At 46.5% G+C, this 72,089-nt stretch overlaps 3 protein-coding genes across 3 annotated transcripts; all 3 read right to left on the bottom strand.

Annotated features, from left to right (window-relative positions):
• Positions 1-39,195: 39,195 nt before the first annotated feature.
• Positions 39,196-50,355, bottom strand: LOC109748497 (calcium-transporting ATPase 5, plasma membrane-type). Its single transcript, XM_020307519.4, has 34 exons — positions 50,058-50,355; positions 48,112-48,228; positions 47,972-48,029; positions 47,632-47,732; positions 47,428-47,559; positions 47,254-47,343; positions 46,869-46,938; positions 46,629-46,699; positions 46,472-46,555; positions 46,318-46,395; positions 46,157-46,228; positions 45,647-45,730; positions 45,464-45,546; positions 45,213-45,321; positions 45,081-45,136; positions 44,959-45,001; positions 44,784-44,867; positions 44,519-44,656; positions 44,329-44,394; positions 44,153-44,251; positions 43,486-43,596; positions 43,243-43,410; positions 42,448-42,507; positions 42,113-42,274; positions 41,463-41,579; positions 41,253-41,351; positions 41,027-41,164; positions 40,687-40,787; positions 40,460-40,505; positions 40,251-40,385; positions 40,051-40,158; positions 39,853-39,944; positions 39,666-39,757; positions 39,196-39,496 (listed from the first exon to the last, which is right to left on the bottom strand). The coding sequence occupies exons 1-34, from the start codon at positions 50,181-50,183 to the stop codon at positions 39,447-39,449; spliced, it is 3,240 nt and encodes a 1,079-aa protein (XP_020163108.1). The 5' UTR covers positions 50,184-50,355; the 3' UTR covers positions 39,196-39,446.
• Positions 50,356-56,063: 5,708 nt separating this feature from the next.
• On the bottom strand, positions 56,064-56,651 carry LOC109748492 (ethylene-responsive transcription factor 2-like). Its single transcript, XM_020307516.1, has one exon. It carries the CDS (start codon positions 56,649-56,651, stop codon positions 56,064-56,066), a length of 588 nt encoding a protein of 195 aa, XP_020163105.1.
• Positions 56,652-69,690: 13,039 nt separating this feature from the next.
• LOC109748493 (uncharacterized) lies at positions 69,691-70,386 on the bottom strand. The gene has a single exon (XM_020307517.1). The coding sequence runs from the start codon at positions 70,384-70,386 to the stop codon at positions 69,691-69,693; it is 696 nt and encodes a 231-aa protein (XP_020163106.1).
• Between the last annotated feature and the right edge of the window lie 1,703 nt (positions 70,387-72,089).

Here is a 72,089-nt window from a genome sequence, read left to right as displayed (position 1 = left end):
TCAACGTTCAAATGCAAAAGAATTATGATTTCCAAATCATGGGGTCAGAAGCAACGCTCTGATCAAGGATGGATAAGTTGAGTAGGCTTAGGGGTACAATCGATGGCAATTTGATAGGTCGAGATCCAGCTCATGTTAAAGATGTCTGAGCCGGAAGGATGAATTCTAGGATCTGATTGAGGATTGTGAGCATTCGCATCATATTGAATCAATGGACTCAAACTGATAATGACAAGAGATGCCAATAAGATTACGAGACTTAAGATTAATCATAATGCAAGTAAGCAAGAATTTCAAGAGCAAAAAGGCTCCTGAAGATTTTCGAAAGATCGAATAGTATTTTGAAGACTATTGTGGAATACTTGAATCAACTGGGGATGACCGGATACTCGGTAAGTGCGAGAATTATCAGTAGGGGTGTTCAGGTGACAAAGAACAGCAAGGCAGTAAGCTCAAGGGATTCTCGGAACAACAGAGAGAATTTCGGGGTATCTTGTAATAACAAGATCAACTGGGAAACATTGTATGAATGGCGAGTATACGTGGTTATCCATAGGAGTTTATCGATGAAAGAGAATTGCAAAAGCGATGAACACAAGTCCTCGGGTTATCAGCAGAGAGTATCTTCAGGGTCTTCACGTGCAGCAGACGATCATCAGTAAATAAGGGGCTCTCCGGGTGAAAGTGATAACGAGATCCTAATGTTAGATTTAGTAAAATCATTTAACCCGAATAGAAGAGAGATCAGAGTCCCAGAGTATAGGCAGGGAGTAAAAGATCCTAATACCACCCAATGGCGACGTGGGCCCGTAAGACACACAGCCATGTTAGTAAAAGATTTGTAATGTCTAGACTCGACTTCGGCCAAGGAGTGTGGAAAGGGGGATTCCTACAGGCAGTCGGCTCTGATACCAACTTGTGACGCCCCCGATTTGACCATACACTAATCATGCACGCAAATGTGTACGATCAAGGTCAGGGACTCACGGGAAGATATCACAACACAACTCTAAAACATAAATAAGTCATACAAGCATCATAATACAAGCCAGGGGCCTCGAGGGCTCGAATACAAGTGCTCGATCACAGACGAGTCAGCGGAAGCAACAATATCTGAGTACAGACATAAGTTAAACAAGTTTGCCTTAAGAAGGCTAGCACAAAAGTAGCAACGATCGAAAAGGCAAGGCCTCCTGCCTGGGACCTCCTAACTACTCCTCGAAGCCAAACTCCATGTAGAACCATCCTCGGGATCTCTAGCTCCTGGACTCCAGCATCTGGTTGCGACAATCAGGTATAGAAAGGGGAAAAGAGGGAGAAAAGCAACCGTGAGTACTCATCCAAAGTACTCGCAAGCAAGGAGCTACACTACATATGCATGGGTATATGTGTAAAGGGGCATATCAGTGGACTGAACTGCAGAATGCCAGAATAAGAGGGGGATAGCTAACCCTGTCGAAGACTACGCTTCTGGCAGCCTCCATCTTGCAGCATGTAGAAGAGAGTAGATTGAAGTCCTCCAAGTAGCATCGCATAGCATAATCCTACCCGGCAATCCCCTCCTCGTCGCCCTATTAGAGAGCGATCACCGGATTGTATCTGGCACTTGGAAGGGTGTATTTTATTCAGTATCCAGTTCTAGTTGTCATAAGGTCAAGGTACAACTCCGGGTCGTCCTTTTACCGAGGGACACGGCTATTCGAATAGATAAACTTCCCTGCAGGGGTGCACCACATAACCCAACACGCTCGATCCCATTTGGCCGGACACACTTTTCTGGGTCATGCCCGGCCTCGTAAGATCAACGCGTCGCAGCCCCACCTAAGCACAACAGAGAGGTCAGCACGCCGGTCTAACCCTATGCGCGCAGGGGTCTGGGCCCATCGCCCTATGCACACCTGCACGTTGCGTACGCGGCCGGAAGCAGACCTAGCCTAGTGGCGTTCCAGTCCAATCCGGCGCGCGCCACTCAGTCGCTGACGTCAAGAAGGCTTCGGCTGATACCACGACGCCGGGATACCCATAACTACTCCCGCGTAGATGGCTAGTGCGTATAGACCAAATGGCCAGACTCAGATCAAATACCAAGATCTCGTTAAGCGTGTTAAGTATCCGCGAACGCCGACCAGGGCCAGGCCCACCTCTCACCTAGGCGGTCTCAACCTGCCCTGTCGCTCCGCCACAAAGTAACAGTCGGGGGCCGTCAGGAACCCAGGCCCACCTCTACCGGGGTGGAGCCACCTGTCCTTTCAGCCCCCTCATCAGAACCACTTGCGGGTACTCCTCGAGCCGACCCGACTTTAGTCACCACATGTGTCATGTATATAATGTATATAGTATATACCCGTGATCACCGCCCAGGTGATCACGGCCCGATAGTATAGCACAGCAGACGGACAAGAATGTAGGGCCACTGATGGAAAACTAGCATCCTATACTAAGCAGTAGGATAGCAGGTAAGGGAAACAACTGTAGCAACAATGACAGGCTATGCAACAGAATAGGATTAATCGAAAGCAGTAACATGCTACACTACTCTAATGCAAGTAGTAGAGAGTAGAGTAGGCGATATCTGGTGATCAAGGGGGGGCTTGCCTGGTTGCTCTGGCAAGTAGGAGGGGTTGTCAACTCCGTAGTCGAACTGGGCAGCAGCAGTGTCGGTCTCGTAGTCTACCGGAGAGAAGAGGGGGGAAGAAACAGTAAATACAATGCAAACATAAGCATGACGATGCGTGACATGACAATGAACAGTGCGAGGTGTGTCCTAACGCGACAGTAGGTGGTACCGGCGAAGGGGGGGAACATCCGGGAAAGTATTCCCGATGTTTCGCGTTTTCGGACAGACGGACCGAAGGGGTAAAGTTGCTAGATCGATAGGTTAGGGAGGTGTGGTGGACGAACGAACTGCGTATTCGGATTCGTCTCGTCGTTCTGAGCAACTTTCATATAGAAAACATTTTCATCCGAGTTACGGTTTAAAAGATATGAATTTTCAAAGATTATTTGAATTTCTGGAATTATTTGAATTTAGCAAAAATGAATTATGACGTCAGCATGAGGTAATGCTGACGTCAGCATGTCAACAGGTCGGCTGACCAGTCAAACCAGACAGGTGGGTCCAGTGGGACCCACATGTCAGCCTCTGTTAGTCTAACAGTAATTTAAACTAAACTAACAGTCTAATTAGAGGGGTGGGCCCCATATGTCAGTGAGTGATTAATTAATCTAATTATTATTTTTTATAAAACAATTGTTAGACTAATTAACAGAAGGGGGGCCCGCATGTCAGTGGCTGGGGGCCGCCCAGTCAGCTCGTTGACCGCGGTCAACAAGTCAAGGGGGGGACCTGGGTCCACCAGTCAGTGGCCCAGGCGGTGCCACGCGGGCGCCACGTCGGTGACGTCGCCGGAATCACGCCGGCGACCATTCCAGCGGCGGAAGTTCGCCGGAGTTGCTCGGATTTCCAGCACAGGGCACCATTCCGCGCGTTTTTGGTGGCGTTCGAACGAGTAGATCGTCCCGCGTCGATCTAGAGTGATCCCAGGAGCGGGGGTGGCCGGAGTGGAGCTCAACGACGACCGCGGGCGGCGCCGGACTACGGGCATCTTCGAAAACCACGCTACGGGCTGCGTTCTAGCTAACAAACCATGCTAGCGGGCTCTACGGACCTCCGGCAACTCGACGGAGGCCACCGCTTGGCTCGGAGATGGACGGGGTGAGCGCAACGAGCTCGCGGACGAGGCCGCATGCGGCAATGGCGACGGCGGCACCGCGAGCCTTCTACGGTGTATGAGGAGGAACCAGAGGAAGGAGGAGGGGGTGGAGGCTTACGGCGCGGCACACGGAGGCCCTCGAGTGAACGGGAGCGCAGAGGGGAGGCGGGATGAATCGCGGCGGGCGGCGGCGACCGAGGTTGGGGAAAAGCTTGACCCGGCCGCTGCAGGGCACCCCAGCTCGTCCTGAAGCGCGGGGTCGACGAGGACGACGTAGAGGGAGCTCGGGGAGATCGGCGGCTCGACGAACGGTGGTCGGGGCCACGCCTACGAGGCTTCGGCGGCGATCTCGCTCGGGCGAGGGGAGGGCCAGAGAGAGAGAGAGCGGCCGAGATGGAGAGGGGAGTTGGTGGAGGTAGGTGGGGAGGAGGCCGAGGCGTCGAGGGGAGGGGTCAGTGGAGGCGGGGGCGCTAGCGATCTTATCCCCTCCTCGACGCCGGCGAGGGGGGGTCCGGCGGGGACGCGCGCCTGTTCCGACCCTGGTCGGGGGAACAGGGAAGGGGAGAGAGCGACCGGGGGGGAACAGGCCGGTTCGGCGGATGGGCCAGGTGGGCCGGCCTGGCTGCGAGCTGGGCCGTCTGGTCCAAGGCGGTCATTTTCTTTTCCTTTTGTTTTACTTTGTCTTATTTTTCCTTTTCTGTTTTGGCTAATTGTCTGGGCACCAAGTGAGTTTTGTAAAATATGATAGCTGGCCCACAAATCACAGCACAATATACCTTACCACCAAAAACTAGTTTGGGGTAAATATCATTTCATATTTATGTTGTATTAATAAAAAGGTTATTAATTAATGTTTTCAGCCACTGTTTGAGGATGTTTAAGTCACTTATCAAATTTCAATAATGTTCTTTACTATTTTATCATAGCCTCTGATTTATCTACTATTTATTGAACATTTTAGTTTTAGTATTTGAAAACTTTTATTGTTTGCTTGATTTTGAACTTTGAATTTTGATCAGGTTTTGAACTAACGCGAGATTATCAACACTAACAGAGGTGACGTGTCATCACTAGCGTAGGTTTACTGTAGTATAATTATCCGGGCGTCACATGAGGAGACATAGATCTCTATGAGAGGGGTGGAAATGAAGAAATTTAGCAGCCAGGAAACACTACAGGAATCAGCTTCTTTGCCGTCAGTCATGGCGGACAGCAAACGACTCAAAAACGGACGGCAAAGGCTTTTGCCGTCTGCCGCATACAGCAAACATGTCCGGCAAAGGAAGCGACGGTAAACAGCTTCTTTGTCATCCGCTTTCGCATAGCGGACGGCAAAGGGCCGCTGCCGTCTGTGGCTGACGGCAAAGAACGCGTACGGCAAAGATTAGATGTTAGCCCCGTTAGGTGGCTAACGGGAGGCTTTTGCCGTCTGCCGGCTGACGGCAAAGAACCGGGTCGTCAGCACACACGTCAGCTTCGGACATGAGCAGGCACGTCGTGCGGACTGCGTGGCGTCGTGCGGCCCGCGTGACCGTCAAGGCGGCGATTCCCGAGGCGCCCGCTGCCCGTACGTCTCCCGACGTACCATTAAGGCCGTCATTACTCCGGTGGGTCGCCGCCCACCTACCCCGCCGCCCCGTCCGCCTATATAGGCCTCCGTCGGCCTCCCTCCTCCCCACCGACGCGCTTCACTTCATCCCCCGGCGCCCTCCCTCTCTTGCCGCCCTCCTCCACCCGACGCCCTTCCCTCTCTTGGCAACGACCATGGCGTCCGGCGGCAGCGGCGGTCCTTCGAGGGGCGGCACATGGCCGTCGAGCCTCAGGACGCCGGAGACCGACGAGCTCATCGACGTGGGGCTGATGGTGCCACCGGGGTGCCGTCTGCCACGCGAGTTCCACATCATCGCCGACGGCTACCCAACGAGGGGGCCCGGCATGATGCCGGACGAGCTCCGCCGCCACCGCGGCGGCCGTTGCAACATCGCCGACCGCCACCGCTATTGGGACGGCAAAGATTATTGGGCGGTCGTCGGCGAGCTCCAGCAGGCGGCTCCTCATCTGTCGCGCGCCGCGACGGTCGCTCCCGCCGTCGTCCTCAGGCCGTCGCGTCGCCCCACCGTCGAGATCCCGCCGTCGCCGGACCCTCCGCCCCTCCCACCGTCCCTGGAACCTCCGCCCTTCCTGCCGTCGAGATCCCGCCGGATCTGGTCGCACTGCACGAGGAGGGGGACCCCGACGACAGCCTCGGCTACCTCGTCACCTTACGGGCGTCGTAGGCAGACGCGGCGGTGGCCACGGCAGCCGCGGCGGCGAGGGAGGCCGCGGATCTGCAGGTGGCATTGGACGCGGTGGCGGCGGCGGCGGTCGTGGAGCCTGCGGACGCGCCTGCGGTGGAGCACGACGATGGTGTCTACTGGGAGGCCGCCGTGAAGAGCAGCGATGACAAGGGGGACGACAGTGGTGCGGGCGAGGTCATGGATCTCACCGACTCCGACGACGAGTAGTTAGATTAGATTGGGGATGAAATGTAATATGTATGAATCATATGTAATATATATGAATCGTTTGTCGATTTGTCTAAATTTCACCGGAGGGGGCTCACTGGAGCGGCGGGGTGCAGTCGTGGTGGCGGCGGGTGCGGCCGGGGGCAGACGGGGAGAAACCCTAGCGAGAAAGACAAGTGAGAGAGAGAAGTGAGAGAGGAGGAGGAGGTGGGCCGTTAGGGCCGTTAGATATATCGCCTTTGCCGTCAGCTTGATGCAACGGCCCACCCCCCCCCCCTCTCTTTGTCGTCCGCTAGCGGACGGCAAAGTTTCTTTGCCGTAAGTTAGCGAACGGCAAAAATCTGGCTGACGGCAAATATTTTCGGTGCTGTCAGCCATATCTTTGTCGTCCGCTTTCTCCATGCTGACGGCATAGAACGCCTTTGCCGTCTGCTAGCTGGCGGCAAAGGGACGATGACGGCAAATAGTCTGATTCCAGTAGTGAAAGGGAGGAACTTATAACACCCTTCTCCCTAAAAGAAATTCATGAGGTGGTATTTGGGATGAAGAAAAATAGAAGTCCTGGACCAAATGGATTCCCTGTTGACTTCTACCAGGAATTCTGGGACCTGATCAAATGGGATCATAAAGCCCTGGTGGAAGGATTTGCCAAAGGAGAGATTAATATTGCTAGACTTAACTATGGCATTATCATTCTTGTCCCAAAAACTGCTGAAGCCAAACAAATCCAAAAGTTTAGACATATTTGTCTACTGAATGTTAGTTTTAAGATTACCACTAAGAGCATCTCTAGCCGCGCCCCCAACAGGCCCCCCAGGCCACTTTTTTGGCGCCGGCGCCAAAAAAACGCCCCAGTCGCGCCCCCAGGACGACGAAAAGTGCCGGTTCGGCCCGTTTTTGGGCCCGGCAGTCGCAGGCCGAACCCGGTGCACTCGGGGGCGATCGAGGGCTCCAGCGCAAGGGAAAAGCATGGCTGGCCCACACCACCAGGTGAAAAGTCAAGTTTTTCTTCCCCGACTCGCCTCCCACCCCCCGCGCCCTCGACCGGCACTAGCTGTATCCCGGCGCCGCCCGCCGCCCGCCGCCCTTCACCGCTAGATAGCCAATCCCCGCCAGATAAATAGCAGAGATTCGCCGAGGCAGCCCCTCCACCAGCAGCTGGGCATTTCCTGCCGCGGAGGGGCAGTTTAGCGGTGTGGTACACGCCCACCGGGCGCAAGGTGTTCGGCGATTTGCCTGCCTCGGCGATGGACTCGGATGACGAGGAAGCGCTCGCCGCGCTGCTGCATGAGACGTCTCCAACGTATCTATAATTTTTTATTGCTCCATGCTCTATTATCTTCTGTTTTGGACATTATTGGGCTTTATTATTCACTTTTATATTATTTTTGGGACTAACCTATTAACCGGAGGCCCAGCCCAGAATTGCTGTTTTTTGCCTATTTCAGAGTTTCCTAGAAAAAGAATATCAAACGGAGTCCAAATGGAATGAAACCTTTGGGAACGTGATTTTCGGAACGAACATGATCCAGGAGACTTGGACCCTACGTCAAGCAACCAACAGGGAAGCCACGAGGTAGGGGGCGCGCCCTCCACCCTCGTGGGCCCCCAGTTGCTCCACCGACGTACTTCTTCCTCCTATATATACCTACGTACCCCCAAACGATCAGATACAGAGCCAAAAACCTAATTCCACCGCTACAACCTTCTGTACCCACGAGATCCCATCTTGGGGCCTGTTCCGGAGCTCCGCCGGAGGGGGCATCGATCACGGAGGGCTTCTACATCAACACCATAGCCTCTCCGATGAAGTGTGAGTAGTTTACCTTAGACCTTCGGGTCCATAGTTAGTAGTTAGATGGCTTCTTCTCTCTTTTTGGATCTCAATACAATGTTCTCCCCCTCTCTCGTGGAGATCTATTCGATGTAATCTTCTTTTGCGGTGTGTTTGTTGAGACGATGAATTGTGGGTTTATGATCAAGTTTATCTATGAACAATATTTGAATCTTCTCTGAATTCTTTTATGTATGATTGGTTATCTTTGCAAGTCTCTTCGAATTATCAGTTTGGTTTGGCCTACTAGATTGATCTTTCTTGCAATGGGAGAAGTGCTTAGCTTTGGGTTCAATCTTGCGGTGTCCTTTCCTAGTGACAGTAGGGGCAGCAAGGCACGTATTGTATTGTTGCCATCGAGGATAACAAGATGGGGGTCTTATCATATTGCATGAATTTATCCCTCTACATCATGTCATCTTGCTTAAGGCGTTACTCTGTTCTTATGAACTTAATACTCTAGATGCATGCTGGATAGCGGTCAATGTGTGGAGTAATAGTAGTAGATGCAGGCAGGAGTCGGACTACTTGTCTCGGACGTGATGCCTATATACATGATCATACCTACATATTCTCATAACTATGCTCAATTCTGTTAATTGCTCACCAGTAATTTGTTCACCCACCGTAAAATACTTATGCTCTTGAGAGAAGCCACTAGTGAAACCTATGGCCCCCGGGTCTATCTTCATCATATTAATCTTCCAACACTTAGTTATTTCTGTTGCTTTTTACTTTGCTTTTATTTTACTTTGCATCTTTATCATAAAAATACCAAAAATATTATCCTATCATACCTATCAGATCTCACTCTCGTAAGTGACCGTGTAGGGATTGACAACCCCTTATCGCGTTGGTTGCGAGGATTTATTTCTTTTGTGTAGGTGCGAGGGACTCGCGCGTAGCCTCCTACTGGATTGATACCTTGGTTCTAAAAAACTGAGGGAAATACTTACGCTACTTTGCTGCATCACCCTTTCCTCTTCAAGGGAAAACCAACGCAGTGCTCAAGAGGTAGCAAGAAGGATTTCTGGCGCCGTTGCCGGGGAGGTCTACGCAAAATTCAACATACCAAGTACCCATCACAAACCCTTATCTCCTGCATTACATTATTTGCCATTTGCCTCTCGTTTTCCTCTCCCCCACTTCACCCTTGTTGTTTTATTCGCCCTCTCTTTTTCATTTGCCTCTTTTTGCCCGTCTATTGTTTGCTCGTGTGTTGGATTGCTTGTTTGTCACGATGGCTCAAGATAATACCAAATTATGTGACTTTACCAATACCAACAATAATGATTTCCTTAGCACTCCGATTGCTCCTCTTACCGATACTGAATCTTGTGAAATCAATGCTGCTTTGTTGAATCTTGTCATGAAAGATCAATTCACTGGCCTTCCTAGTGAAGATGTCGCTACTCATCTAAATAGCTTCGTTGATTTGTGATATGCAAAAGAAGAAAGATGTTGATAATGAAATTGTTAAACTGAAGCTATTTCCTTTTTCGCTTAGAGATCGTGCTAAAGCTTGGTTTTCGTATTTGCCTAAAAATAGTATTGATTCTTGGAATAAGTGCAAAGATGCTTTTATCTCTAAGTATTTTCCTCCCGCTAAGATTATCTCTCTTAGAAATGATATAATGAATTTTAAGCAACTTGATCATGAACATGTTGCACAAGCTTTGGGAGAGGATGAAATTACTGATACGTAATTGCCCTACACATGGTTTGAATTTGTGGATGATTATACAAAAAAATTATGCCGGATTGAATTTTGCTTCTAGAAATCTTTTAGATTCGGCCGCGGGAGGCACTTTTATGGAAATCACTTTAGGAGAAGCTACTAAACTCCTAGATAATATTATGGTTAATTATTCTCAATGGCACACTGAAAGATCTACTAATAAAAAAGTGCATGCGATAGAAGAAATTAATGTTTTGAGTGGAAAAATGGATGAACTTATGAAATTATTTGCTACTAAGAGTGTTTCTTCTGATCCTAATGATATGCCTTTGTCTACTTTGATTGAGAATAATAATGAATCTATGGATGTGAATTTTGTTGGTAGGAATAGTTTTGGTAACAACGCGTATAGAGGAAACTTTAATCCTAGGCCTTATCCTAGTAATTCCTCTAATAATTATGGTAATTCCTACAACAATTCTTATGGAAATTTTAATAAGATGCCCTCTGAATTTGAGACTAGTGTTAAGGAGTTTATGAATTCGCAAAAGAATTTCAATGCTTTGCTTGAAGATAAATTGCTTAAAGTTGATGAATTGGCTAGGAATGTTGATAGAATTTCTCTTGATGTTGATTCTTTAAAACTGAGATCTATTCCTCCTAAGCATGATATCAATGAGTCTATCAAAGCTATGAGAATTTCCATTGATGAGTGCAAAGAAAGAACCGCTAGGATGCGTGCTAAGAAAGATTGCTTTATAAAAGCGTATTGTTCAAATTTCTATGAAAATAAAGATGAAGATCTAAAAGTTATTGATGTGTCCCCTATTAAATCCTTGTTTTGCAATATGAATCTTGATAATGATGGGACTGAATATGATCCACCTTTACCTAGAAGGCGTTCCAAAAATTCAGAGTTTTTAGATCTTGATGCTAAAATTGATAAAAGTGGGATTGAAGAGAACAAAACCCTAGATGTTAATAAACCCACTATTTTGGATTTCAAGGAATTTAATTATGATAATTGCTCTTTGATAGATTTTATTTCCTTGTTGCAATCCGTGATAAATTCTCCTCAAGCTTATAGTCAAAATAAAGCTTTTACCAAACATATCGTTGATGCTTTGATGCAATCTTATGAAGAAAAGCTTGAGTTGGAAGTTTCTATCCCTAGAAAACTTTATGATGAGTGGGAACCTACTATTAAAATTAAGATTAAAGATCATGAATGCTATGCTTTGTGTGATTTGGGTGCTAGTGTTTCCACGATTCCAAAAACTTTGTGCGATTTGCTAGGTTTCCGTGATTTTGATGATTGCTCTTTAAACTTGCACCTTGCGGATTCCACTATTAAGAAACCTATGGGAAGAATTAATGATGTTCTTATTGTTGCAAATAAGAACTATGTGCCCATAGATTTTATCGTTCTTGATATAGATTGCAATCCTTCATGTCCTATTATTCTTGGTAGACCTTTCCTTAGAACGATTGGTGCAATTATTGATATGAAGGAAGGGAATATTAGATTCCAATTTCCATTAAAGAAAGGCATGTAACACTTCCCTAGGAAGAAAATAAAATTACGATATGAATCTATCATGAGAGCCACTTATGGATTGCCTACCAAAGATGGCAATACCTAGATCTATCCTTGCTTTTATGCCTAGCTAGGGGCGTTAAACGATAGCGCTTGTTGGGAGGCAACCCAATTTTATTTTTAGTTTTTTGCTTTTTGCTTATGTTTAGGAATAAATATTTGTTCTAGCCTCTTTTTAGATGTGTTTTTATGTTTTAATTAGTGTTTGTGCCAAGTTAAACCTATCGGATCTTCTTGGATGTTAGTTATTTGATCTTGCAGAAATTTCCAGAAACTTTCTGTTCACGAAAACAATTGTTAAAAATCACCAGAACGTGATAAAATATTGATTCCAATTGCTGCTGATCAATAAACAAATTTTCTAGGTCGTCCTATTTTGGCTGATGTTTTGGAGTTCCATAAGTTTGCGTTAGTTATAGATTACTACAGACTGTTCTGTTTTTGTCAGATTCTGTTTTTCGTGTGTTGTTTGCTTATTTTGATGAATCTATGGCTAGTAAAAGTGTTTATAAACCATAGAGAAGTTGTAATACAGTAGGTTTAACACCAATATAAATAAATAATGAGTTCATTACAGTACCTTGAAGTGGTCTTTTGTTTTCTTTCGCTAACGGAGCTCACGAGATTTTCTGCTGAGTTTTGTGTTGTGAAGTTTTCATGTTTTGGGTGCAAGATTTGATGGATTATGGAACAAGGAGTGGAAAGAGCCTAAGCTTGGGGATGCCCATGGCACCCCCAAGATAATCTAAGGACACCAAAAAGCCAAAGCTTGGGGATGCCCCGGAAGGCATCCCCTCTTTCGTCTACTTCCATCGGTAACTTTACTTGGAGCTATATTTTTATTCACCACATGATATGTGTTTTGCTTGGAGCATCTTGTATGATTTGAGTATTTGATTTTTAGTTTACCACAATCATCCTTGATGTACACACCTTTTGAGAGAGTCACACATGATTTGGAAATTATTAGAATACTCTATGTGCTTCACTTATATCTTTTGAGTTATATAGTTTTTGCTCTAGTGCTTCACTTATATCTTTTAGAGCACGGTGGTGATTTGTTTTATAGAAACTATTGATCTCTCAAGCTTCACTTAGATTATTTTGAGAGTCTTAAATAGCATGGTAATTTGCTTAAATAATCCTAATATGCTAGGTATTCAAGAATAGTAAAAATTCTTATGAGTGTGTTGAATACTATGAGAAGTTTGATGCTTGATAATTGTTTTGAGATATGAAGATGGTGATATTAGAGTCATGCTAGTTGAGTAGTTGTGAATTTGAGAAATACTTGTGTTAAAGTTTGTGATTCCCGTAGCATGCACGTATGGTGAACCGTTATGTGATGAAGTCGGAGCATGATTTATTTATTGATTGTCTTCCTTATGAGTGGCGGTCGGGGACGAGCGATGGTCTTTTCCTACCAATCTATCCCCCTAGGAGCATGCGCGTAGTACTTTGCTTTGATAACTTGTAGATTTTTGCAATAAGTATATGAGTTCTTTATGACTAATGTTGAGTCCATGGATTATACGCACTTTTCCTCCTTCCACCATTGCTAGCCTCTCTAATACCGCGCACTTTTTCGCCGGTATCATACACCCACCATATACCTTCCTCAAAACAGCCACCATACCTACCTATCATGGCATTTCCATAGCCATTCCGAGATATATTTCCATGCAACATACCACCGTTTCGTTTATTATGACACGCTTCATCATTGTCATATTGCTTTGCATGATCATGTAGTTGACATTGTATTTGTGGCAAAGCCACCGTTCATAATTCTTTCATACATGTCACTCTTGATTCATTGCATATCCCGGTACACCGCCGGAGGCATTCATATAGAGTCATATTTGGTTCTAAGTATCGAGTTGTAATTGTTGAGTTGTAAGAAAATAAAAGTGTGGTGATCATCATTTTTAGAGCATTGTCCCAAGTGAGGAAAGGATGATGGAGACTATGATTCCCCCACAAGTCAGGATGAGACTCCAGACGAATAAAAAAAAGAGGCCATGAAAAAAAGGCCCAAATAAAAAAATGATGAGAGAAAAAGAGAGAAGGGACAATGTTACTATCCTTTTACCACACTTGTGCTTCAAAGTAGCACCATGATCTTCATGATAGAGAGTCTCCTATGATATCACTTTCATATACTAGTGGGAATTTTTCATTATAGAACTTGGCTTGTATATTTCAATGATGGGCTTCCTCAAAATGCCCTAGGTCTTCGTGAGCAAGCGAGTTGGATGCACACCCACTTAGTTTCTTTTGTTGAGCTTTCATATTCTTATAGCTCTAGTGCATCCGTTGCATGGCAATCCCTACTCACTCACATTGATATCTATTGATGGGAATCTCCATAGCCCGTTGATACGCCTAGTTGATGTGAGACTATCTTCTCCTTTTTTGTCTTCTCCACAACCACCATTCTATTCCACATATAGTGCTATGTCCATGGCTCACGCTCATGTATTGCGTGAAGATTGAAAAACTTTGAGAACATCAAAAGTATGAAACAATTGCTTGGCTTGTCATCGGGGTTGTGCATGATTTAAAAATTTTGTGTGGTGAAGATAGAGCATAGCCAGACTATATGATTTTGTAGGGATAACTTTCTTTGGCCATGTTATTTTGAGAAGACATAATTGCTTAGTTAGTATGCTTGAAGTATTATTATTTTTATGTCAATATGAACTTTTGTCTTGAATCTTTCGGATCTGAATATTCATACCACAATTAAGAAGAGTTACATTGAAATTATGCCAAGTAGCACTCCGCATCAAAAATTCTGTTTTTATCATTTACCTACTCAAGGACGAGCAGGAATTAAGCTTGGGGATGCTTGATACGTCTCCAACGTATCTATAATTTTTGATTGCTCCATGCTCTATTATCTTCTGTTTTGGACATTATTGGGCTTTATTATTCACTTTTATATTATTTTTGGGACTAACCTATTAACCGGAGGCCCAGCCCAGAATTGCTGTTTTTTGCCTATTTCAGAATTTCGCAGAAAAAGAATATCAAACGGAGTCCAAACGGAATGAAACCTTCGGGAACATGATTTTCGGAACGAACATGATCCAGGAGACTTGGACCCTACGTCAAGAAACCAACAGGGAAGCCACGAGGTAGGGGGCGCGCCTACCCCCCTAGGGCGTGCCCTCCACCCTCGTGGGCCCCCTGTTGCTCCATCGACGTACTTCTTCCTCCTATATATACCTACGTACCCCCAAACGATCAGATACGGAGCCAAAAACCTAATTCCACCGCCGCAACCTTCTGTACCCACGAGATCCCATCTTGGGGCCTGTTCCGGAGCTCCGCTGGAGGGGGCATCGATCACGGAGAGCTTCTACATCAACACCATAGCCTCTCCGATGAAGTGTGAGTAGTTTACCTCAGACCTTCGGGTCCATAGTTAGTAGCTAGATGGCTTCTTCTCTGTTTTTGGATCTCAATACAATGTTCTCCCCCTCTCTCGTGGAGATCTATTCGATGTAATCTTCTTTTGCGGTGTGTTTGTTGAGACCAATGAATCAAGTTTATGATCAAGTTTATCTATGAACAATATTTGAATCTTCTCTGAATTCTTTTATGATTGGTTATCTTTGCAAGTCTCTTCGAATTATCAGTTTGGTTTGGCCTACTAGATTGATCTTTCTTGCAATGGGAGAAGTGCTTAGCTTTGGGTTCAATCTTGCGGTGTCCTTTCCCAGTGACAGTAGGGTCAGCAAGGCACGTATTGTATTGTTGCCATCGAGGATAACAAGATGGGGTTTTTATCATATTGCATGAATTTATCCCTCTACATCATGGCATCTTGCTTAAGGCGTTACTCTGTTCTTATGAACTTAATACTCTAGATGCATGCTGGATAGCGGTCGATGTGTGGAGTAATAGTAGTAGATGCAGGCAGGAGTCGGTCTACTTGTCTCGGACGTGATGCCTATATACATGATCATACCTAGATATTCTCATAACTATGCTCAATTCTGTCAATTGCTCAACAGTAATTTGTTCACCCACCGTAAAATACTTATGCTCTGGTGTATGTCTGGCATGGTCAAAACTGGTACTGTTGTTAGTTTCTTCTTGAGTTCTTGGAAGCTTTTCTCGCATGCTTCCGTCCATACAAATTTCTTGTCTTTCTTGAGCAACTGTGTCATCGGTTTTGCCACTGTGGAGAATCCTTCAATAAATCTCCGGTAATATCCAGCCATTCCAAGGAAACTCCGTACATCTGTCACGTTGGCTGGTGGTTTCCAGTCGAGTATGGCTTTGACTTTTTCTGGGTCTACGGCCACGCCTTCTTGGGTTAATATATGGCCTAGGAAACCAACTTGCCTTAGCCAAAATTCACACTTGCTAAATTTGGCGTACAATTGATGTTTCCTTAATTCTCCCAAAACAATTTTGAGATGCTCAGCATGCTCTTCTGGTGTTCTTGAATATACCAGAATGTCGTCAATGAACACCACAACAAATTTGTCCATGAATTTCATAAACACTTTGTTCATGAGGTGGACAAAATACGCGGGGGCGTTCGTCAGTCCAAAAGGCATCACGGTGAACTCATATAATCCGTATCTGGAGGTGAATGCCGTCTTAGGGATATCTTCAGTCCATACTTTCAGTTGATGATATCCCGATCTTAAATCAATCTTTGAGAACACCTTGGCTTGCGCGAGCTGATCAAACAAATCATTTATCCGTGGCATCGGATATTTGTTTTTGATGGTGACCATATTGAGAGCTCGATAGTCTATACACAGTCTCAGTGTCCCATCCTTTTTCTTGGCGAATAAAACTGGCGAACCCCATGGTGAGGAGCTGGCTCGAATAAATCCTTTGTCCAATAGCTCCTTTATTTGCTTCTTCAATTCTACCAACTCTGAGGGTGCCATTCTATAAGGTTTCTTATAGATGGGAGTGGTGTCAGGTGCTAGTTCAATGCTGAACTCTATCTCTCGGTCTGGTGGCATGCCTGGTAGTTCTTCAGGGAATACGTCGGAAAATTCGCACACCACTGGAACTTTTCTCAATTCTGAAATGTCTACTTTGTTCAGCTTTGGTTGCCGTGACCATGGTCTCTCTTGAGCTGTAACCTTTATTGTCTTGCCGTGATGATGAGTGAGGATCACGGTCCGATTGAAACAATCAATAAATCCCTTGTTGGTGGTCAACCAGTTCATCCCTAGGATGACATCCAGTCCTTTATTTTCCAACACGATGAGATTAGCCTGAAACTTTAGTCCTTCGAACTCAATGGTCACTCCTTGGCAGTAACTCTGAGCGATCTGCTTATTCCCGGGGGACTTGATGATCATAGATTTTTCCAAGGGAAGTATCGGAAAACCATGTTGTGAAACAAAACTCTTCGAAATGAACGAATGAGAAGCTCCAGAATCAAACAAAACCGTGGCAGGTACTGTGTTGACAGGGAACGTACCGAGCATGATGTCTGGGGCATTCTGCGCTTCTTCCCTGGTCACATGGTTCAGGTGACCCTTCCTGTGGTTGTTGCTGGGATTGAAATTGTTGCGCTTGGGGGCTGGATTGTTCCCACCATTGTTCGGCTTGGGGGCCGAGTTCCTTGGTTTTGGGTACTGTTTGGCATAGTGCCCTTCTTCACCACAAGCATAGCAAGTGACCCCTGGACGGTACGTGAAGTCCTTGTCCCTTGAATGAAACTGCCTGGTTGGCCTTAGATCAGTAGTCGTGGATTTTCTTGCTTCATTCCTCGGAACCTCAGTCTTGCTTCGATTGTTGCGAGCAAGGGTCGTCTTGTCCCTTTTCCGCTTACGGATATCCTCCAGACTGCGGCGCTCATTCTCCAAGGTAATGGCCTTGTCAACCAGAGTTTTGAAATCTGGGAAAGTGTGTACGACTAGTTGGCATCTTAATGCTGGCGCCAGGCCGTCCAGAAATTTTTCCATCCTTCTGTTCTCAGTCATATGTTCATCGTAGGCATAACGAGATAGCTGGGTAAACTGACCGTTGTATTCTGTTACGGACATGCCTCTCTGCTTGAGGTCATCAAATTCTCTTTTCTTGATCTTTATGATGCTCCTGGGGATGTGTGCCCCACGAAAGCCTTCCTTAAACTCTTCCCAGGTGATGTTGTGTTCACTGGGATGCATGTGTAAGAAGTTTTCCCACCATGCTGCAGCTGCTCCAGTGAGGTAGTGGGGTGCATAAAGCACCTTCTCATGATCTGAACACTGAGCAATAATCAGCTTTCTTTCGATGTCACGAAGCCAATCATCGGCTTCAAGTGGCCTATCAGTGTGAGCAAATGTTGGAGGGTGTGTCTTCTGCAGTTCAGACAACTTGGAGTGTGGTTGGTATGGCTCACGGTGATTCCCCATATTAATGACGTGATTCATCATCTCTTGGTGTTGTTGCTGGCTTTGTTCGAAAAGACGGCATACTTGAGACAAGGCTGCTTCGCTGTCCTGTTGACTAGACTGTCCCTGAGTGAAGTTGTTGCTGGTCTGTGCTCCATAAACTTCTTCTGGTTGATTGGGCATGGAACGAGTCCAAGGACGAGACATTTTCCACTCTGGGGTATTATTTTGCAAAAATTATAAGAAGAACTGTGTGGAACAAGGAAAATCTTGCAAAGGCAAAAATTTAAAAGACCTCAAGATTTTTCAAGAACATAAACGATTTCGCACGGAGAAGGACTGCTTAGTACATATCTTACACGCGAAATGCAAACATACGATACAACACTCAGGATGTGCGTACACAATCTTGACACGTTATTTAGACTAGCACACTCCTCCAGAAAGCAGCGCACACAACTACTACAAACTTAAGTACATAAAACATAACAAACATGCAGGCACAACGTGCGGCTACTAAGCGCACTCAGTCGGAGATGGTGAAGATTTCCTTCCCCTGCCGAGGGTAAGACCCAGCGGTGCAGGAGACTCAACCTCCACCTCCTCCCTGGTAGGCTCCAGGCGCGTAGCACTGCACTGAGGTGATGGCGCAGGAGCGACAGGCGGCAGTGCAGGTGCGGCAGGCGGTGCAGCTCTGACTGGAGTAGGAGCGATGACTCGGTCGAACTCCTCAGTGGTAGGCAGACGGCGAGCAGTGGCCAAAATGGCCGGTGAATAAGATGTCGAGGACGAGACGAATGTCAGCGGCGGTGCCATGTGGGGAAGCTCCTTCCTGCTGGCAGGACCGCCCCGAACTAAGTCCATGCGGGCAGCCACAAGATCGTCCACGAGGTTGTCGAAAGATTCCTCCGGAGCTTTGAGGTACTCGACAAGCATCTCGATAGCTTCATCCCGCTCTCCCCTATGGCAGGCGAATGCATAGTGACAAGTATATGGCACATGGCATGGGAGGTAGCGGTAGCGACGAGTCTTCATCATAGGAAGGATATCCCGAAGGCGAGCTATCGCCTCACGGGCGGCCATCTGCATGGCATGCCTCTCCGTAGGCATGGCCCTTCCCACAAAACGGAAGTGGCGTGACGCAGAACGTCCTCCCTTGAATTGCACCACGGCTTGGTGCATAGACACGTCGTCGCTGAGCTTGTGCTGGTAAAGCGTGAACTCCGGACGAGTCACTGGCCCGATCGCGAGCTTGGTGATGGAGACGAGGAGTTTGACAAACCCCTCTGGTACGTTAGTGAACACCCGAGTCTCGCAGTCGTTGCCAGCCATCTACAAAAGTAGGCAAAAATTCTGAGTAGTCATGTCATAAATTTATGATGACCAACAGAAAATAGCTACATTTGCAAAATGCTGAAAAGGCACCAAAGACGCTAATAACCGATTAGCGATCGCACCTAGTGGCTTCCTACAGTCAGCCTGGCTCTGGTACCAAGCTTGTCACGACCGGTTTTCCAATAAAAATATTTATTGAGAAATCGATCCTTTTTACGGACCAGTAGAGAAGAATCCTTCTTACTGGTAGACAAAGTCTTGATCACAGAAGAAAAATACCAGGAGTACTGAATATAATACAAGGTTGAGCGGAGACTGCCCAACAATTTATTACAAACTCGCCAAAACTACATAAAGGCGGATAGGGTGGCATCACTACTAACTCACGATAAAAGCGGTGGCGAAAATATCACAGCGAAGTGGGAGACATGACTCCTGAATCTAACAACTCTTCGAGCGTCGGAGTGAGGCTCGAGGATACTTATTGTGGGTGGCGGAAGCGTATATAATACAAGTGACCAATATCCAGGATCGCACGGGACTGACTGGGATTCCTCTAGGCATCGGACTCACTATCAAACTCTTCATCCATGAGATCGCCTTCGTCAACATCTGGCCAAATCAACAAGCCAGGTGAGTACTATGAAAGTACTCGCAAGACAGTTCGGACATAAGATATAACAAATGTAAACATGAAGCATGCGAACAGATTAATAGAACGTGCTCAAACGACGAGATGGCAATGCATGGAGAAATAAAAGGGGAGTCGGGCGGTAGTCCTCCCGAAATCCCAAAGTAATACTGAGGGCCAGTCGAGTGTCTGAAAGACTCCTCGGAAGGGTAAATATGAAAGAACAATGCCGCAGTCGGGCGTCAAGGCGACACCACGTAAAGGGCTTATAACAGAACATAAATGACAGTGCGTGCCACAGTCGGACGTCTGAGCGACATCACATAAAGGGCTTATATCAAAAGTAAACAACAAGAGTGCCACAGTCGGACGTCTGAGCGACATCACATAAAGGGCTTATATCAAAAGTAATTAGCAAGAGTGCCACAGTCGGACGTCTGAGCGACATCACATAAAGGGCTTATATCAAAAGTAAATAACAAGAGTGCCACAGTCGGACATCTGAGCGACATCACATAAAGGGCTTATATTTCACAACTTAATAAATTTAGCATCTCATGAATTTAATACCGCAACAAGGAAATATTCAGATACGTGATAAAGGTTAGTCCATCCACAGGAATAACAATTCAAACGCATATACTGCTCAAGTTTGTTCATCGGGGATTTACCACGAGGATTGACATAGATAAGGATATACTGGCCATGGTCCTTGACCACGGGCACGATGACTCGGAAGGATTTGACTCTGCAGAGTTTGTACTTTAACCACAGCCAACGGATTTCAGTAGTCGCAAGGACTAGTTCCGTTTACGGTGTTTTAGAAGAAACACATCTAACCAGTACACACCCATTCAACATTCCGATGCCAGGAATCACCCTCGGCAACGTTCAAGAAAAACTTTGAGACGGGGAGGCTACAACCTCGCGTAGCATGGGATCAAATTTATATACGCGCGCTCTAAGGGGTGCCCCCCTCTCGGTCCCAACCGGAAACACCCATGCCCCCTGACCGGATGACTGGCTTTAATCCAGGGCCATGGAACCCTCATCCCGGCCCCTCCATTTGGTGTGTACACGGAAAGAGGTTAACAACTTACTAAACCGTATTCGTTGCAGAAAACATGTGGCAGCACGAAAGGGGAAGGACGGTAACGTGACTCAGTCCACGTTAACGTCGGAGTTTAATGGATGGCGTAAGGTTGGCATGCTACAACAATACCACCTCACTACCTTTCATGTCACCACATGACCAGGCCATCTTTCATCAAAGATCACGGTAACTTCGGAACACACGGATAGTTGCCTTACATGCAACGAGATACTCACCGATGCTCATATGCCATGCACAACCCATTCAAGCAAACATGCAAAACACCTATCATATCAAAAGTTCAAACATGCTTGCCTGGTTCGGAGAAGTCGGAGTCTAGCTCGGCGAAGTTCGCGGCTCCGTCACCTCTTCCGGAACCTACGGTATAGCGAAAACGCACACTAACGTGAAAACCATCGTATGCATAAAACTTGTTTCAAAAATTTTCCCAATAAATACTATAAAAAACTAGACAAAAATACAAGACTGTCAGAAAAAGAATCAATCAAAAATCATCTTTTATTAAAAAGTTATAAGGGTTTTAGTCCAGGGACTAATCTGTGATGAAACAGAGAAGAACCAGGGACTTAACTGAGAAAACAGAAAACGGTTCGGAAAGAAATGCGCCAGCTCGAAGGGAAAGCGCATTTGCCCGAAGGCGCCAACAGAAAACGGTTCAGGGGGAGAAAGAAGAGAGGCTGACGGAGGGGTCCACACGTCAGGTTTAAAAACGGCCAACGGGGCTCACCGGCGCCCGAAGGCTGCGGTGGTCGCCGGCGTCGAACCATGGCGAGACAGAGAGATCTGAGGGTACCAAGAGGTTCAGTGTGTTCTTCCGCATCGGTGGGTGGTGGATTTGGTCGTCGGAGAGCACCACGTCGACGGCGACACTTTCTCCGGCGGACGGTGGTTCGGGTGATGGTGGAGAACTCCGGTGGGTGCTGCAATCTCCAAATATAAGCGCGGGTCAGCAGAGTGGATGCATAAGGAAGCTACTGGCAAGAGGTGAGGGGTAGAGGTGCACGCACGGGAGCGAATCGAGTTGGGTCCCGTGGCGGGTCGAGGCGGCCGGAGTTGGGGAAGAAGGCTCCCTCGTGGCTCTTCCAGTGGCTTGGCGTAGTATTGGTGGTGCGTAGGGGTGGTGTGAGTTCGTGTTCGACCTTGGGGCCTCTATTTATAGGCGATTCGAGGGGGTGGCCGTGAACGGGATATCTCCGGCGAGCGATTACGGCGAGGCAGTGGTTGGGCAGGGAGTTTAAGTGGCTAGGCAACATCAGGGAGGTTCACTGGTGCCGTTCCCCCGCTAATCCTCGGTCGGGCTTGGCGTAATGTGCTGATCATCGACGAGGCGGCCGTACGGGCACGGCGGCGGCAGAGAGCGCGCTCCGCGCCTAGCAGTTCACGACGAAGGGTGGCAGCGCGCACGGGGGAGTGGAGGGCCACGCGGCGACCTCCGGTGACTTGGGCGGCGCTGGGTGGCGCCGTCCACGCTGCGCCCCTCTCTGGCGGCCGCAAAGCCGCTGCTGCCGTCGCTCACGGGGTGGCGCACCTCCGCCTGCTCGTCGCCGACGCCCGCTAGCTTCCAGGTGATCGTGTGGCGCAGAGATACGAAGGAGAGGACAGGAAGCACGGCGACACCGGGGTACTGGCGAGATCGACAACGGGCTCTGAAGAAAACGACAGTGCATCTCTGAAACTGTTGTTCTGAAAACTGAACTTGACAGGAACAGTGCACTGCAGGTGTTCGACGAAATGATTTGGCATGAAGAAAAAAATTTCTAGAGCTGGGGCTTGGTGAGGTGACCTCTCAATGCACCCAGAGGCTGCCTGAATTTCTCAGATTTTTAGGAGAAGAATTCAAATGAATTTCATCAAATTTGGCAAATCTGGTCCAAACTTGCAGCAAGCATAATTTGAAAATTTTGAACTGGAGACCCGTGCAGAGCATTGTTGACACAGAAATTTGCAAAATACATACGGATCTGGATTTGGCAGACCCGTTGACTAAACTTCTCTCACAAGCAAAACATGATCACACCTTTGTACTCTTTGGGTGTTAATCACAAGGTGATGTGAACTAGATTGCTGACTCTAGTATAACCCTTTGGGTGTTGGTCACATGACGATGTGAACTATGGGTGTTATGGCGATGTGATCTAGATTATTGACTCTAGTGCAAGTGGGAGACTGAAGGAAATATGCCCTAGAGGCAATAATAAAGTTATTATTTATTTCCTTATATCATGATAAATATTTATTATTCATGCTAGAATTGTATTAACCGGAAACATAATACATGTGTGAATACATAGACAAACATAGTGTCACTAGTATGCCTCTACTTGACTAGCTCGTTGATCAAAGATGGTTGAGTTTCCTAACCATGGACATGAGTTGTCATTTGATTAACGGGATCACATCATTAGGAGAATGATGTGATTGACTTGACCCATTCCGTTAGCTTAGCACTTGATCGTTTAGTATGTTGCTATTGCTTTCTTCATGACTTATACATGTTCCTATGATTATGAGATTATGCAACTCCCGTTTACCGGAGGAACACTTTGTGTGCTACCAAACGTCACAACGTAACTGGGTGATTATAAAGGTGCTCTACAGGTGTCTCCGAAGGTACTTGTTGGGTTGGCGTATTTCGAGATTAGGATTTGTCACTCCGATTGTCGGAGAGGTATCTCTGGAACCACTCGGTAATGCACATCACTTAAGCCTTGCAAGCATTGCAACTAATGAGTTAGTTGCGGGATGATGTATTACGGAACGAGTAAAGAGACTTGCCGGTAACGAGATTGAACTAGGTATTGAGATACCGACGATCGAATCTCGGGCAAGTAACATACCGATGACAAAGGGAACAACGTATGTTGTTATGTGGTTTGGCCGATAAAGATCTTCGTAGAATATGTGGGAGCCAATATGAGCATCCAGGTTCCGCTATTGGTTATTGACCGGAGACGTGTCTCGGTCATGTCTACATAGTTCTCGAACCCGTAGGGTCCCATGCTTAAAGTTCGGTGACGATCGGTATTATGAGTTTATGTGTTTTGATGTACCAAAGATAGTTTGGAGTCTCGGATGAGATCAGGGACATGACGAGGAGTCTCGAAATGGTCGAGACGTAAAGATCGATATATTGGATGACTATATTACGACATCGTAAAGGTTCTGAGTGGTTCGGGTATTTTTCGGAGTACCGGAGAGTTACGGGAATTCGCCGGGGAGTATATGGGCCTTATTGGGCTTTAGGGGAAAGAGAGAGGATAGACTGTGCGCCCCCCCAAGGCCTAGTCCGAATTGGACTAGGGGGAGGGGCTGCGCCCCCTCCTTCCTTCTCTTCTCTCTTCCCTTTCCTTGACTCCTACTCCTACTACTTGGAAGGGGGGAATCCTACTTCCGGTGGGAGTAGGACTCCTCCAGGGCGCGCCATAGGGGCCGGCCCTCTCCCCCCTCCTCCACTCCTTTATATACGTGGCCAGGGGGCACCCCATAGAGACAACAATTGATCATTGATCTCTTAGCCGTGTGCGGTGCCCCCCTCCACCATATTCCACCTCGGTAATATCGTAGCGGTGCTTAGGTGAAGCCCTGCATTGGTAGCATCATCAACACCGTCATCACGCCGTCGTGCTGACGGAACTCTCCCGCAAAGCTCTGCTGGATCGGAGTTCGTGGGACGTCTCGAGCTGAACGTGTGCTGAACTCAGAGGTGCCGTGCGTTCGGTACTTGGATCGGTCGGATCGTGAAGACGTACGACTACATCAACCGCGTTGTCATAACGCTTCCGCTTTCGGTCCACGAGGGTACGTGGACAACACTCTCCCCTCTCGTTGCTATGCATCATCATGATCCTGTGTGTGCGTAGGAAAATTTTGAAATTACTACGTTCCCCAACAGACGGCTGGATGCCCATCCGCCCCCAGCGCCGATTGTATCGCCGGCTCGCCCCCAGGGGGCGATTTTTATGCGTCCTGGGGGGCAACGGCTGGAGATGCTCTAAAGTGTTGATGAACAGGTTAGCTAGATGTGTGTCTCCAGTTATATCTAAAATACAAACTGCCTTTATAAAAGGCAGATACATAATGGAGGGAGTGGTAATTTTGCATGAAGCTCTGAATATTCTTCATAGGAAAAAAGAAGATGCCTTGATCTTTAATGTTGATTTTGAAAAAGCATATGATAAAATAAAATGACTGTTTGTGATACAGATGCTAAATCTTAAAGGATTCCGTGACAAATGGTGTGACTGGGTGATGGAAACAATGAGAGGAGGGCATGTAGGAGTTAAGGTGAATGATGAAATTGGCCCATATTTTAAAACATTTAAAGGGTTGAGACAGGGGGGATGCTATGTCACCACTTCTGTTTGACCTAGCTGCAGATGCTCTAGCTATTCTTATGAGCAATGCATTAGAACATGTGGTGGTCAAAGGGGTCCTGGGAGATGGAAGTAATAAAGGGGTCAATATGTTGCAATATGCAGATGACACAATCTTCCTAATACAGGATGATGTGGATAGTGTGAGAAATCTTAAATTCATTTTGGGAGCCTTTGAACAGATGTCAGGCCTCAAAATAAACTTCCATAAAAGTGAATTGATGCTATTTGGGAAAGCTACAGAAAGGCAACAACTATATCAAAAAAATTGACTTGTAAAATGGGTGATCTACCTATCAAATACCTAGGGATGCCTGTATCAAATGTTAGGATTAAAAACATACATTGAAATTGTGTGACTGACCAAATTGAGAATAGGTGTAGTTGCTGGCAAGGGAAATTGTTGGGCTCCATTGCTGGCAGAGTCACTTTGGTTCAATCTTGCTTGACAAACACCCCGCTCTTTATGATGTCCTTTTATACTGTCTCCAAAGGGGTTATTAAAAAAAGTTGATTTCTTCAGAGCTAGATTGGTCTGGCAAGAAGATGAAATATTAAAAAATATCACTTAGTTAAATGGAAAACATGTTGCTTACCAAAAGATGTTGGGGAATTGGGGATTCTCAACTTGGAAATAATGAATATTGCATTACTAGCTAAATGGCTTTGGAAGTTGGAAACTGAAGAAGGTTTGTGGCAAAGTATAATCATTAGAAAATATGGGGGTGGAAAATGCTTAGCATTGATATAAAAAAACCTGGTGACTCCCAATTCTGGGCTAGTCTTATGGAGAAAAAAGAAATATTTTATAGATTTGCTAAAAAGAAAATAGGAAATGGAGAAAATATCAGGTTCTGGGAAGATACTTGGGTTGATGACAAACCTTTAAGAGGAGCTTACCCTAGGATTTATGACATTTCTTTTGACCATAATATAACGGTGGCTGAGGCTAACCCAAAAGGATGGCATGGGTTCAGATTTAGGAGAACTTTGCATGGGGAAACTCTGGGATTGTGGAACAGTTTAAAAAACAGATGTGAGGAGGTGAATATGCAAGGGGGAGAGATAAAGTAATCTGGACCCTTACTGCTGACCAAAAATTTTATGTTGGATCTTTATATAGAAAGTTGATCACATCTGGCTTGAGGTTTCCACAGAAATTTTCCAAAGTCCCTGCGAAAATTAAAGTTTTCCTGTGGCTAGTTAACAGGAAGAGTATACTAACCAGAGATTCATTGCTTAAAAGAGGGTGGAAAGGAGGAAAAAATGTGTGTGTTCTCTGGGAAAGATGAATCAGTTGATCGTTTATTTTTCACTCGCTCGGTGGCATCTCTTTTATGGGGGTTAGTCAAATGTGTGGTGGGGCTTAGAAACATCCCCCTTTCTGTCAAAGACTGCCTGGGTGGGTGGCTGGGCAGGTTTAACAAAGATGACAGGAAACTAGTCATGGGGGGGTCTCTGCTTTGTTTTGGGCCATTTGGAAAAGTAGGAATGGGATTATCTTTGAAAATAAAAGGATAAATGATCCTTTCTCTATAATCAAACTAATGAGCCGTTGGATCGTTGATTGGTCTATTTTGCAGACAAAGGAGCCGCAAAAAAAGGTGCTGGAGCTGGGAGCAAGACTGCTAGAGCGAGTAGCAAGTGAAGTGTACACAGTGTCGCATGGGTGGAGGATCAATGTTGCAAGGCTGGAAGGATGAAAAAGAAGACCCTGCCACCTGTTGAAGCTGCTGTCCCTGAGCTTTGCTTTCGTGCTTTAGTAGTTTGATCTTTTGGTGATCGGTGGCCTATGTAGTTTCTTGCTGAACATGTATTGCAGACTGCGTTTAGTTTATGTTGCTGGATTCTCGTTTTAGTAGTTTGTTTGGGTTCTGGATGCTTGGGGTTTTCGGTAATGAAAATCGGAAGGGGAAACCCTTCTTTGATCAAAAAATGTTTTGCAGTGATTTGCTGACACACAGACGATCCAAGGAGCTAGTAGTTAGCAATCATGTCTTGACTTTTGCAGACTTTGACAATAGTGAACCGCGACGTATACTCGCTGCATTACGTACGCCTTAATAATTTGAAAGAGAAGAAAATTTAAGTCTAAGCTAAACATGTGAAGTGTACGAAAGTACATACGTGCCGTACATGCATATAGTACTGGCATGTCACCCGCCGCTAGCTGGCTTGTACAAGTAAAGCACGAGCGAGGCGTACGTGCTACCTGCATACGTACGTCCAAGACCAAGTCAGACAGATCTCACGAGACCAGGCTAGTTTACATGTGACCCGAGAAATCCGAGACCAACTCGGCTCTTGGAAGCATGTGCTTCAACCCACCAAAAATATTTTTTGTAAATATCAATAAAATTTATACAAAAAATAGATGTGCTCATTGTCACACCAAAGCACTACCTACAATTTTTTAGTAGAAAGGTTTAAGTATTTTGATCTGTGCAAAAAAAGCAAGTTGAACGACAAATATCACTCTAAATGTTACACTCATTTTTGTTTTTTCACCAACGAATCGCCGTCATCTCGTTTCGCATGAAAATTGGCAAGCACACTTGCTACACTAACAAGAACATATACAACTTTAAAAAACAAGAATATACTATACAAAAAAAATAGATTTTGCTTTTACTATTTAATTTGAATTTATTGTTCATTAGGGAGCATGTGCACCCTAGAGGCAAAACGGCCCTCCATCCGAGAAATGTCCTTGGGAGTTGGCAAACTTATCATACGTACGTACGATCGTGCACACTTTCCATGTTGCAGGATGGAGGGTTGTGACCAACCATATGTACGTACGTACCTACGTACGTATCGCCACATTGGTATCTCCTGCTGATGACAAACAATGTACAGAGAGTGGATACCGACCCACATAAGAGCATAATCCCGACGAATTAAAATACAGGACAGGATCACGGCGGAGACACACGCACGTATATATGCTGGAAGAAAGACAGAAGCTAGCTACAGTAACGTTGAAATTGGATGATTGCGTGCCGTGCGCGCTGTGCACGCGTACATATTTATCCACGGCTGCGATCCCGACCCTGCTCGACCTCGCATCCACTAATGATCTGCTCGATTAGTTCTTTGCGTTACGTGCAATCTTGGGGCCATTAATGCGATTGATCGATATGGTAATGGTATATCCATCGGCTCCACCGGATCGATCCTCGAAAGCTAAAGAAAACAGAACGAAAACGATCGGCCGGCCGGTGTATACAGTCTCCAAACACAGGACGGTCTCTGTCCCGTACGTGACCGCGAGGAGTACGTCTAGGCAGCGTCCTCTGACGCCGCCGTGACCGCACCCCGGCCGCGGCTCCACAGAGAGGTCCATGTCCGTGGCGCTAATCCGCGTGATCATCTCGCATAACCACCGTCGTTAAGACAGACAACGATCCCTCGCAAAAAAAAAAATTTGACAGACAACGATCCCACGAAACTTGTTGTTAGTGCCATAGTACTGGCTTACAAGGGGAGGAGGTTTTAGGTGCGATGGACGCGCGCATGGGCGGCCATGGATGGACAGGTGTGAACGGGAAGGCTGTCGCCGGTACTACTCGCCGTCGCCGTCGACGACGATGACCCACGGCCCCGCCGCCGGCGGCGAGGTGTGAACGTCGCATTGAATGCCTCGCGGGACTTCTGGCGCGAGCGGGAGAGCCAGGCGCGGTCCCCGGGACCCTGCGGCGGTTGTGAGAGCGTGCGCGCAGGCAGTTCGTGGTGGAGGCCTCGTCGGCCGGACCCGTCGCCGTCGTCCGTGGAGGGTTACATGGCGCCTAGCTAGGGTGATCGAGAGAGACTGGTTGATGGTGGTGTTGGGGCTCCATCGGGTCGTGGTCGCGGGAGCAGCCATGGCATGGCCTATTTCTGTGTGTGCGCCGGCCGGATTTTTCATGCTGCGTGCGGCCGTGCGCGCGACAAAATTGGAAACGACCTGCTCATTTATTTGGAGACGTTTCCAAGTCGCGAGTGGTACGTTTTAGGTTTCACATTTCAGACTCACGGACAGTCCCGCAGCAACAGTAAACTGAAATCTGATGACTCCCGCTTGAATAAAAGGTTTTGCCGCTACAGTGCTCCTAAGATGGAGACGGAAGTGAACGTGACGTGAAAAGGTGGACGGCTCGATCCCATCGTCTCTGCCGTCAAGCTCGGGCTCGTTAAAACGTCAACAACTGTTACGGGATTACTACTGTACGCGGCATATCTCACGTCTATTTCTCCCGTGGATTACTCAACGTGAGCGCCACTCTACGCGTATGCAATTACTCCTCTCATCTCATGTCTTTTCATGGTGTCCGTCGCCTTTCAGCACCATCTCATCTTTCGCGTGACAAAATTGTCAACACAGCCAACCCGTGGATTAGATCGTGAAGATGTAACATCGTGCCCGAGACACGCTAACTTGTTTCGGGGTTTCACTATGGTCCGCTATTTTCCACGCAGGAGCAAATGCTGCCTAGAGCCAAATTGAGTATCTGCTTTACAAAAGACTTCATAACGACAAGGTCAGTGTGAGTGATGTTCTAGCTAAACATGTGACTTATCTGACGCGACGAGTAACCTTTTTCCTTCTGCACGTACGGTATCCACGGTAGAGTTCTCTGAAATAATGCGGAAGTCGCCCGAGAGGAAAAAGAGAGAGAAATGTGAAAATGCCATCGCTGATGCAGACGATGTTGTTGACATGCATGGCTAGCTATGGACGGAGCATCTCAGGCTCATCACTTAGGGGCTGTTTGGTTGCCACTCTGAGGGTCGTGCCTGACATCGGCCAGTCATGTGATCTTTGCCTGGTCAGGCAAGTTTGAGAATATGTTGTTTGGTTGGCGACCTGGCCTGTGAAGTGCTTAGCTGCTAGATGCTTTCCCATTTAAAAAATAGGCTCACGTGGGTGCCTTGTTTCGGTTGTGATTAGATCTCAGGCAGCGGACAGGCTCAAGAATTCGTAGGCCTGAGTCAGGCTAACTGTACTACATGTATTACAAGACAGGCTAATGATAGATGTATGCATCCAGGCCAGGCATTCAAGTTATTTCTCAGTTCACCAACCAAACAGGGCACAGGCACGTTCCAGGGAGGTCGTAAGGCCAGGCAATTTTTCTCAAGCCTCCAACCAAACAGTCCCTTAGCCTTCCTTCTTGACTGAATACAGGCCAATTTTCCGCGCATTTTCTCCTCAGGAACCGAAGATCGGTCACTGTAGATTTATTTTTTTATTTTTTCCGTAGAGAGTCCTTTTTTTTAACCTCAATTACATGGGCACATGTCGTAGACCAGAACAGACACACACCACACGCACGCACACCACTGCACACACCCGCTATGCGTCTGCCAAGATCTACGCCCAATACACATGGGCCAAGTCTTGAGAAACATTCAAAATCATCTTACTCCGCGCCATTATCACTGTGACCGTATACGTGTGAGATACCTGCAAGGGAAAATATCCCAGGTGGGACGCCCACGTCGATCTCAAGGATCGATATTGGGCAGGCTGGGTGGCCACTGCCACGACCAACCATCGAGCCGTGGGCTCATCCTTCACACAGTCCTTTATAGTTTACATGCACAGAACACAAACATGGTATGTCAAAAGAGGATTGGCATGTATCACTGTAGTTTTTTAGACACAAAACTAAAAGTATTAGTATAATGCACTAGAAGAGTCATATTTAAACACATATTTAATGCATGAGATAAAACTTAACTAAAATCCAGTGTCTGTTATGACAGTCTTCATTCTATAGTCTATACATATTGGAGAAGTATCCCAGCTGAAGACACAGTCAGACAAGGATTAAACTCCTCTTGGAATTCAATGCACTAGACTTGCATTACTTCCATAAGCTGCCAGCTGAAATAAAAATAGTTGCTGAAGCCTAGAACACAAGATCTCGGTTAAACGTGACGTTTTAGACGAGCAAACAAAAGATTGCGCCGCACAACGACAGTGGTATGTAACTCTGCTTAGATCAGTTGTCCATGTGATCGATCGTACTACCCGATTGCAATGACAGAACAAGAGCTAAATATGCGCGATGGTAGGATGGTGGTGCAAGTCATTGTGCCGGCTAGACCAAGCTAGACAACAAGGACTACTCACACAACTGCTCTAATTCAGAAGAAACTGGCTCCAGTTTTTGTATATAATTTTCAGGTGCTTGCAATTGTACATTGCCCACTTGCAAATTGACTAATTCGATCTTATTTAGTTGCATCCCTGCAATACACATGCATCCACTGCAACTATTAAACATCCACATTTCCTCATGCTTAAAATGATACTCCCTCCGTCCCGCAATGCAAGACGTTTTTTGACATTATGAGACAGAGGGAGTATATCCAAATTTAATAAGAAAAAAAAAATCTGTATGCTGATATGTTTCTGTATTTATATTGTTATAAAATATTGCACTAGTACTCCACGATATATCTAGCAGAGTCTACTACACTGCAGCACTAGACTGATTGAATGTAAGGTCACTCTCATGCCCCGGGTCGTTAGCGATAAAACTGTACAGCAGAGCATGAATTATATATTTGCCTGCGATCGGCATCTTTTGGTGCAAACTCCCAAACTAACGTTCGTAGCCGACGCACCTGGCAAGAGATTCTCACTGGCTATTCTAACAAATTGCTGCTACAATGCCAGTATACGTAGTTGCTGGCTTGTTAGAAGCACTACATCAACTAGGCAAATCAAGGTTGTTGCCACCTGCCAATGTTCCGTCAGACATTGGTGCCCACCAGGTGTTCGTAGTTCGATCTGTGTCGATATTCCTTTTGAGTTCCATACTTCTTTTTCTGTGTGTGGGGTCAATCGCATAAACAACGCATCCTCTTCCTCTTCGCACTTCGCCTTAGATTCTGCCCACTTCCAATTCCAGGAAATCATGACATTCGTCGACTCCTTCTTTGCAAGTAGACATACAGCTATTTTTTTATTTTTGCGAGAGAACATACAAAGCTGAAAGTTCCAGACTTGAAGTTCAAAATTTTCATTTCAAACTCGAAACTTTCATCTGAAAATTTCGTCGGTAGAGCACACCATGACGAAGTACGGAGGAAGCGTTCGTCGGCGGAAATAGAGGGGGTGGAGCCAGGGTGGGCACCTAGCTAAAACCAAGTAGGAGTAGCTAACAATTTTCCAAAAAAAAATACACACAAATTAACACGTAAACATCTACATGTTGTCTGATCTGCAAGAAAAATATGTGCCGAGTTGGAGTTTTGTACCTAGCTACATGTTGTCTTTGTCAGGACCCAGATTTTAAGTCACACCGATCTAGCCTCTAACACCTCATATCACTTTGCGGCCTCACGCACGGTATTCCCACGGGTGTCGCCTTACCATGGCCCGGGACCGTTTGCGCCTTTTGGCTCACGTATATGATAGTGTCGCTAGCATCCATATGACAGAGAATCCGGGCCGACATGGCTAGTCGTGAACCCAAAGCGGCACTAGCGTATGGGGACAGGCATACATGAACCAACATCGAACATGTCGGTCAGCAGCGTGTGAATCCGGGCTGTAGCACTGGGCTAACATGACTCCGGGAACCCGGGCTGTAGCAGGCTAGGCAGGACTCCGGATGTCATCGCGTGACATTTCCCCGAAGGGACAGACACAGGAACGAAGTGAATCACATGCCGCCAGTCAGGTGTCCGGAGCAGTAGTGCTGGGCTAGCAGGACTCCGGTGAACCGGGCTGTAGCGGACTACTATGGCTCATGGAAGCACAAGACTACATTTCCCCATAAGAGAGGCTACCAAGGATAAACAACTAGGTTGTCGGATCCCACACATACCAAGCATTTCAATCATACACACAATATGCTCGCTATGTGCAAATACAACATGGCATCACAACTAGACTCTACGACTCAGAGTATTTATTCATTAGGCTCCGAAGAGCCAGATATTACAAACATGGGTCTCTCGACCCAGCATTCAGAGCATACAAGTCAAACACATGCGGAAGCTTAACATGTCTGAGTACAGACAACTATAAATGAAAAAGGTTGAGAAGCCTGACTATCTACTAGATCCTGCCGAGGGCACAAGATCGTAGCTGAGGTATCAAGCTAAACGTCGAAGTCCACGCGGAACTACTAGCGAGACTGAAGTCTCTCTGCAAAAACATAAATTAAGCAAACGTGAGTACAAATGTACCCAGCAAGACTTACATCAGAACTATCTACATATGCATCGGTATCAACAAAGGGGGTGGTGGAGTTTAACTGCAGCAAGCCAGCTTTGACTCGGTGGCTATCCTAAACTACGACTGCAAGTAACTCTTTTGAGGTGGCGCACACGAGTCCACATATTCACCATATCAATACTCCACTATGGATCCGCTCCCGTCTCCCTACGAGAACGCCATCCATAGCACTCACGCTTATCTTGCGCATTTTAGAGTATCCACTTTCACTTGTCTATGAACTGTTATAGGCAACCCAGAAGTCCTTTACCGCGGACACGGCTATTCGAATAGATCATATTAACCCTGCAGGGGTGTACTTCGTCACACACGCTCTCACCACTTACCGCCGTTTACACGACATGTACTCGACAACCTTCAAGCGGAAGCCCAACGTGGGTGTCGGCCACAGCCTACCTAAACACTCAAGTCTCTAGTCCAGGTTTATCGCCTATTCAGGTTCCATCCGCAGGGAGTCCGGCCGAGGTTTCCACATACGGCCCCGAACGATGTGTACAGGGTTCCGAGACACCAAACGGGCGCCCGGCATGCCCGGCCACGTGCCTACCGCATCACAGCCCACCCCTCGGGTCAGCGCTGCCCACGGCCTCCAGCATACTACAAACACCAGAAACTACTTGCAACTCCTGGACAGAGGACAAGGGTGATTAAGAAGCCGAGAGGGTCCATTGGTTTCGGGCCCAATGCGTGGTAGTAACTGTATCATGGATCACAAACACAGAACTCGGTTCCTGAGGACGGCTTCAATGAGATAACCCACCATGTACTCCTACATGGCCTCTCACCGCTACCTTTACCAAATCGTGTTCACACACTTAGCTCACACACAGTAGGACATGTTCATCACCATTCCAATTCATCCCCGATGAATCAGACCCGACTCAACTCTAAGCAGTAGCAGGCATGACAAACAAGCATGAATGAGTAGGCACATCAGGGCTCAAACAACTCCTACTCATGCTAGTGGGTTTCATCTATTTACTGTGGCAATGACAGGTCATGCAGAGGATAAGAGGTTCAACTACCGCAGCAAGTAACAGATGAATCGTTGTTGTCCTAATGTAGTAAAAGAGAGCAGGAGCGAGAGAGTGGGATTGTATCGGAATGAACAAGGGGGTTTGCTTGCCTGGCACTTCCGAAGATATTATAGTTCTTCATCGGTGTCATCGAACTCATCGTCGGAACCACGTCTATCGAGAGGGGACAACCACCGGCAAACAAGGAAGAACACAATCAATGCAATGCAACAATTATGATGCATGCTAAGACATGGCAATATGAATGTGTTTTGGCTAATGCAACTACAAACAGATGGGTTTGGGTCATTTTGAACCAAAGGTTCAATCCCAAACTCAAATTATGAATTTAAATAGTGCCTTATCATGTTTTGAACTAAACAGCAAGGTTAAGTTGTTTAGACATGCATGAAACCAGTACAGATGGATAGATTGGATTTTTCTGATCATTTTTCATATATAAATCTTTTCAATCTGAGTTATAGATGATTTTCTATGATTTTTAGAAGTTTGCTACATTTTCTGGAATTTCCTATATAAAAAATAAATCCAGAAATGAGTTATTGCGTCAGCACTGCGTCACTGTGACGTCAGCTGGTCAACAGCGCCTAACCAAAGTCAAACCTGACAGTGGGACCCATATGTCATCGACTCAGCTAATTAATATAGTTAATTAGCCTTAAGTTAAACCTAACCAAAATGTCAGTGGGGCCGGGGCCCACATGTCAATGACCCGGGGGGTCAAATCCCTGGTCAACCGGGGCTAAACCACCGGCGTTTAGCCGCCGGCGGCAGCAGACACGGCGGAAGGGCTCGGGATTGCTTCTCCGGCGCCCAATCGAGCAGAGGAGGGCACGCGCGGGGAGCTGGGGCTCGCCCGCATCCAGAGCGGAATGCGGCAGCAGCGGGGACGGACGGAGCTCGCCGGAAACGAGCTCGGGGCGGCGCTGGCGTTCGGGTGTTTGTGGCTACGGGGCTGCAGTGGCCGTGGCAGCGCATTCATGGCACCTACAACAACTACGCGAGGCGGCGAGCATGTTGGACACGACGCCCGGGCTGTTTGGTTGCCGGGGCCGCGTCGGCGGCGGGCGCAAGCGGCGGCGGGTGCGGTCGAGCTTGGTGTGGTCGCTACGGCATGCGAGGAAGAGAACGGGGAGGGGAAAACGGCCAGCAGCTCACCACGGTCACGACGAGCGGGTCGGCGAGGTCGGGGAGGAGCTGATGAAGACGGGAGGTCGCCGGCGATCTCGGCGGCCGAACGACGAAGACAAGGTCGGGGGCGGCGCTTCGGGACGTTTGGCGTCGCGTGAGTCGACAGAGAGACGTAGGCGACGGTGGCGGATCTCCTGGGCATGTCGGAGAGGCGAGGGGGAGGCGATGGCCGCGGTGGTGGCGAGCGGCGGCGACGAACCCGTTCGGGTGGGTGCGAGAGAGAGAACAGAGGAGGGGAAGGAGCTCGGGAGTGAGCGAGAGGGACCAGGGGGCTGCGTGGCGCCGCAAGAGACATCCGGGGGAGGAGGAGGCAGCCAGGCAGGGAGGAGGTGGCCGGCGTGTGGCTGCGCGCGCCGGGCACGCGCCCCTGCCTACTGGCGCGAGGAGGAAGGCGACGGAGGGGGTTACGGTGGTGGGCTGGGCCGGCTTTGCCCAGCTGGGCTACTACAGGGACGGGCCAGGTAGGGCAGGTCAGTCCTTTCCCCTCTCTCTTTTATTTGTTTCTGTTTTCTATTTTTGTAGTCTTTAGGGCTTTATTAAAAATACTTAGACACTTCCAAAAATCATGAAACTACTCATGATCACTGTTGGAAATATATCCTACAGTAAACATTTTAGTTTATGATTATTTGAGCATTTAAAATATTTAATAGCATTTAAATGCCCAAATGCAAATAGAGTATGATTTAATCCAGAGCCCAAATATGTCATGGAAAAATGTGCATCACCTCTGGTTACTGTTTCCAGCATTTTCCAAGAATGATGAACATTTTTGAAAGCCATTTGGATTTACTGGAAATATTTTGGTTGAACCTAGTGAATTCCTTTAATGCTAGGGTTTAGGCAATCCCCATTTTAAGTTTCTTTCAAAGTTTAAACATGATGCACACATGAAGTTAGCCTAGGGCAATGTCAGAAGCCAGGGATGTGACAGTCTTGGAGGGAAGTTGACCTTCTGTTCGATTTGTTCGTTTGTGACCACGTGGCGTACTGTGGTAAGCAACCCAAAAAAATTTGTTCATGTGTGGGCCACAAGTAGCTAGCATATGGCACATGCATGCCAGCTAGTCACATATACTTATATTCGATCTGTACGGGCGTACCGTCGATAGTTGACCATGGGAGCAGCCGGCCGGGCAGAAGGCTGCCGTCCGTGGAGTGGTATGTTAATTTAGCACAACCAGACATGATTACCGATGATAATGCGACCTCCATTGTTTTGTCTTATCTTCCGTAAGCGCCCACAGATTTCAGCGAATGCAAGTACAAAACGTACGGCCGCTGGCATCATCATGGTCTAGCTTCTGGTTTTCGATCTCTCCTGCCCACTCAAAAAAAACAATCTTTGTGGATCTTTCCTTGGATTGTAGGATGCGTCCAGTGCGTGATCATGGACTTTGAAACACGCTACTGCAGACATAAAATTATGTTATAGTACAGATTTCGAGTGAACTTTGGTTGATTACCAATCGGTTAGACACAAATCAGCATCAGCGAGTTGATTAGTACCAAGTTGTGAGTTGCTCTGATTGGTTTACAGCATCATGAGAGAGAGAGAGAACGTCGTCCTAGTTGGATAGTCTCTTTTATACACATCCATCCAGGAAAAAAATTCGGATCCATGAAACCAGCCTGACATATATGCGGATTAACTGCAGAGTCGTGATCGAGAGCTAAAAAAGTGATTGCTCATTGACAGTGGTTAATTTCCGCAGGCTATTCATACGTCCCCGTTCGGCCTCATACATTACATGAAACATAATCTGCAGTGATTTGCTGACACGGGCAGGCGATCCCGTCTCACAGGCTTGATTTGACTTTACAGACTTTTGACAATGAGTTCATCGCGCCGTATACATACAGGAGAAGAAACTTCGAGCGCAAGACTTTGAAGTGTAGAAAAAATACAGATGTGCCGTACAACATGCGTAGTACTGGCACCCATCCCTTGTCAAGTTAAACTAGCAGCGAGTCGTACGTGCGTAACCGGGCAGTTTTTTTGTACGTGGTGCAGTGCATGCAGCTTAGTTCCCATGTACTCCAGCACGCAGCATGTCAGTGATCAACCGTATAAGCATGCATTAGAAAGAAGAAGACGTCGAGTTTGTGTTGGGACCTTGGGTTCTCTTAATGAAATAACCTGCCCTCTCTTATTTCATGGGTGACACACACACACACGTACCCTGATAGAGAGACAGAAAGTTCAGTATCCTCGACACTACACGGACACACGCGCAATTCTGGCCCCGGACGGCTCTATCGTGTCCACTGAACCACGGACCAATCCATGGATCGACGACCCGGCCCAAGGCAATTATCGGTGGCTCCGGATCCCACAAGGGAAAACAGAACGAAAACGGCCGGTGAACCTAGTCCCAAACACAGGACCATCTCTGACCTTGACGGCGAGGTGTATGGCCTCGTCTGGTGCCGTGACCGGATCCATCCGTCTTTTAACTGTCACTAGCTTGGCTTAGACGGGAAGGAAAAGAAGGTGTTAAGCGTGACAGACGACGTCCGATCGGCGACGGAAGGACAGGTGGCGTCGAGAGCGCGGCTCGATCGCGAGGGGTAGGGGTAAGTCGCCTTCGATGATCCCCGGCTCAATATCCGGTGTCTAACTCAACCTTATCTTCCATCCGAATGGATCAAGGATCACAAGCCAAAACGTTTCGGAATGAGCCAAACTGGCAGGAATAGCCATCGCTACCTCGTTTGCTGAGCCAGGAATTTGTACATAAAAGGGCCAAAACTATGTTAATGTTCGGATAAGGACGAGCACTGCATTTATTGTTATTCGGGTAGACCGGAGAAACAACAGAAGTGTGACCACAACAGATGTCGAGCTGGCCTCCAATCTTCATCTTTGTCCTTGTCGAAAAGAACCTCGAGGCGTTAGAACATCAACAACTGCTGCGGGATCCGGCTGCTACGCTGCATACATTGGTCTCTTTTCTCCGTGGATTACTCAACGTAAAGTCGTCGATCTCGTCAGTTGTCTGCATCGCCTCATGGCAACTTCTTCAACAGACACTGTAGATTCATTGATCTTGTTCTGCTGTCATTCACAGTTCTCACCCGTGAGCAGAACAAGGAACACGCCTACAATGCTGCACATGTGTGAACAAAAAGGTTGACAAAAGTATCCCGACCGAGTGTGTGTCAACAGCACGGGAAAGAGAAAATCCCTACACGGAACGCCAAGACGAACCAACATATGTGCTCATGACACATGATTCCAACTCAATTTTCAACGTGTGTGGCGTACCACGTGTACCTCCAAACCCAACAAACCCAGCACATATACCTACTCCCGCCGTGTTACTTCGAACGAGCACCATAACACACTAACATAGCAAATGCAGGATAGCTTTATCGCCAAGGCACAAGTGGTTAGAACTTAGAACCATCAACTCAGAATTGATTGATTCGTTCCGGTTTTGACAACACTGAGGTTTTGAAATAGTTTTACTACTGCAAGTTATCCTGACCCAGCTCTCACAGGACGATGCACCGCCACAAAGAAAACAATGTGCACAGAAATGGCAGAGCAGATTAATAAACGAAATGGAAAAGCAACAGAAGACAAACTGTTAGTGCTCCTTCCAAGTTCCAACATCCATTTTAAGCTAAATTCCAGCTTCCAAGTCAGCCACCAGTGGCCAGGGTCAGGCGTGATGTTAAAGATAGCGTGGCAAATCAAATCTCCAAAAGTGAGAGACCTAATATCCACTCCAAACCTAGTGTATTTACAAATCCAAATCACCAGATAATTACAGCCCCGATCATGTTAAAAGCTCCAAGCAAAAACTGCAAAGGTCCTCCTCGATGTCAGCCCATCACTTCACACCACCTCGATGTTCTTCACACCACTGTCTTCCTTCCCATCATCAGCTGCACAACATAGAAGTCATGTGAGGGGCACGATCAACGGAGGAGCAGATATGCAAGAACAGTTTTTCACAAAACAAAACAAAGAAAGATATGCAAGGATAGTGGGCCAACAATGGCAACATGAGGTCGAGCCTAGGCAAGAAAAGAAAGCACGCGATGTGAAACATACCCTCTTTCTTCCCTGGGCAGCAGCAAGTGAACATGTCTAAGAACGGACGGTCTGGAACAGGGATAAGCTTTCCTACCAGTGCCAACGGCCAGCTGAGCAAAGAAGAGGAAGATCCCATCAGCTAAAGTTTTAAACGGGGGTACAAAGATATATATGTTCTGTTTCATAAACTAAACAGAACTTGTACCTGACAAAAGCAAGACCTATGGACACCAACCACAGCTGCCAGCTCAACCTGACTGTTGTCGTGAACTTGCCAAGGAACTCGATGATAAGCACCTGCACATATATAATACAGGAATGAGCAAGTGACAATAGCAAAACCGAGATCACTTCATGTGGCATACAGAACCGCACAAAAACAACTTCTGCGCCCTTTTCTTACCTGGAGAACAACCGTTATGGCTATAATGGCAATGAAGAGTTTGTTCCCTGCAATACCCTTGAAAATATTCAGCTCATCTGGTTTCCGAGCGTTGAACTCACTGAACACCTGCAGAAGACAAGATTGCGGGTTAAGTTTAACCCCACCAAATCAACTGTAGGTATTTCCGAGTCAGACTAGAGCAAAAGCCAATGACTCACTTGACAGAGAACAAATGTGTTGAATATGAAGGTATTTTTCAGAATTTCAGCATGTGCTGGGTTGTCATGTTCCAACCGTAGAAGGGTCAGGCCCTTGAAGGTGAGAGTAAGGAGGATTGCAACTTGATAGAAAGCCTGAAGAAACAATTCGTTAGGCAGCAGAATGGCCACAGATATGAAGAGTAAAGTAAAGTGCATATACAGCATACCATTATGAGCAAGTTTCTCCACATGATATTTGTTATCAAAGGCTCCCTGCAAACAACAAGGTCGGGACAGATTCAGCATGCAGAAAGCAAACTATGTTGGCACTTAATTGCGGAATGGAAGATATTGGCAAATCACTTCCAATCCATGAAGTTTGCCAGATAAGTGAGCTTAAATTATGCCGAAACAAAGGAAGATATTTGAGCAACAATAGCACAAGAGAACAAACCTCCGCCCAACTGGTGGTCTCTGCATAAGATGGTTGTTTGGTGGCTCAGTCGCCAATGCAAGCGCTCCCAGTGTGTCCATGATTAGATTAACCCAGAGCAACTGTAAACAAGGGAGGCAAAAGCATACAAATATCACCCATCATTACAGAAACTGGTATGAGCAATTCGTGTATCTTATAACTGGTTCAGAATACCAGCACAAAGAAAATACCCTTAAACGAACTACAGTGAGACGTAGAAATACACGACCCACAATTGAACTTTACACAATATATCTTGAGAAAAACTTTGTCCGGTGATCTGGAAGTTTCCAGGCACAACATATTTAAGAATTCGAACCTGGACAGCATTCAGTGGCACGTCACCAGAACTGACAGCAGAAACTACATTAATTATCAAGGCTGCAACGTTGACAGTCAGCTGGAACTGAATGAATTTCTGGATGTTTGCATAAACTGAACGTCCCCATCTGACAACCTAAATCCAGAAACAAATATCAGATGTCGCCCTAGAGAATACAATTTCAGCTAAAAAGCAGTAAAATAAGAGGACACAATATACATACCCTCACGAGTGTCGCAAAATTGTCATCCAAGATAATAATATCAGAACTCTCCTTGGCAACTTCAGTTCCCTGGATGCCCATTGAGAGACCAATGTCGGCCTATGAATTCAAAATTGTGTAAGTACTACCGGATGGTGGTTCTTGAACATGTCCTGAAGATAGCTTCAACAGCTTGATGCAAAACAAAATGATGAATAGCAATTCACAAACCTCATGCAGTGCTGGGGCATCGTTTGTGCCATCACCAGTTACAGCGACAACATGACCTCTGTTTCTGAGTGCCTTAACAAGTAGAAGCTTATCGTTCGGTGAAGACCTCCCCATAACCTGTAACAATGTATAGAGTACACTCAATGAAAGGGCAAAGTAGAAATGATATGCAAAACATAAAGCAATTGGTATAAACTAAATATAAGGAAACATCAAATTAAGACAAGATAGCACAATAGTTTTATTCATGGGGAAAAAAACCTTGTTCACTCATATTTCTGTGTTCTATATTTCTGCATATCTAACAGTTTAGCACATGATGGGGCGCATAGACAAAATCAAAACAACATAACCCCATAACAAGAAAAATGGATACCAGGAGAATTAGGTAATTAGTAAGTGTGCACCAAACAAAAGTTTGGTTGATTCCTACACCACTGATGCAAATCATATCGAATACTACATCGCAGCAGTTGATCATTCTGTTGGCTTTTGGTCTCATACATCACACCTCCCAGGTTCATGTAATCTTGCAGGGAACAAGAAATCACAGAAAGAAGCACTGTAGTTTCTTACAAGGTTGTAATCTACTTATAGGTTTTATCCACTGAAATCAACAAGATGCAAGCAATTGAGGGGAATAAACATACAGAGATTTTGTCGGCGACTTCCTCCCTTTCCAAATCTGACAACTCCCGGAAGGTCTTCCCTTCAATGATGGTTGGCTCTGATACGTTAGGATCAGTAAGAATACCACATTCCAAGGCAATCGCTCTGGCGGTTTGAAGGTTATCCCCGGTGACCATGCGGACCTAGACATTCAAAAATTAAACTCAATACAAGTGACCCTGAAAAACACTTGGCTAACATAGCTAGTACAAAACAAAGTTATGGAACTCGTCCAACCGTCTATTCTTCATTGTATACAGTTACTAAGATATGGCAGAAACAAGCGTACTGACTCACACAAGAATATAAGAAATACCTTAATGCCAGCTGCAGCACACAAGCGAATAGAATCTTGAACTCCTGGGCGGCAGGGATCCTGCAAAGTGAATTGGTTGTAAATTCTTGCAAACCAATGAAGGTCTAAATGGTTCATGACTTATAAAGGCTGCTACTACATGTCAGTAAATGTTAACAGTAAATCACTAAGCAAGAAATAAAAGAGAATGTACTCATGCAAGTTCTACATATGTTGGTATCGCTTACAGATTTGGTAGTAGCCCATGCTTCTTGTGCATGCAAAATTTCAATAAATGTTGCAAAAAACATTAGGCAAGAAATATAAGGTAATGATCTCATGCATGTGGCAAAAATGTTATTATCACTAGAAATGTTATTATTGTTACTAGTACAGGTTTCTGCATTACTACCATCAAAGGTAGGAGCAATCCTGATGGTTCTGTGTCTAAAGAGCAGCTAACAGATGTCCAACAGTATTTCTTTTTCTATAGCTTTTACTCATGATTTTAGCATGCACTTGTTTGAGATATGAGTAGTACTTATCCAGACGAACAGTTTAGTGCAAACAAATTGGATACAGAGGGTCTGAGGGAGAGAGACAGAGAGAGAGAGAGAGCAATGCCAGTAGAACTAGTAATATGCATGTATGCAAACACACACAATGACAGAACCAGTAATATGCACATACGCAAACGCAAACAATGACACGAGTCTCAACCACTAATCACAACATCAAGGAGTGATAAGCTATCAAAATAATAATACCCCATTAATAATCATGGCTCGTAGTTCAAAATGCAGGATTGCTGCTTACCTTTATTCCTACAATGCCAAGCATAATCAAGTTATCCTCAGGTAATACCCAGTCAGCCCTCTGGTCCTCCTTTGGAACATCACTCATCTCACAAGGTCTGTAAGCAAAGGCGACGCAGCGAAGGCTAGCAACAGCCATGTCTTCAATGAATTTCTTGAACTCACCAACCTTAAACAGTAATTAGCTAGTTAGTTAGTTGCACCCATACTGTACTTGAGCAAATGATGAGAATTTGAAGTTTACTTTCTCAGGAGTCATTGATTGCTTTGAGCCATCCTTGTCAATCCAACTAGTGCATGACTCCAAAATAAGTTCAGCAGCTCCTTTCCAGTATACATGAACCTCAGAGTCACCCTCCAGAAATTTAAAAAAAAAAGCATTATTTGAAGGGGTCGGAGAGAACACAATAGCAGCCAATTGAGCAGATATTAATTAAGGTCTATAACTATCTTGATTTTAATTTGTCAACAAAAAAATATGTTCGATCCTTTAAGGAAGCAGGAAAGATGTACATCGTTACTCATAATTGTGAGTAATGATGATCTTAGATACAAGTAACCTGTTCCTACAGCCCACTGAGTGTGGATTACAGTGTGAAACAAATATAACAAATGAAGGGTACTGACATAGAATCATAGAAATGGTACAATTTCATCAGCTGAAACCATTAGCAGTACAACTATTAAGACATGCCCATAGGATGGACGGAGATGCTATTTAGCCTATTATAGCAAATTAAATTCAGCAATGGTTCATTGAAAGGGCAATCAATTTATTTATTTTGCATGACATTTCGAAAAAATGTCAAGCAAAGTTGCCAAACAAGTAATTTTGCTGAGGCCAAGAGAACCATAAATCCACCATAAAAAAATTAAGGAAATTGTCACTGCTACAGATAAAAACGAATTACCACTTGCACTGCAACTCCGCCTCGCTTTTTCTCTGAATTGAATGGGAAGACTTGAAGAATGGAGGATTTCGATCTTGTTTCACTGAATTTCATACCAAGCTGTTGAATATAAAGATCATGGTTACCAAGCAGGAGATACAGAGAATATAGGCTGACGCTACTACGAGAAGCCATACCTGCAACCCCCAAGACAGTATAGCCTTTTCAGTCGGGGATCCAGTCACCTCTGGAGCTTGACCACCCTGTGACAGTGAACAAAAGTCAGTAGCCACACAGCTGAACCATAACATGTTAAAAGGAAGAAAAAGATGTTCAGATTCCAGGATGAAAAGGTGCATGTGACGTAAATTGTAAGTATAGCCTGACCTCCGGCTCAAATATGCTTCCAGATGTATTCTGAGCAATTCCTTCAATAATCATTGTTGATACAGCAGCAGATAGCTTCTGAGTGTTATCTGGAGGATCCATCTTCTCACCACCAAAGTATGCCTCAACAACAGTCATCTTAATAATGACAATGAAGAAAGTGGAAAGGAGTCAAGGCCCAAGCATATTTGAGAAATCATGAATCCTACCATGGAATTTCCATGTATTAAGACAAGGACAATGCTAAAAAGAAAGAGCTTTCCACCTGATTTAGAGTTAATGTTCCAGTCTTGTCACTGCAAATTGTTGTTGCAGAACCCATTGTCTCGCATGCAGAAAGTCTCCTGACCTGTTAACATATGGTTGAGAATGCATGAGACCGGCTGTTACTACAAGTAACACAGCACAGTAACAAACACAAGCAAGCAATAGCAGCATACCAGAGCTTTATCCCTCATCATTTTGCGCATCGAAAAGGCGAGCCTGACAAAAATATGCAGTGTCATTGGGTAAGTGATTGCTAGCATGCTACAAGAAAATTACGCAATAAATTTATGCTTACGTCAATGTGACAGCCAACGGTAGTCCTTCGGGAACAGCCACAACCACAATTGTGACCTAATTACAACCCAAGATGATAAGATAACAGACTGTAAAATGCAAATCAGCAGTCATGACTAAATTGAAAACCTACCGCCACTGTGAAGATTTTAACTACTCCACGTATTGTCTCACCGACACCCATCTTTCCTTTCACATATTGCGGAGAGCCATCCGGATTGTACGTATGCCCAGTGAAATACCTAGAAGAAAACAAGGTTACAGAAATAAGCCACAAAACTAGTTGGCTAAATTAAACTATGCATCGATATACCTAGAAGAAAACAAGGTGACAGGAATAAGCCACAGGGCTAGTTGACCAAAATAAACTATGCATTAATATACCTGGCCAAGAGGACAACAAGAACAGCAACAGCAACAGAAAGTCCAATTATTCCAATGAAGGTAGCAACACCATTCAAGCGAACCTACTCCAGAACAAATAAGATCATGCCAATTCACACGATCAAAAAACATGTCTAACACATGGGAGTCATGCGTAGGCTAATAACAAGTACAGGATCAAACCTGTAGTGGTGTTTCTTCACCAGAGTCTTCAGATATGCTTGCCATCAGCAGACCCCATTCAGTGTTAATACCAACAGCGGTCACCTGGGTAACATACAGTAGATTCCCCATGATCAATGATCAATTGCAATGCCCTCTGTCATGACCATATGTTACGACAACGCCCCAAAAATAACTACACTCGAGCCCTTACAACTACACTTGAGCCCAGGCTGACTCAGGTTCGCCAAAAAGAGACTAGCCAGCCCACTATGTATGACAAAAAGATGCCAGTATTTAAATGTGAGAAATGCACAACAGTTATAGTATCACGATACCTTCTCTTTTTTTCCAGTAAGTAAAATGGTTTCAAGCAAGATCCAATTAATAACTTAAATCTATTATGTCCCACAGGAAAAACATAAATTGAGGTTACTGCACTTCCAAGTTCACATCACTAAGTACAGAAAATTTTCAGAAGCTGAAAGTAGCTAGACATTTTCTCCATTTGGTAGGCACAGATAGACTCACCAGCATTGTACCATAGCCGTCGGCGACTTTGCAACCGGACATCATAAACGGTGACTTCTGGTCTTTGTTTACCTTCAATTAACAACCAGCTTGCAGTGTCAGCTTAAGACTTCACCTAAACTATTTCCAAAAGGCAAAAAACGCGTATGAAAGTAGCTCACTATTTTGCTTTCGCCAGTCATGCTCGATTCATCTATGGAGAAGGAGTGACCACTAATAAGGACTCCATCAGCAGGTACCTGACACAGAAATTTGATTAGCACCTTGTATTTCCAAACTGCTTGCAGCCAAAATAAAGATCAATGGCATTCGTACCTGGTCACCAATCTTGAGGGGCACCACATCTCCAACAACCAAATCAAAAATTGATACCTTGATTCGCCTTCCACCTCTCACAACCTGAACGAGAACATCTGAGACATTATTCGGGAAGAATAAACAATTTATAAAATTATGAGTCTAAAATTTTAACCTCCAATTGAATGTTCTGTTTCTCCTCATTCAAGTTTTGGAACTGCAACGATTGCTTGTAGTCACTGGTAGCTGGACAACATTGTGAAACGTTAATAATAAATGCCAAGTAACATGTCTAAGATAAGTTTCAGGAATTTAGACGCTGACGGTGCAAGTTAAAGGACAGACTAAACGTTGATATTATTATAATTGCTCACAGAAATAACCAGAAACAGGAAAGATGGTTGTGGTGGCATACCTGTAACAAAAATAACAAGGAGTACAGCAAAACCAATGCTGGCCCCATCATACCACCCTTCTTTTATCCCCTAGAAACCAGAAAAAGTTGTAATGGGAGTCATACACTCATATAACCAGACACAAGAATGGTGATGAACCATCTAGTTAATGGTAACCAGCTGAGCAAAGAGAAAAATCTAAATGAAAATAAGTTACAACTACGGTTTTGCTTCCGTACTATAAGTCATGAAAATTGCATACAGTACAAGGCATGATGCTGGACTAATGATGCAACATGTTTTGGTTACAAGCTACAAGTCATGAAAATTGCAAACAGTATGAGGAATGATGCTGGATCAACATGCAGAGGTAAATAACAGATGAACTAAAGATCCAACACACACCTCTGTATATATGCCCAAGGCCAATGAAACCGCAGCGGCGACCATGAGGATGATGAGTGTCAAATCTTTACAAGCATCCCACACAAAGGCCTAAATAACAGTGAGAACACACCAAATGAGCCTCCAGACAGAAGACAGCAATTGCCATACTAATATAAGAGAACAATCTCATACCAAAAAGCTTCTTCCTTTCTTGCGAGGGTATGTGTTCGCCCCGAATGCATTCTTTCTCGCATCAATATCGGACTCCTCTCCACTGATCCCCTTGTCAATATCTGTCTTTAGCATATTTGCTAGCCCTGAAATCTGTAGGGAAGGTTACAAGACGCAAACTATGACAGGAAAGTGTGAAGCACACTGACAACAGAATAAGCTCACCCCTTCATACTGCTGTAGAGCAGAGTAGTTATGATCTCTGGTCAGTGCTGTAAGCTGGTCTTCTTTAATTCCAAAGCCAAGAGCACCATCGGCATGAGCTTCTGCAAAAATCATCATCCAAGAAATCCTATCAGAATTTCATGAAACTGATCTGCACATCCCATGATTATAGTCTGAATTCAATCCGAATTCAGATGACCACTATCAAATGATATATTACATATTAGCAAGTTCCTACAAAGCATTAATAAATTGTCTGCTTAGAATGCTCAAAAGAGCAAACCCAAACGACGATTGTACAGAGCACAGGAAGGACTGGGTAGGTGAGAAAGGAAATTACCTGGTGCATCATTTGTAGTCGTACCGACTCGAGCTGCTTCTTTGAAACGGAATGCGGCCTAAAGAAGGAAATAAGAAAAAATCAGCATAAATCAACTAATCAGCTAAATGAAACAAAGAGAAAACATGACGATGCAATACCCTGATAACATGAGCTTGTGCACGAATTTTTCTTATGACTTCCTCCTTTTGCGCCTCTTTTTTCAAGTCCAATGTGTACCTGAATCGCCTTGATGCATTCAGGACAAGAGCTGCTTGCTGCAGTGGACAAAATCAAAGGGATTATATTCAGAACAGTCTAAAAGATCAGCACTCAATCAACAGCAGTAAGAAACAATGTGTCCAGCCTCCTAAGAAAAGAAGCTCCAGTTACTGACAGCACCCAGCAAAGGCCACATTGCGCTAGCAATGGCTTAAATCTTGGCATAGTATTTCATCAAGAGAAAGAGACGCATTAGAGTTAAGTAAAAGGTTGCGCCATCAGCACAAACTTTGTGCAGCATACTGCAAAATTAAACTACAGACTAAACATTGTGTCAGAAACTCCAAGTTTGAAGGAGACCTGATACAACTATATTATCGGACACAACTATAAATTTGCCATCTCCACTCCTTGAAGTTGTTAGTTAGATGCAAACACAATACTCCTGTGCAAAAGATTAATTTTCAAAATAACTAAAATTGCTGGCAGCCCTAATGGCCAGCAACCACTTCTGCACCTGGCTGCAAGGGCCCCGGGTGGGGATCAAACCAACCTACAACCACATATTTCAACAAGTTCCAGCTAATATTTCCTGTTCTAATAAAACTTCTGAATGAGATCCGACAGTTGCGGGCCACCGGTCCCGAATATAATAGAGCTTTATGAAAAGACAATCGCAAAGCAAATCTGGAGGAATAGCACATGATAACAACAGATTGCGTCGTTTTCGAGTGGTATTTGGGAGTACTAAATGAATGAACAGTGTATATACGGAATTGCGAACATTGTGAATTCGGGCATGCTTGCAAAAGCTCAAGGACTGCTTGCCGACATGGATGACGCAAATGTAGCCACTCTGAACAGAAAATTAAATACTACTTCATCCGCAGAAGTCTCGGACCATACCGGTGAGTCAAGCCTAGGTATGACTAGTATTATCAAATTCAAGACGTCAGAACAATACTAATCTGCGGGAATACTCCCGAGACTAGCACGTCGGCAAGCACTGCCACGGTTCGACGCGTGGCTGCTCCACTCCACCTATCCAGAATATTATAATGCGCATTCATCTACAGGGTTCTAAGGAATCGGCAGTATTCTGAAGAAAAATGCAAAAGCGAAGCGTATCTCAGAGAAAGGGAAGGGCAGCCCAAATGTAACGCAACTTCACAGCCGGCGTCAAAGGCGACAGAACAATTCGAAAGCATTGAGCGCACAGCGCAAAGCCAGTGGAAGCGCGAATCAATTCCGAAACAGGAAAGCGAAGCCACCCTGAATCAAACCCAAACAAATGGCTCGGTGGGCTCTGCGCCCTCCGGCCGCACGCGAAATCGAATCGAAGAACAAAGCGGCCGACTGAAGAAATCCACCCGGTGGAAGGGGATATTTATCTCTTAAAATAGAATTGAAGGGGAAATGGAAGCTAGTGAGTCCTGAATCTGAAGGCAAGCACGGATGCGAAAGGGAAAAAAATAGCATGGGAACGGAAGCGTCGGAAGGAGAAAACCCCACTCTCGTCTCCCAAACAAGCATCAAGTGTGTGGAAATCCACCTAATCGTGTACAGATTCAGGCCCGACCCCGGAATGCGGAGGCAAAACCGCGGGACTCTGAACCCTAAACTCGGAGACCGGGAACTAGCTTGCCTCTGAAAAAAACAGGAGCTAGCGATATATCTGGAATTCAAAAACCCTAGGCGCGGCGGCATGGAATCCTGCAAAAACTACGCAAATCTGTTGGTGGAAACGGGCAGCGGAAAACCCCAAGTTCCCAAAACGGGCGAGCACTCGAGCAAACCACCACCCAAAACTCGCCGCCGCCCGCTCTCACGAGCCGAAACATGTGAGGAAAAAAACAGCTAGCGAAGGAGGAGCGGCGCGGCTCACCCTCCATTTTTTGAGGCGCTCGACGGGGGCGCCCTTGCCGGGGATGTCGAAGGGGTCGCTGCCGCCGCCGCCGCTGCCGCTCCGCCGCGCCTTGCTGGCACCGCCGCCCGACGAAGACGACTCCATCCGCTCCTCCTCCTCGTCCTCACCCGCAGGCCGCGGCACAGCACGTGGCTTCCGTGCGGAGAAGGGCGAGATATTTCCCGGCGAGCAGTGGATTGGGGGAGAGGGCTTTTGTGAAGGGAGGGCGTCGCTGCCGAGTTCTCCACCAGCACTACCGTCCACGGTAGAGTCACGCCGCGGGCGTGCCACCGATTTATATGGGCGGAGTGGGGCAAAAGCCTCGCTGTCCGCTGTCCCCCCTTCTCCCCGCCTCTACTGCTCGAATTTTAACACAGGGGCTCGTCGCCACGTACGGGACTTTTTTTTGTTGTTGTTGGGACGCGTATTCTATCCGGTGGCCCCGATGCGTTTTCAGAAGGAAGGCAACCGGCCTCTGCTTCCTCGATATGTATATATATACTTTCCATATTAAAAATGAGATGGTTTGGACTTTGGAGGAAACAGAGAGATTGTCAGAAGTTCCCATAAACAACAACGCGTGCCATTGATTTACTGACTTTTCATAGTAGTGGATCGCGGCCCTACATCTTCCTCAACATGTGTATATATACATGTACTACTCCCTCTGTCCAAGTGCATTAGGCACCTAACGAAATCCAGGAATTCCTATAATGTAAGTCACTGCAATTAGACTACCCACAGTGGGTGGGAGTAACATAGATAGTAACATCACACATATCTAGATAAAATAGATGATGTGGCAAGCAATAAATGAAGAAATAGAGGAATGTGCTAACATAGCTAGTTACTATTATTATGAGTAACATCACACATATCAAGACAAGATGAGTCTATAGCCTAATAAATGAAGTGTTGCATGTTACCACACATATGTTACTCCCCACTATAGAGGTAGTAATCCATGTTACTACTCTATGTTACTATCCATTGTGGCTAGTCTTAGCTAGCACAGTGTGGAGTGATAAATTTTATGAGTCCAACCCAGATAACAAGGCACATACGGCCAGTCATTGCAAACGGCCACTCCATGCAAGCCCCAACGCACAATTACCGGACGTGCATGCAAACGGCCGCGCACCGTGGTTGGATGCCCAAGTGCACCTTCCCAAATAGTGCACTAAATACACATATAAAGCGGTGCTAATTAATTTTGACTAGTCCAATCCATACGCGCCTAGGTCTCGCTGCACCTTCTTAGGTGCCCTATGCACCTGGACGAAGGGAGTACTATATTACTAGTAGTAACTAAAACTTCACATAGGAAACATAGTACACCATGACCTAATTATAGTACTTTGTCCGATCCATTTTAATTGTGGCAGCTTTAAAACAATTTAGATTCATATTAATTGCCCCTACTTTAAAATGATTTTAGATTCATATTAATTGTCGTTGCTTTAGTACAACTTTGTACACGAAGGAAGAAGTAGTAGATTGTAATCGTTAGATCATCATAATTGTATCCAAGCATACCATAGTTGTTGGACCCAAACAGGTTACGTGCATTTGGAAGGCCATAAATTGTAATTAAACATAGGGTCTTTTACATCTGTGTCCCTAACTAGAACCCACTACACATATTTGCTCCTAATTTCGAAGTCTGCTCAAATTTACCCCTCTGCTGTTATGTGCACTTATAGAAATACTCTTATGTGCCGTTACCGTCTGGTCAAAGTTGGTCAAAGGGCTTTGACCATCCTGAAAAAAATAGCAAAAAAATAAAAAAATTGAGATTTTGCGGGATCAAAATACTCAGGTTCGCAAAATGCGTGCAAATTTTCGTGTTGTTTGGACATTCCACGAGCTCGTGGCTAAGAAAAAAGTAAATATGTAAGCCTGTGAACAGTAAATTCAAAAAGATAGCAAGAAAATTCAAAAAAATAAGAAAATTTTGGCATCAAAGAGGCTCGGGTTCGCAAGGTGCGTGCAATTTTTTTTTGTGTTTGGACACTGTAGGAGCTTGTGGAGAAAAATATTGGCTCGGGAAAAAACTTTGGAAAAAATGACTTTTTTTTGCTAGAGCTCCTCGCATGTCATTTGATCACAAAAACTTGCAAGCACCTTGTGCACCCAAGCCTCTTTGATGCCAAAACATTTCATATTTTTTTTGAATTTTCTTGCTATTTTATTTCAAAATTACTGTTCACAAGTATACAGATTAACTGTTTTTCCTCGCCACGAGCTCCTGAAATGTCCAAATAGCATGAAAATTTGCACTCGCACCTTGCGCACATGAGTATCTTCGATCCCCCCAAATTTTAAAAAATTTAGAATTTTTTTGCTTTTTTCAGGACGGTCAAAGCCCGTTGACCGGACGGTAACGGCGCATAAGGGCATTTCTGTAAGAGCACCTAACGGCAGAGGGGTAAATTTGAGCAGGCTTCAAAATTAGGGGCAAATCTGAGTAGGTGGTTCGAGTTGGGGATAGAAATGCCAATGGCCCTTAAACATATAGCACATTCCATTGGTTTTCTTAAAAATAGCATAGTCTATTTTATGCGTGTGAGAGACAAAACATAAAAATGTTATGTCATGCATGAAAGCGCAAAGCGTCTGGTTAGTTAACAGGAACTCGATACGAAATAAATAAGCTTAAAGGGTATTAAACCTTGAAAGTCATCCACATTGGAGTGGCAGCATCTCCATTACCTACCACAAACGTAGCACCATGGACCATAACCCACCACCCGTGTGCCAAGTGATCTGACAAAGGGCACAATACTCCAAGGCAACGTCTTACAAAAAGAACGGACATTCACAAACAAATGATGTTTGGTCCGACCACAAGATCGAACACAGCAATGGTTGTCACCCCCTGAAACAAGACTTGAAACCAACTTCTTTGATAAGGAGCAACGTGTCGACATCAATGTTGCATGGTGTAGGCTAGATCATGGGTTTCACCCCCACGAGAATATAGTCTTGCGAATATCGCCATCCACCTCGCTATCGAGCTGCTGGCTAGCCAGCTCTTGACATAGATTTCTTTAGGATGAGAAATCGTCGAACGAGAGATATCAATCATGTCCCTTCCGGTCGATATTATACCATTGTCCTGTCGATTCTTGACAAGCAGGCCACACAAAACATCATGGTAGTCTCAAACGCCACATGCGTCGTCCAGATACCATACCATCGTATGCTTGGGCGCGGATTAGACCAACCGCTATAAACATTGATTGTCGTGCTGCAGTGTCGCGTCTCCGTGATCTATCGTGACTGCACCATCACACTGACACGGCGTTGCCGCCATGAGAGAGATGTGCGGCTTAAATGAGGAGCACTGTTGTAGAGTGTGTTTTGCCTAAGGGGAGATAATGTGGATTGGTGATGGCGACGAGGGTTTAGGGCTCCACCCATGTCGCCCTTTTGGGTGAATATGGCTTATTTTGTCACCCCTCTAGAGATTTTTCCGATGTCAAGATCTCTGATGGGTAGAATTTCTTCAGTGATGTCGGGTTGTATTTAACTTATTTTGTCAGGGAGGGGCATGTTTTACTTAAAACCTAATTTCAGTTGGTTCATGTGAAAATTATACAGTAGTTACCATATTTCTTTTTTTGTGAGGTGTTATATTTATATTCGAGTATACACATTTTGTCATGTGGGGCTTGGTTTGTTAGATTCTAATTAGTGTGCCCCCGCGGGTGTAATTCAATTCAAAATAACCGAAAATCCAATTCCTACGTAAGACATGTACACAGATTATACATACTCCACTAGTCCCTCCGTCCAAAATAATTGAATCTCTAGAATTGTCCTAAGTCAAACTTCATTAATTTTGATCAAGTCTATGTAAAAACATATCAACATCTTATACAGAGAAAAAGAAGATGTCTACAAAACAAATATACTTTATTAGATTCATTGTGAAATATGTATTTTCATACTACCCCCGTCCCCAAATAGGTGCCATATAAATTTAGTCAACAAGCCAATGTTTTCTAAGTTTGGCCATGTATATATAAAAAAATGAAGATAAACAATACCAAATCAATATAATTATATCAACCATTAGATATATTTTCATAATCTCTCTATTCAATATTGTACTTCCTCCGTAAAGAAATATAAGAGCGTTTAGATTACTAAAATAGTGATCTAAATGCTTTTACGCTTTTCTTTACAGAGGGAGTAGCTGATTATTATTTTACCATATATTTGGTCAAACTTAGAGGGAATTAACTTTTTGACTGGATTTGTGCGCCGTCTATTAGGAGGCGGAAGGAGTATTATGTATGCTTGACATAGTACATCTCTGCGTATTTTTCTATAGACTTAGTCAAGCTCTAATTATTTTGAAAATGGAGGGAGTAGATTTTTTTTAGGGTGGCAGTAAATATTTCAGATCATAACCACCTCAGAATTTCAACTAACCGCCATCAGATTACACCGCTACCTAATGTTTTCTGTAAAAAAGGTGCGTATGAATTATCATTGCGCCAAAACAATTTGCTGTGGGAGATTTTTCTGCCGTCTTCTCTTGAATCCAGTGCTGCCCTAGACGGCAGCTTCCCTCTCAACAACGGCAGCTATGGAGTGCTAGTACGGATTGTTAGATGGTCCCGTATGAACTTGCCTAAAGTTAAACGGGCGAGTACGTGAGCATATATTCCCCCGGCCCGATATCTTATCTGCGTTTTTTCTCTTTTTTCTTGGGTGATGACAAACGATGTCTGCGTTGGTTGGGCGATGGACGCGTGAAGCCCGCGTGTAGGCCACATCAAAGCTCTGGTCAACAGTCGACACCGAGAATCAATCGCACGGACCGTGCGACCCGCCGATGACACATACATGTCCTCGCTACTTTGCGTGGATCCAGCAGGGAGTTTACAGACACGCCCGTGAAAAGGGCAACACGATCGGGAAAACGACGCGTTCGTTCTGCCACCGGTTTGCGGGAACTGCGGGTTTGCGCGCACTAGTTCATCGTCCGATCGAATAACTTGCGCATGTTTCCCCGGCCGGCCCTCTGCCATGATAGCCGTGGACGTGTTGCCCCGCTGTTGTGAGGATTTGAAGACCATTGATAGTCTTTGTTAACCTCCTCCGCTGTTAATCTAATCTATTGGCTTTGCTAGCTAGTAGCTTGCTGTTGCCGCCACAGCGCTGGACCTGGATCCAATCCAACCGCCCAATCTAATCATCAACTTTTGCTCGAAAAAAATATATCTAATCATTAGCCTTGGAGTCAAAGAATCGATCGTAGTCCACGGACGGGGTTGGTTTAGGCTGTCCATGTGGCCCTCTCGTGAGCGAGCTACCCGTCGATTGTCCAAAGCATCCCTGCATGCAGGCCTAACGTGAACACGTCGACGTAACGGTTCCACCGATCCCAGGCATATATTCTCGACCCATCACAACGCCGAGGCTGGCAGAACATGGTTTGCTCTCCTGTCTCCTCTCTACACGGACTTTGATCGTAGGAATGTAGCTGGTTCCAACAGGTACATTGCGTGATCCTTCTCTTCTCGCTTTCGAGGAGGGGCTCACTGGCATTTCTCCTCGAGCAGATCAGATTTTGGCACTTTACACCTACTAAGCCAGATAAGACATGCAAACGGAACTTGATTACTACCATTTTTTTAAACGAATATTGGCGCTTTACACGGACAGTCCAAGTCCAGAAGCTGCTAACTGATTAATTAAGCCGCGTCGATATGAACTCGAGAGAAAGTAATTAGAGCATCTCCAATAAAAATTTGGCGGTCTAAAACCGGAGATGTAAAATTTGAACCGCCAAAAAATGCGTTTTGGAGCTCCGAAAAAAGCTCATCTCCAACAAATGGTCCAAATTGATGGCCAAAAGAGCAACTCCAATAGATGGTCCAAAATGAAGATGCAAAAACGACATACTACTAATCCATTCAACATAGTTCAAACATCAACTTCAACTACTACTTATTCAAACTGCTAGATAAACTACTCCTCATCGGAGCTACGGAACTGCTCACATAACTCCTCCTTCGTCGGGTCGTCGCACCCCTCCTCCTCCTCCTCCTCCGAGAAGTCTGCCCAGTCCTCCTCGGAAGAGGACTCGATGGGGATCACCGTCGAGGGACCGGCCTCATCCTCCTTCTTCGGCCCCTTCTTCTTCTGCTCCGCCTCACGCTTCCAGTAGTACTCCAGCTCGGCCTGGACGTACTCCGGATGCTCCCGAGCAAACCTCGCCATCGCCTCCTCATCGGTCTCGCCAGCACTGACGACAACCGACGGCTTCTTCATCTTCTTCTTCTTCGTCGTCCTGATCTCCTTCATGTTGATGCCCTGTGGCACAAGCATCTCCGCTACCACCCGACTCTCGATCTCTGGAAAGTTGAGGTGCGATCGAGGCCTCACGGCACGCCACACCGCCACGTCGTAGGCACGCGCGGCCTCGTGGGCGGAGGGGTACGTGCTGATCCACCAACGCCTTCCGGCGTCGGAGAACTCCACACCCCAGTTGCCGGAGGGCTTCTGCCTCACGCCGAAGAAGCCCGACTTGCCCTTCGGCGTCTTCTTCGGCGCCATTGGGAGCGGCGTGCGGCCGGGGCGGTGGCGGACGGAGCCGGGCGGGGCGATGCTGCGGGGTGGCGGTGGCGGGCGGGGCAGTGGCGGACGGAGGCGGGCGGAGCGGATCTGCGGGGCGGCGGCGGCGTGCGGGGCAGAGCTGCGGGTCGGCGGGCGGGGCAGTGGCGGAGCTGCGGGGCGGGCGGGCGGCGACGCGGCGTGGAAACAGCGGCGGGCGGTGGGGCCGGATTAGCGGCGGGGCGGCGTGGAAACAGCGGCGGGGCGGCGTGGAAACAGCGGCGGGGGGCGGGGCGGCGCCGGATCTGATGCGGGCGGCGTGCGGCGGGGTGTGGAGGCGGCGGGGCGGCGGCGGGGTGGCAGCGGGCGGGCGGGCGGGAACGGAAATGAAGCGGCGGTTGGGCGTTCGCGGGCGGCGGCTGGTTTTGGACCAGATGCATCCCGTGATGTATATTTGCATCGCGAGGTGTTGCATTTTACATCACAAGAAGGCCACGGTCCATTTTTTTTTACATATGGACCGTCTGTTGAAGCAGCGTCTTTTGCCTCATACGGTTTAAAAGTTAGTTATTTTTACATTTGGACCATCTATTGGAGATGTTCTTAAAGGTCGGACGGAATCGCAACGGCAACTCGCAAGTACTCCTACTTTGTCTATTTTTCTCCTCCATCTGCTACTTTATTTTGATGCCACCTGCATGCATGAGCGCGGTACTTGCAAGGAAAGTGTGCATGCGAGTTCAACTCTTTCGCCGGCCGTTGCGTCCACCTCCCTGCCAGGACGGGGCAAAGCTAATCCAAAGAGACTCGTCTTGAGAAAAGTCATGGCAGTGGTTTCTCGGTAACAAAAGGGAGGCAAAGCACAAACCAAGCGTACGGGGAAGGGAGAAGTAGATGACCAGATGCGGTCATGGACACCCTGAAATGGGCCGTGGTAGCTGCAACAGACCGAAAACTCAGAGCTGGTTTGACCTCATATATCAAAGTGGCAGATCGCATGCCGATGCGCTCGGCTTGGCACGCAAGGAAGGAAGAACCCCATGCCGAAGCAATGCACCTGTAGGCCTGTTGATTGACAAGACCATCCAATCGACGTCAAATCGGCAACGAGATGGTGGTGTATTTCAGGAAACTAGGGTTTACTTGTGGATTTGCGTTTCAAACAATGCCTTGTTTTTTAATTTGCTAAGCAACTATTCATTTGATGAAAAAAGAAACCTAAATGCATGCCGGCTTGGAACTAAGCAAGGAAGAACTCTATGCTGAAGCAATGTACCTATAGGCTTGTTGAGACTGTCCAATCCGCAACGAGATGGTGGTGTCTTTTAGAGAATCAAGGAGTACTTTGTTCAAATTTCTTAAGCAAGCGATCTAAAAAAAAACTTAAGCAACTATCCAATTCATGAAATAAATCATACAATATGTTTATTGTAATATAGAAACTACGGGTGTATTGACAAAAAACTATATTCAAAATTACTATCAATTATTCCAACCAGATCCTAAGCTTTGAAGTTGCATTTAAAGTTGGTTCTTGCCTTTAAATTACAATGTGTTGTGGTTGTTGTATTCCGCTTCCAGTTAGATGATGGTTTTCCTATAGCATGTAGCAGGAACTGGCAAAGAACTTGCTAAGGTCGCCGCTCCTCTTTATGCCTTCCACACTGCTTTATCTTTTTTGTGTGTGTGTTTTGGTTGATTTACTTTGACCGAACTAAAATACATGTACTTGTTACGGATAGTGATTTTGCAATACCTTGTCATTTTTTGGAGAAAAAAATGGGGCAACGAATCGATGTAGGCAATGCTACAAAATAATAGTAAGTTGGAAAAATGTGATTTAAAAGATGACAAATGTTTTTTAGTGGGAAACAAATGATGCAATATTTGGTGGTATTTCATTTTATAGAATTCTTTCACACCCTTATTGATTTAGTTTTAGAAATATATGTAAAAACAAAACAGAACCCCCCCCCCCCCCCCCCCCCTCTCAACCTCGATCTTTTAGGACAACTATGTTCCCTCAAAGTTTCAAAAATAATGCAAGTAATTCACAAGCTATAGAAATGTACTCCATCCATCCCAAAATGTAAGACCATTTTTTGACACTATCATAGTGTAAAAAATGGTCTTACATTCTGGGGCGGAGGAAGTATTTAATAAGAATAGTTAGGGATAATGTTTGTTTTTATTATCAGAGTCTATCAATGAGGCAAAAACTTACAAGAGAATCATCACCTGTTCAATTGGCAGCTTACATATGAAGTGTACAGGAAACCTTATAGATGCTCGTATCCCCTATTTACCAAACATGTAAGGTTATGTTATGCACTCGTTCTTCGTCCAACTTTTGTACTAAGATTAGTGGGTTGGGGGCATACCTTTAATTCATGCTTATCATAGGTTATGTGGATTTTATCTTGATATAACATTTCGGTTGGTGATGCCTTCACCGGAGGTTGGGGCTCTCTAAAATTCAAGACAACTCTACGGTGGGATGATTTACTCGCGTGTGAAAGTATCACTGAAACTTGCTATGAGGTAGTTCTCTCCAAATAATGTCATAAGGTTAAGTTGGACGGAACAAGAGAAATGGCATGGTGTGTGTTAGCTCATTGTACACAAGATAATTGTGCAATTTTTTAAGAAAAAATCAGATGAGATTTCATAGAATGTAAAAACTCATCGGAGGCTCGAGGATTTTTGCATGGTTAGTACGTAAGAGTTAGGAAGGGTATTGTAACTCGGGATGACTTATTGTGGAGATGACAAATTGGAAGAAATGTTATGGATTCCGTGGTGGAGGCGAAACGATTGGCTGTTTATTTATACAATGTTGAATTGTACATTTTGAGCGGAGCATTCTACTACGTGCTTTCATCATAGCAATGTTCTTGTTTATGTTCATAGTGTGTATCACTTCTAGCTTTATGGGTTTAGGAGGTAGGATAAGTTGTGTTGTTTGAGTAGTCGTTGCATTTCAGGCTATTTGGAAGTGTTGGAATGATGATTCCTTTAATAACAAGGAGTTAGGACACCGTTTTCCCATCTAATTCTTCACCAACTTGGCAACGCATTGCTCATGGGCTTGAACTCTTGAAACGGGGCATTATTTGGAGGGTTGGAAATGGCCAATCAATACACATATGGAGAGACCGCTGGATCCCGAATGGAGGCTCTGGTAAACCTATCATCATGCAGGGCCGGTGTCGTCTACGGAGAGTGTCCGAGCTGCTGGATGAACGAGGAGCATGGCGTATGGACCTTCTCCAAGAGCAGATTGTTAAAATTCGAACTTGCACACGTCTAGGAGATGATGTCCTCGCTTGGGAACCGGAGCGTAATGGTATCTTCACGGTGCGGAGCGCATACCGGCTGGCGCTCGATGAACGACTCCGTCCATCTTCAGTCGCTGCGAGCAGGGCACCGGACGGGCGACGAGCCGTCTGGGCTTTTTTATGGAGGTGCCCTGCTCCTCCAAAGGTGCGTGTGTTTGCTTGGAGGGTAGCGACAAACTGTCTTCCCACTTGGACAAATAAACATTCTCGTAATCTTGAACTGTCTAATCTTTGCCCTGTGTGTGCCACCGAACCGGAGGACACTTTCCATGCTCTATGTAGATGCCCCCAAGCGGTCGCCCTATGGCAGTCAATGGCGCAGCAGTGGAACATCCTAGACGTCCGGCGGCTAGTGCACACAGGACCGGAGTGGCTCCTCCATGTGCTTGCTGACCTGCCGGAGGAGGAGCGCATGTACACGCTTATGACGATTTGGCGCTGCTGGCACGTAAGGAATGAGATCGTCCACGACAAACGGCCACCACCAGTGGAGGCCTCGACAAGGTTTCTGTCTAGCTATATTAGCTCCTTGCTGGCCCTTCAGGCAGACCCTCTTGGCGATCATGTGAAAGGGAAGATGGTGGCTGGCCACCAGGTCAGGAGGAAACCAATATGTATGCGTACCAGGCAAAGGAGCAGGCTCCAAGATGGGAGGCACCGCCAGCTGGATGGGCAGCGCTTAACGTTGACGGCTCCTTCTGTGGCAAGGACGGGAGTGCTGGGGCGGGTATGGTTCTTCGAGACGAACATGGAGCTATAATCTTCTCTTCTAGCCGAGAGTTACGACAATGTGCGTCCCCGCTGGAATCTGAACTTGCAGCATGTATGAAGGGCATTTCCCTAGCCTCCCAATGGTCTGCACTACCAATTGTTGTTCAAACGGACTGACTAAATGTGGCCAAGCTGGTGAAGGAAGGTGGAGTAAATAGGTCGGAGCACCTGATGATGATTCGTGAGATCACTAGGCTTCTACAAGAACGTGGGGAATATCTAGTCAAGCATGTAAGGAGAGAACAAAACGTTGTTAGCCATTATTTAGCGAACTAGGTAGAATAAATAAGCGCACTGCGGTGTGGCTTCGATCCGATCCGGACGAGGTGCCGGACCTATGTAATGCAGATATGGCTGCTGCTTGATGAATGAAACCCCTTTTCCTCGCAAAAAAAAAAAAGTTATAAGATCGTTTAGCCCAATTAATTCACTAGTTGGTTACTGGTTGAACTCATGGCATATGATACGGATAAAACCATGAAAAAAAAGTGGTGTTATGGCGGGGAATAAAATTGTCTGAGCAAGTAGCAAGTGATATCTTCAGTGTGTCACTTAAATCTCTAACCGAGCTCGAAAACATGCCAAAGGACTCGCTTTTGTTTGCCTTGCTTTTAAGTTTCCATTTTACTCTTACTTGGTTTTTGTCACCTTTAAAGGTGGTTTTAGTCGCCTTTAAATTTCAAGGTGTTAAGGTTGTTGTCTTTCACCTCCCTGTTAGATGACCGTTTTCTTACAATTTAGTGGAGAAACTAACAAGCGACATGAGGCGCTGCCTATGGATTCTCCTTTCTATTCCTTTTTCCCATTCTTTTCTTTTTGACTTTTGGTTGGCTATCCTTGATACGATCTACTTCCTCCGTTCCTAAATATTTGTCTTTTTAGACATTTCAAATGAACTACCACATATGGATGTATGTAGACATATTTTAGAGTGTAGATTCACTCATTTTGCTCTGTATGTGGTCACTTGTTGAAATCTCTAAAAGACAAATATTTAGGAACGGAGGGAGTACTTGGCTTCCAATAGAAATAGGGCTACCCAATTTCTTAAAACGTGTATGATTACGACTCGTATCTTTGTTTTTACATCCGCTATTTGTTAATACTACCTCCGTCCAGAATAAACAGTAGCTGAAATGAATACATATTTGCCGACTCCGGCATAGCCGCTATCTAGAACTTGTGTTAGAGTTCATTTCAAATAATTTCAAAACTTGCTTATAATTCCGTGTAAGAAAAACAGAGGTATCTCATATACGGTTTTGTATTTATGGCCAGGGGACATGAAGCAATATATTCAGACCATGTAAAAAACTGATGTACCTCAAGCAAAAGCTAAATTGATACTTGTACCTTATTAACGCGTAAAGTAGAACTGGACGTGGCGATCCTTATTGGACGATCGACTTTAAGATTCTCTATCATGCTGAAACCGGCCGAAAAGGGGTAAAAAGTTAAGAGACAAATGCTGCTATCTCAGTGATCGATATCTCTTGCCCGCCCGCCCGTATGGGCTGATTCATCGATTCTCTATCTTCCTTTCTCACGGGTAGCATCTGAGACGACGGCGGCAGACGATCGACATATCAAGCTCGCTTTTCTTCCTTCTTTTTCCACGGAAGTGATCCAAGCTGCCGGAAAACTCAGAGCTGCCGGTGCTCTCGACGTGGGCACGTGGCACTTCGCTCGGGATCGACGGGGGCACGCGTCCGCATGCACACGCATGGAACGACCGTTGGGCGCCGGTTGTCCTCACCAGAGCGGCAGAGCGTTTCGCAAACGGCCAAACGAGCTCTCGGCCACTAGAATAATAGTAGATCGTGGTGCGCCAAGAATGTTCTGACCGTAACATTTGATAGAGTAGATATATACTTTGTCTTGCATTATTGGCATTGGCATTATCTCCCTATTGGGGTTGGGTAACTGTGACATTTATAGTGTAATAAACAGTTAAACTAAGATAAGAAGAGTGCCGACTTCAAGGGGAGTACGTGGCACGGAGGGTGGAGCAACCCCATGCAGTGGTGGTCGACTGGTTGCACGTGGCTTTCTGGCGAGTGGGTGAGAGATACAGCGGCGGGCGGGCATAGATGCAAACGAAATGAGCTGCCCGTGCCCGTCATCCTTTGGCGACGTGGACAGATGAGCAGAAATGCAGATATCTGGCTGGCCGACTAGCCGCATGAGACAACCAATTTCTCTGTAGGAATCCATAATTGACAATTGAGTACTCCGTGCCACCGTGGGCCTTAGACCAACTCCAATGCAGCGATCTACTTCATCCGCCGCGGCCCGTTTGAATCGTCGCGGACAACGGCCCAACGCGTCGACCCATTTTCAAATCATGGCCGCTAGGCGTTCGCGCAAACCCATTTTCAGACCAAATTTAGACATGAAATGCGTCGGCGCGGATGCGAAGCGGACTTGACACGTGTCCTCTTGATGTCCACTGCGCTCCCATCTGGCGGCCGGTCAACCACCTCACACGTCTTCATTAATGACGCGGGACGACCGCGGGCCCGCGCTTCAGCGACAACGAGCGTCCTTTTTTATCCGAGCATGCGCAGGGGAGGGGGGCGTCCTCATCCTCTTTCAGACCCCCCGTCCCCATCTAGCCACCCACTGCTCCCCGTCGGCGACAACCCTAGCCACCATGGGTTTCTTCTCCGGCAAGAACAAGGGCAAGGCCCCCGCCGGCCCTTCGCGCGCGCTCCCCCCTTCTCCATCGTCGTCTTCCCGCCGGCCATGGCAGCACATCAGCGTCCCAGTGCACCAGGCGAAGTGGCACTGCGAGCACCGCGTCCCCATCCTCTCCCCCGATGTGACGTTGCCACATGACTAGCACTTGGATCCGGAGAGGATCCCAGTGCCGGGCGGTGCCGCGATCGATCGGCGCGGGCGCACGCGGAGGAGTTGCGGCGCCGACGGTAGCAGCTGACGCCGGAGCAGCACCTCAATCCTGCCTACGCATCAGACACTCCTCATTGGGAGGTCTGGTTCGTGTTCGAGCACGAGGAGGCCAGGAGGCGCGGCGTCCGCGACGTGGATGCTGGAACCCCGCCGCCCCTCCTCGTGCTTGCCGAGGACCAGGAGGCGGAGGCCGCCTACCAGACGGCGCTGGCGGCTGTCCTCCATGAAAGTGAGGAGGAGGAGTGGCGCAAGGAGGAGGCGGCGTACCAGGCGCGGATGTCGGAATGCCGCTGATGCCGCCATCCCCAGTCAAGGCCGAGCCCGCGCCGACTGCCCTCAAGCCCGAGCACTACACGTCGGGTACATGGGTGAGTGGGTCAGCGCGCCACCCGCCTGGTTAGGCACGACGCCGGCCCAGGAGCAGATGTACCTGGAGCAATGGCGGCAACGCAAGCTGGCAGAGGAGCGCCGCGAGGGCGAGCGACTTGAGCAGTTGGAGCGCGAGGCGGAGGAGGAGTAGCGCCTTGCCCGGGGTGGGGCAGCCCAGGCGGCGACGGCACAGTCAGCGACGGAGGACGTCGCCATAGCCTGAAAGACGGCGTTCCCTTGGGCTGGCCCGGCACCAACGCTCATCGACCTCACCAGGCCCGACGACGACGCCTAGGGCAGCGTGGACTTTCCCGGGCCTTTGTGGCCGGCATAAATGTTTAATTATTGTTTTTTATTTTCAAAATATGTGTGTTATTTTATTTCCGCGCCATCTAAAAAATATGTCGGGCCAGCGATGGGTGCAGACACCGATCCAAACACAAAAGCGAACATGTGTATTCGTTGGGCCAACCGGACAAAAAAGGATAAAATCGCCGTCTCTCTGGATCGGCCGTTTGGATTTACTCTTATGGCTGCTAGAAGCATGCACGTGTGGAAGTAGAGAAGCAGCAGTATTAACACCTGGTGGCACTAAGGGCATGTACAATGGCATCATCGTACCACTGCCCCAGCATTTTACATAGATAAAAATAACTAAAACCACGGTTTAGTTTTATCTTCATCCAATGGAAGCAGCAGTGTTGTTGCCACGTTCAATAGCTCTTTCTTTTTATACGATACACTAGCATGGTCATGTTGGTTGTTGTCCTATCCTCCCTTATTGGCTGCCTCAGCATCTTTGTCAGCGAAGAACCAGCCTCCTCTGCAGGATCCCGTCTAGCTCTGCAAGCACTATCTTTTGGCATGCAAAACTATGCGAACCGAGGTGGCATGCTGGGGCACCCGTCCACCCTGACGCGTTGGCCATGCCCTGATTAGTGATGCGATGAGGCGAAAACTTGTGCGGACTGGCCTGCCAAATCAGCTCGGTACGTGGCCAGTCCGACGTACCACACGACGCCCGGCGAAGAGTTTGTCCCAAGAAAGAAAACGGGAGAGAGCCGAGTCGTACGTGCTCAACTGCACGGACTAGAGTGGCGGGGAAGAGTGGTAGGAGCTACGAGGAGACGGAGCAGGTGGCGAACTAGCGGACCGATGGCGGGTCACGACGCCGCGGCGGACGGCAATAAACAAAGGAGATTCAAACCTAAGACGCGACGTGCCCTGCCCCCTGCAGGCTAGTGTCGACGTAGAGCCACACGTGTCGAGAGGGCAGGAGGCCGCTCGGGGTAGGGTGGGCGGGTAAATTTGACAGTTTTGACCTGTGGCGAATTTTTTTCACAAAATAAACTGCTTTGACAAAAATTTCATCCAGCTGACCGAGCAGCGCCCAATACGAAGGCGCCACACCCTACGGTGCAGCGCCTAGCTCGCAGGCGTTGCACGTCTGTCCAGCGTGGCACCCCGGGCCCCACTTCTGGTTGTGCAGCGCCTAACTGAAAGGACTTGCACAGTGTAGTGCAGCGCCTAGCTGAAAGGAGCTGCACAGTATAGTGCAACGCCTAGCTCAAAGGAGTTGCACTATCTTATATTAAAACCGTTATAACTTTTAATCCGTGTATCCGATGAAAACGTGCCTTATATCAATGTTGTGCATTTTCCTATGTTCTACGCAATGGTGGCATTTTCATCTATGTTAGGATCAATTTGCTTGATGAAAACTCTGTGGCAAAAGTGCATCATAATATAACTCACAGAATCTGTTAAAACTTACATGATGATATCCATTCACCTATATCTCTTATCCATTTGCATCCTACATGAGTTTTCCACTACATAATGTGTACATTCACGCCATGCCCATCCTTTCCATGGTAATCATCTTTAACATGTTCATTTCTTGCATGTAAGTGACAGACATGATATAAATGAACTTCTATTACAAAAAGTTGCATTTTGTAAGATCCATAATAATTAATCCTCGCATCATATGAATATGATCTAACTATGAAAGTTGGAAAATCTTATGTCTACTTTATGTCCATGTCATTTTCATACCCACTAAATATTTGCATCACTATGTTTTTGAGACACTAAAGTACCTAAGGCAATATTCTACCAGATTAACACTTATGAATTTCACCAAGTCCCTGGATGTGAGAACTTCGCATTTTGTAAAATGCATAGTAAATCAACCATGCTTCATATGGAATAACTTTACATATGAATTTGAGCATCTCCATGTCTACTTTCAGTATATCCAGCGTGTTGCCACAAAACATGTTCATATCTTGAGTTTTAACAAACCCCTTGGCATGAACTTGATATGTTTTCCATTTAAAATTTTGTGCAGACCGGTTTAGTTTTCCTGCTAACTAAACTTTGTTTTTCATTATTCTAGTAAGATAAGCCTTCTCACTTCCAGCTAGTAGCACCGACAACTAGTTTTTCTGCCAACTCTGTTTTGTCATCCTGGTTAGCAGTAGGGTGTCCTAGGCTATCAAGTTCAAACCGACTCACTCTGTACCGACCTTATACCCTATATATAGCAGTACGCAATACAAGCAGTTGCAACTTTTTTCAGTAGCCTAAAAGCCGAGTTCAAATCAAAGAACATGTGCTCTTGCTACTGAGAGCAAACATTATAAGTGCTAAATTTTAATAGTATATAAGTATATATCTTTACAAAATGCAAAGTTCTATTGACATCCAGTGACTTGGTGAAATTAATGTTTTAATCTAGCAGAATATTGCCTTAGGTACTTTAGTGTCTCAAAAACATAGTGATGTAGTGGGTATGAAAATGACATGGACATAAAGTAGACATAAGATTTTCCAGCTTTCATAGTTAGATCATATTCATATGATGCCAGGATTAATTACTATGGATCTTACAAAATGCAACTTTTTGTAACAGAAGTTCATTTATATCATGTCAGTCACTTACATGCAAGAAATGAACATGTTAAAGATGATTAACATGGAAAGGATAGGCATGGTGTGAAAGTACACATTATGTAGTGGAAAACTCATGTAGGATGCAAATGGATAAGAGCTATAGGTGAATGGATATCATCATGCCAAGTTTGTAAGTTTTAACAGATTATGTCAGTTATATTATGATGCACTTTTGCCACAGAGTTTTCATCAAGAAAATTGATCCTAACATAGATGAAAATGCCACCATTGTGTAGAACATAGAAAAATGCACAACATTGATATAAGGCACGTTTTCATCGGATACACGGATTAAAAGTTATAACGGTTTTAATATAAGATAGTGCAGCTCCTTTCAGCTAGGCGCTGCACTATATTGTGCAGCTCATTTCAACTAGGCGCTGCACTACACTGTGCAGCTCCTTTCAGCTAGGCGCTGCACAACCAGGAGTGGGGCCCGGGATGCCATGCTGGACAGACGTGTAACGCCTGCGAGCTAGGCGCTGCACCGTAGGGTGTGGCGCCTTTGTGTCGGGCGCCACTCAAAACGGTCAGTTGGGTAAAGTTTTTGTCAAAACAGTTCATTTTGTGAAATGTTTTGGTCCATAGATCAAAACTGTTAAATTTGCCGGGTGGGCGTGGAGCCCCGGGCAGCTCGGCGGGCACGCAGCAGTGCAGCACGCTCCTCTCTGTCTGGGCGAGGTCAGTCTCCGCTGCTACTCTCTGTACGTACTGTACCCAGCACTACCGACCTGCACTCAACGTCTGAACCACTCCTCCCGTCTGCCCAACTGCTCTTTCTCTGTGTTTGGCAAAAAAAAGCTGCTCTTTCTCTGTCTCACCTGCCGACTGCCCTATTGACCGCGGTCTTTATCCGTGCCGCCGTTGGCTTGACTTTCCGAACCGTGGCTCAAGTCTTGGTTTTGTTTTGTGAGATGTTTCAACTCTTCAGGGTAGCTCGGCTATCTTGAAGAGGAAGAAAGGGACCGCGCGGCGCGACACATTGCTCAAACAGTCGGGTGGTATATCTCCCCATGGATACAATACAAAATAATATTCCCTCCGTTCCTAAATATGCACTTTTTTAGAGATTCCAATAAAGATTGCATGCGGAGCAAAATGAGTGAATTCACTTTAAAATATATCTATATACAATCGTATGTAGTCCGCATTCAAATCTCTAAAAAGACTGATGTTTAGAAACGGAGGGAGTACAACTCATACTAAAATATATATTGGGTGGAGTACATATCACATGATGCTGGCCTGAGATATTATCCAGTACGAGAGGCATTATAGTTTTCTCTCAAACTTGCAAGGTGTTTTCGAGGGGCACTTTTCATATTACTACTTGTAGGCAGGTCGGCGAGAGCTCCAACCAAATCAATTGACTTTATCTCCGAAAGAGAAAGAAAGATAGGCTTTCTGATAGGCCGTCATTTCCTCCCGCATTAGCTTTCCCGCCCCGTCCTAATCCATGAGCCGACGTGCCCACGAGGCGCCTCTTGGCAAATATCTGTCGCCCCTGCTCCCACTTCGATTCCGAGCGTGCTCGCGGTCCCGGACATCCGTCGTTCTCGCGGAGCTGCCATCGCACACACACTAGTGAGCCAGTGGAGCACAGCATCAGTAGTACAAAGGTGACATGGAAGCTGCGTGCCACAGCTCATCAAGCAGCAGTACCTTGCGCTGCTGGTCCAATGTCCCGTGCCGATCGACCTTTTGAAGTTTGAACGTTGGTTCCCGTGACAGGTCATTTTATAGTACTACATGCACTGTGGAAACGTTCGACCAGACCCACTCACATGGGCTAATCGTCCGGTCATTTCCGTTCTTCTTTCTTTTCTTGAGCGCAACATGCCACTGAGTGTACCTCGGAAAACATTGTAGAGAATGATTTGGTGCATCGATAATTGATTGATCGTGCACTAGGCACATATATATAGGTACAACGGGTGCGACCGGTATCTTGTCTCCTAAGATACACGTACATACAGAGGGAGACAGATACTACAGGTACTGCATACAGAACCCAGAGAAGTAGAAGGAAAAGACATATGACCGACATGAGTAATGGGTAGGGAGGAACCGTTACCAACGGTGATACGGGTGGGAGTATGAACGGGGGTGGCAGATGTGAGGTTACCGGGATGAGCAGTCATGTGAGCAGCGGCGCCCGAGTCCATGTACCAGTCACCACCGCCACCATAGGAGCTCGGTGACGGGGCGGAGTGCAGTGCAGCGAGCAAGGCCGGGTCCCACGGCGGCGGCGCCTGAGGAGGGTAGAACCCTCCGTAGGCCGGCGCGAAAGCAGCCCCGAAGGCCGGAGCGGCGGCGGCGCCGTAGGAGGGGGCGGTCCCATAGGCCGGCGCGGACCCGTAGGCGGGCGCCGGCGGGGGCGCGGCACCATAGCCGCTGTAGGGAGCGGCGGTCTGCGCGGCGAAGAGGGCCTGGTGACCCGCCGGGCGGGGCCCAAGGATGCCCGGAGCCGGAGCCCGAGGGACCGGCATGGAGTAGGCGTGGACGACGCCGGTCCACGGGTTGGTGCCGTACCTCCATGGGGGAGTCACCTGCTGCTGCTGACGGCCCCCCCGGCGCCTGTTGCTGCTTGCGGCCGCCCCCGCGGCGGTTGCCGCGGCGTCCGCCACCTGGCTGCTGGGGGGCAGCGGGAGGGGCGAGAGGGGGAAGTACCCCAGAGGCGCTGGTGGCGGCGGCTGCTAGCGCGGCGCGGGTGGGGCGGTTGGTGGAGGGGCGCCGCGGGAGGTGCCGGCAGCGAGGGCGTGGTGCTGCACACGCTTTTTGACCCCCTTCATCCGGCGCTCCTCCAACCTCAAGTACGCCACAAACTTGGGGAAGGAGGGCTCCGACATCAAGGTGAGGTTAGAGGTGGCGTTGCCGAAGTCCTCGTTGAGGCCGGCGGTGAGCGTGCTAAGGAGGAGGTCGTCGTCCACCTTGGCTCCAATGTCACGGAGCTCGTCCGCCAACGTCTTCAGGCGGCGGCAGTAGTCATCAATGGACTGTTCATCCTGATGACAGTCAAAAAATTCCTGCTGCAAAAAAACGCGGCGCTGAAGCTGGTTGTCGGTGAAGAGGCCGTTCAGCTTGACCCACAGGGTGCGGGCGTCGTCGCCGGCACTCACGACCGTGTGGAACAAGTCCTTGGAGATGGTGGTGAAGAACCACCGGATGATCGTGGCGTCGATCGCGGTCCACTCGGCGTCGGCCACCATGGTGCGGGAGTCCACGGTGCCATCCACGTGATCCACGAGATTGTTCTCGCGGAAGAGCAGCGTGAAGTACGTGGAGTTGGAGGCGTCGAGAGTCACGGGGACGCGTGCATGGACGTTGATGTCGCGGATCTCGACAGGGTCGACGGCGAAGGGGTTGGAGTAGGTGGAGGTGTTGGAAGACATGGAGAAAGGCGGCGGCGCGGCTAAGGAGAGGCGGCGCGGCGGGAAGGGACGGCGCGGCGTGGAGGCGCGCGGTGGAGAGGTGGCGCGCGCGGGGAGGAGGGGTGGTGGCGGCGGCTTGGGGCGGCGGCGGCGGCCCGAGGCGGCGGCTAGGGTTAGCGGAAGCTGGAAGATCGACTTGCGATAGATACCATGTAGAGAATGATTTGGTGCATCGATAATTGATTGATCGTGCACTAGGCACATATATATAGGTACAAAGGGTGCGACCGGTATCTTGTCTCCTAAGATACACGTACATACAAAGAGAGACAGATACTACAGGTACTACATACAAAAACCAGACCTGCGTACACAGGTTCAACAAACATGTCTCGCTGAGGTGAGGTGTGTGCTCGCCTAGTCGCCTCTATTTTGTTCACGTCGAAAAAAGATCTCCCTGTTACTTTGGGTGGACCGATCATATCATTTTTTTAGGGGTACAACCTAGCATATTTGCGTAGCTTGATAGGTACAGTGTATATAATGGACTTGTTGCACGTCCAGTCGGCAGCGACCCCTCCTCTCTCTCTCTCTCGTCCGAACCGTATCCAAAGCTTCGCGTTCCGTTGGGAACTTGGGATATCCGGCCCTCTTGGCCTCTTCCCTTCCGCTCCGGTCCAGTGTCCACGTCCCACCCGTGTCGTCTGCTAGACAGAGATGTACCGGGCCACGCTGGGGTCCGTGTCTCATTGTGCCCCTGGGCCAGCCATGATTGACCCCACGAAACAGATCGGATCCACGCTAAATGGATGCTTACAAAAAAATGGCTACCGCTCAAAAAAAATGGCCCATCTCGAATACAGGTATATATGAAACAAAGCGCAAACAGCAGCTTTTTTCTATTTAATAATTCTATACATTTCGGTTAGCAAAACTGCCAACCGAAATGACTTTAAAAATATTGAAACCGAATGTTCGGTTAATCAACTAAACCGGTACAACATTCAGTTTATACCAAAAAGGATCACCCAGTTGCTGCCTATCAATACATGCAGCACACCCTATTATAGAGCTGAGCTCTCATTTCCTTCTGCTAACAAGGCGAGGCGGGACTAAACACGGAACAGCATATGCATCATCGATTCGTCCTGCGTTTTTTTTAAGAAACGTCACAAAGCTTTATTGATTATCAATGTTTACAGGAAAGACAAAAGTATCAAAAGGCACTCCAAGCCAAACATGGTGTCCCAATTCTAAAGAACTAGCATTCTTAGCGATGCAATGAGCTTCGAAATTGTTAGTGCTGCCTTTCTTACATTGGCCGTCGTGAATGTGCACGTATACATTACAGTCAAACTTGAGCAGGCTCAGGCGGGCGAAGCTATTTCTCGCTTCTAGCGAGCTATATCAGAACGTCGCCTCAAGCGCGAGAGTGTTGGGCCTCTGTTTTTCATTCGTTTGGTTCTCTTATTATTTTTCTTTTCTTCAAATTTTCGAAAATAATATGAAATAGATCTATTTGAAAAATAAAATTTACTTCAAAAATCATGAATTGGAAAAATATTAACACACTCCCTCCGATCCATATTAATTGACGCTACTTTAATACAACTTTGTACTAAGGGTCTACTAAAGCGGCGTCAATTAAAATCGGGGGGAGTAGTATATAATTTTTCTTAGCATAGTTTTAAAAATTGATAACTTTTAAAAAGATGTTCATGACA

The sequence above is a fragment of the Aegilops tauschii genome, chromosome 2, assembly GCF_002575655.3.
Source record: "Aegilops tauschii subsp. strangulata cultivar AL8/78 chromosome 2, Aet v6.0, whole genome shotgun sequence".
In the NCBI taxonomy this organism is placed as follows: Eukaryota; Viridiplantae; Streptophyta; class Magnoliopsida; order Poales; family Poaceae; genus Aegilops; species Aegilops tauschii.
The sequence above is the reverse complement of the archived record's forward strand: the minus strand, read 5'-3'. Positions and strand labels throughout refer to the sequence as shown.

Coding starts and splice junctions, on each gene's coding strand:
- LOC109748497 (XM_020307519.4), bottom strand. CDS start 50,183: ATGGAGTCGTCTTCGTCGGGCGGCGGTGCCAGCAAGGCGCGGCGGAGC. Junction 48,229..50,057: donor AGCGCCTCAAAAAATGGAGG/GTGAGCCGCGCC, acceptor TGTCCACTGCAG/CAAGCAGCTCTTGTCCTGAA. Junction 40,159..40,250: donor ACACATTTGTTCTCTGTCAA/GTGAGTCATTGG, acceptor TGTCTTCTGCAG/GTGTTCAGTGAGTTCAACGC.
- LOC109748492 (XM_020307516.1), bottom strand. CDS start 56,651: ATGGCGCCGAAGAAGACGCCGAAGGGCAAGTCGGGCTTCTTCGGCGTG.
- LOC109748493 (XM_020307517.1), bottom strand. CDS start 70,386: ATGTCTTCCAACACCTCCACCTACTCCAACCCCTTCGCCGTCGACCCT.